We start from the raw sequence: 72089 nt of genomic DNA, 5'->3' as shown, positions 1-72089 counted from the left end.
CACCAGGCCCCTCAACCATAAGATGTATTTTGGAGTAATCTTGGCACCAGAGGCGTCATCTTGGGCCATAAAACGATTGACTTGAATCTTGTAGAAGGGCAGATTACCATACAAATAGTTTTGTTTATGTAGATTAGGGGGAACAAGTCTGAGTATAACATACTGGTTTGTCAAGAAAGTTCTGAGCCATTAGGCGAACCGCCTTGAAGACAGAGTTTGGGGTAAATGCATAGTACATTAACATAGCTTAAGACAAACATTTCCATAAGAAGAATGCATTGGTTAACTCAAGGTTTGAGAATAGTTAATTTCAGGTGGTGTCATTATGGCTACACAGTATTTTAAGAGAAAGCTCTTTTAAATTTGTATAGAGAAGGGAAAACATATTGCTAGTTTGTTTCTCCACTTGAGAGAGAGATAAAATGTCTGACACTTGTCTATTTCCTCTGTTTGGAGACCCCTGGCCTTCCTGCCTGTTACCCTCTCATTATCTTTATTTATCCTAAAAGCATTCCTCCTTGTGATAATGCTGAAATGCACTGTGAGAATGAAGGACTTTTTACCCATGTTTCAAGTGAGAATGCTGTTGGCCTCAGGCATGAATTCTTACCACTTTCTCAGGCAGCCCACATCAAATAACTGATCTATGTGAGAAAGTGAAGATTCACCCCTCTTACCTCAACCCAGGACAGCTCTGATGGTCAGCTCAGCCTGTATCCTACATCACAGTTCAACCCCTCCTGTGCAGACTGCTTCCTACCCCTTCTTTAGTGTTTATCTCAAGATCACCTCCTAATAAGACTGCCTCCATCTCAAAGTTGGTTTCCCTTCTTACCCTTTCCTGCATCCAGTAATTAACATATCTGAAAAAGTGATCTGCACTCCTCTACTTAACACTCATTTTTCCATCCTTTTGTGATCCCCCTAGAAATTACATTCTCATTAGCTAAATAAGATCATTGCCAAGCACAGTCAGAAAACCCACTAACTCTTCAACTCTCTCCATCTTTGAAATGTGATACCATTCCTCTTACGCTTTCTTTGGCTTCCATCACACTGTGCTGTTTGAGTCATTCTGTTTGAATTGTTCTTTCACTACTACCTTCATTTGGCATTTTCTTCCTCCTACTCCTCACATGTAGACATCCCTTAGGTTCACTTCTTCGTCCTCTTCTAATTTTAAACAACCTGTCTGTAATTTCAGTGTATTAATACTGAGGACCCAATCAGCATTAGAGACATTCGTGGGGCAGTGAGAGTAAAAACAGCCTCTTAACAGTAAAACAGAGCTGGATTCCAGGTCAAGCCAACTGAGAAACTGTGGGTAAATCATCAAATCTTTGTTTCGTTTCTTTTTTGTTTGTTTGTTTCATTTCTTTATCTGAAATGAGTATGATACCAGCCTCACAAGGATGCTCCCTATATTTTTTGTTCCCCAAATATTTTTTGTTCCCTTTACCTCCCTGTCTTTTCACATGTTGTGCCTCTGCTGCAGCGTTCTGGCTCTGCCCATCTTCCATCTAGCTAATTCCTACTTACCACTGATGTCTCACTTTGCTTTTTTAAAAAATAATTTTATTTATTTATTTTTGGCTGTGCTGGGTCTTCTTTGCTGCACAGGCTTTTCTCTAGTTGCAGAGTTCAGGGACTACTCTCCAGTTGCAGTGTGCGGGCTTCTTATTGCGGTGGCTTCTCTTGTTGCAGAGCATGGGCTCTAGAGCACACAGGCTTTAATAGTTGCAGCACATGGACTCTGTAGTTGCAGCTCCCCAGATCTAGAGCGCAGGCTCAACAGTTGTGGCTTATGGGCTTAGTTGCTCCATGGCATGTGGGATCTATCCAGATCAGGAGTCAAACCTGTGTCCCCTGCATTGGCAGGCGAATTCTTATCCACCGTACCACCAGGGAAGTCCCTGGTGTCTCACTTCAGATGTTCCTTCCTCTAGGGGGGACTTCCTAGAGAAAGTCCAGAAGACTGGACTCTGTGCTGCCAATGCAGGGGGCCCAGGTTGGATCCCTGGTCAGGAACTGGTTCCCACATGCCACAACTCAAAATCCTGCATGCTGCAACCAAGACCTGGTACAGACAAATAAATAAATAAATAAATAAATAGATGTTTGTTCCTCCAAAAAGCCCTTTGTGATTCCAGTCTCTGAGTGAGATGTGTCTTCTAAGACACCTATACTCTATACTGTATTCTTCCCTTTCCCATAGCATGATCCCATGGAATTCTGATACCAAAATCAGACAAAGACGACACAAGAATTTCTGCACTTTTTAGCATTCCATTAAAAAGACAAGCCATGGAGTAGGAAAACATATTTGCAAATCACATATTTAATAATGACTTGCAAAGAATTCTCAACACTCAATAAGAAAATCAGATCAGATCAGTTGCTCAGTCGTGTCCGACTCTTTGCGACCCCATGAATCGCAGCACGCCAGGCCTCCCTGTCCATCACCAACTCCCGGAGTTCACCCAGACTCACGTCCATCGAGTCAGTGATGCCATTCAGCCATCTCATCCTCTGTCGTCCCCTTCTCCTCCTGCCCCCAATCCCTCCCAGAATCAGAGTCTTTTCCAATGAGTCAACTCTTCACATGAGGTGGCCAAAGTACTGGAGTTTCAGCTTTAGCATCATTCTTTCCAAAGAAATCCCAGGGCTGATCTCCTTCAGAATGGACTGGTTGGATCTCCTTGCAGTCCAAGGGACTCTCAAGAGTCTTCTCCAACACCACAGTTCAAAAGCATCAATTCTTCAGCGCTCAGCCTTCTTCACAGTCCAACTCTCACATCCATACATGACCACAGGAAAAACCATAGCCCTGACTAGACGAACCTTTGTTGGCAAAGTAATGTCTCTGCTTTTGAATATGCTATCTAGGTTGGTCATAACTTTCCTTCCAAGGAGTAAACGTCTTTTAATTTCATGGCTGCACTCACCATCTGCAGTGATTTTGGAGCCCCCAAAAATAAAGTCTGACACTGTTTCCACTGTTTCCCATCTATTTCCCATGAAGTGATGGGACTGGATGCCATGATCTTTGTTTTTTGAATGTTGAGCTTTAAGCCAAAATTTTCACTCTCCACTTTCACTTTCATCAAGAGGCTTTTGAGTTCCTCTTCACTTTCTGCCATAAAGGTGGTGTCATCTGCGTATCTGAGGTTATTGATATTTCTCCCGGCAATCTTGATTCCAGCTTGTACTTCTTCCAGCCCAGCGTTTCTCATGATGTACTCTGCGTATAAATTAAATAAGCAGGGTGACAATATACAGCTTTGACGTACTCCTTTTCCTATTTGGAACCAGTCTGTTGTTCCATGTCCAGTTCTAACTGTTGCTTCCTGACCGGCATACAAATTTCTCAAGAGGCAGATCAGGTGGTCTGGTATTCCCATCTCTTTCAGAATTTTCCACAGTAAGAAAATAACCCTATTTTAATATATTCAGGGAATTCCTTGACGGTCCAGTGGTTAGCATGCTGCACTTCCACTCCAGGGGGCGCACGTTCAATCCTTGGTTGGGGAACTAAGATCCTACATACCATGCAGCATAGGAAAAAACAACAATAATAATAATTAATAAAATGTTCAAAAGATTTGGACACTGCAAATAAGATACATAGATGGCAAATAAGCCCATTAAAAGATGCTTGATATCATTAATCATCTGGGAGATGCAGATTAAAACTACAATGAGGGACTACTAGACACTTTTTAGGATGGCTAAAATTAAAAGGCTGCCCACACCAAGTGTAGGTGAGGATGCAGAGCAGCTAAATCTTTCATACACTGCTGGTGGTACAACCACTTTGGAAAACAGTTTGGGGGTTTCTTTAAAAGGTAAACATATACCTACCATGTGACTTATACATTCTACTCATAGGAATTTATCCAGAAGAAGCATATGTCCATACACAGATTTGTACACTAATGTTCACAGTAGCTTAATTTTTAAAAAACGTATTTATTTTTTTGACTGCATTGGGTCTTAGCGTGGTACGCAGGATCTTTGTGGCAGCACACTGGATCTTTCCTTGCGGTTCATGGACTCTCTAGTTGGGGTTTGTGGGTTCCAGCTCAGTAGCTGTGGCATGCGGGCTTAGTTGTTCTGTAGCACATGGGATCTTAGTTGCCTGACCAAAGATTGAACCCAATTCCACTGCATCGCAAGGTGGATTCTTAACCACCAGACCGCCAGGAAAGTCCCCATAGTAGCATCATTTGTAATAGCCAAGAACTGTTAACAATCCAAATGTCCACCAACAGGTGAGTGGATAAACAAACTGTTTTAGATCCATACAGTGGAATACTACCCAGGAGGAAAATCAATGGACGCATGCAACATTATGGATGACTCAATTATGCTAAATGAAAGAAGCCAGAGGGAAAAAAAAAGTAGATATCGTATGATTCCATTAACAGTAAATTATGGGAAATGCAAACTAATCTCTAGTGACAGAAAACAGATCAGTGGTGGCCCAGGAGCAGGGAGGACAGGAAAGAGGGATCACAAAGGGGCAAGAGGTATTTGGGAGTGGTGATAGGTATGTTCATTACCTTGACTGAAGCAATGATTTCATGGGTGTGTACGTGCGTGAAAACTTAACCAAACTAGACAGTTTAAATGAGTATAGTTTATTGTATGTCAGTTCTACCTCAAGAAAGCTGTTAAGATGGAATATATATTTATAAAATATGTGTGCTGCTGCTGCTGCTGCTGCTAAGTTGCTTCAGTCGTGTCCAACTCTGTGCGACCCCATAGACAGCAGCCCACCAGGCTCCTCTGTCCCTGGGATTCTCCAGGCAAGAATACTGGAGTGGGTTGCCATTTCCTTCTGAAAGGTTGTAGTATCACGCGAATACACCGGGATTCTTGGCCCCCGGAGGAGAAGAATTCAATCCGGGGCCAGAGACGAGGCTTGATCGCTCAGAGCTTTTGTGTAATAAAGTTTTATTAAAGTATAAAGGAGATAGAGAAAGCTTCTGACATAGACATCAGAAGGGTGCAGAAAGAGTACCCGCTTGCTAGTGTTAACAATGAAGTTATATAATCCAAAGAATATCTGGAGGTTGTAAAGACCTCATCAGACCTACTCCCATAATTAACATTTTAAGATAACAAAAGGTTGAATCCAAAGACTGTCCTTAGGCAGGATACATTATTGGTATATAATCCTAAGGAATGTGGAGAAAGAAAAAAAAGTTTGTTCTTTCTTCCTCTTTGAGAATTCCAAACCCCTCTCTCCTTGGGGACCCCTAGATTTCCTATCAACCTGCCTAGGAAATGACTCTCATTCCCCCCTTTTCTTTTAGGAGAATTATGTTGCCTAGGGAAAAGGGGCGTCGTTCTCGTTCCATAACTGCTTCCGAGCTGACAAGGGGAGTTGTCCCTAAATTGGTGAGGCAACATATTCTCCTAATCCTCATATTGAGGATATCTGATCCAGGGGCCCCAAATAGTAGTTGGAGGAAGCTACAGCAGTAGCAGGAGTTTGAGCAACCATTTGTAACTTAAAAGCTTTCATGCGGCTAGAAACAAATCCAGTTATACAATTACAGATGCAGGGAGCAAACAGCAAAAATACAACATTCAGAATCAAAATTAAAAGTCACATTATGTCCATAGTTAGAGTACAAAGTGTTGCACCAGTCCATTTTAGGGTTGGTAAATGTCATCAGGTGAAGAAGAGGCATCGCATGTTATTGTTGTCGAAGGTATTCACAGACTTGGAGAAAGTCTTTTCCTTGAAGTGGGGATGTCCACCACGGGAAGCCTTCCACTGATGAAGAGGGGAGCTCTCTGCAGACCCAGCAGTTAGACCGATTGTGGAATGCAGCATAGGAGTGAGCCCAGGACAGGAGTACATTGTCTTGAGGATCCAACGGCAGACTCAGGATATTTGGAGTCAGCAGAAGTAGACTCACACAGATTATCAGGCCCATCCGCTGCCCTTTGCTTAACTCTAGACCTTGGGTCAGGGCCACGAGCTCCACTAACTGAGCACTGGTTCCCTGGGGGAGAGATTTTGCTTCCAATACCTGTTCAGCAGTCACCATGGCATAACCTGCTTTACGCTTTCCATCCCGAACAAAAGAACTGCCATGTGTAAATATTTCCATGTCAGGATTGGCTAATGGGGTATCCTTTAGATCCTCCCGAGCTGCATAGTTTAAAGTTAGGAATTGAGAACAATCGTGATCAGGTGTTTCATTTTCCTTCTCAGGAAGGAAAGTGGCAGGATTTAAATTTCCACAAACTTTAAGCTTATTTACTGGTCCTTCTACAACAATGACTGATACTTAAGAAGCCTACTGTCTGTCATCCAAATATTAACCTTAGAATTTAAGATTCCACTCACATCATGAGAAGTCAGTACAGTAAGGTTTCGTCCATTAATTATTTTTAAAGCTTCAGGTGCTAATAAAGCCGCTGCCCCAATTACTCTTAGGCAGTGGGGCCACCCACGTGAAACTACATCTAATTCTCTGTTTAGATAAGCAATAGGTTGCTGGTGAGGCCCTCGGGGTTGTGTCAAAACTCCCATTCGATTTCTTTATACCCAAAATAGGAGTGTTGCAAGGACTGTTACAGGGAATTAATAGTCCCTGCTCCTTTAAATTTTCGATGATGGGTTTTAACCCTTCCTTAACTTCAGGTTTCAGTGGATACTGCTTCTTATGTGGAAATACGTGTGGGTCTTTGAGCTTAACAACTACAAGAATAGCATTTTGTGCTCGACCCACAGATTTTCCATCAGCCCATACTCTAGGATTTACATTTTGTTCACCTAAAGGGAGGGAAAGGGAGGGCTCCATATTCATGAAAACAAAGGCATGGACCTTGCTCAGTATATCCCTTCCTAAAAGGGGTGAGGGAGATTCTGGCATGATCAGAAACTCGTGTGAAAACAGCACAGAATCCCAGTTGCAAGATAAAGAATAACTGAAATAATACCTTTTGGCTCGTCCAGACAGTCCCATTACGGAAGAGGATCGGGAAGAAAGTGGGCCAGGGGCTTCAGTAAGCACAGAATAAGTTGCCCCAGTATCTAAAAGGAAATCGACGGATTGGCCCCCTACAATTATTAATACCCGGGGTTCCTCAGGTGTAATTAGGACAGGAGCTTGTGTGGGGACCCCCAGGCACCTTCAGTCCTGATTGTCTTGAGAGTCCGACCCTGGAGACCTACGCCTCTGGGGGCAGTCTCTCTTCCAGTGTGGTCCTTTGCAGACCGGACATGGAGCCTCTCTCACTTCTCCAATGCATGAAAGTGAAAAGTGAAAGTGAAGTTGCTCAGTCGTGTCCGACTCTTCCCGACCCCATGGACTGCAGTCTACCAGGCTCCTTCATCCATGGGATTTTCCAGGCAAGAGTACTGGAGTGGGGTGACATTACCTTAGGGTATAACAAATAATAATGGCTTACCTGGTGGCTCAGTCTGTAAAGAATCTGCCTGCAAAGCTGGAGACCCTGGCTCCATCCCTGGATAGGAAAGATCCTCTAGAGAAGGAAATGGCAACCCACTGCAGTATTCTTGCTTGGTAAATCCCATGGACAGAGGAGCCTGGAGGGCTACAGTCCGTGGGGTCGCAAGAGTCAGACACAACTTAGCAACTAAACCACGGTAACAAATAATAAAACAGCAGAACATTCTCTGTATCCATCACCTGGTTTAAAAAAGTAAATATCATTATTTTTGAAAATTTCTATGTTCCCTGATAACCCAAAAACTCGGGCTTTCTTGTTTAAAATAGAGGGGTATCTGAAAATATTTTCTAAATACTCTAGGTTCCCAGAGGTGATTATTCTGGGGACTATTTTTTATGTAAATAAGCTCAGTAATGTAGCACGGTGCATATATGCGTGCTGAGTCACTTCAGTAGTGTTCTTCTCTTTGTGACCCTATGGACTGTAGCCTGCCAAGTTTCTCTGCCTATGGGATTCTCCAGACAAGAATACTGGAATGGGATCTACCTGACCCAGGGATCAAACCCTCCTCTCTTAAGTCTATCTTGCATTAGCGGGCGGGTTCTTTACCACTAGCGCCACCTGGGGAGCCCCTGAGCTGAAACTGTGTGGCATAGTTTGAAGGTGAAACTTGCCCTTTAAAAGATGGGCAGCCAAAAACAGTGATTTAAAAATAATCCCATTGTGGAGTTATGAACATCTGAGTGCCTCTGCCAAGAATGCAAAAGGGAAAGGTCTTGCCAACTGTGACCAGATGGGCAAGTGCTTTCACTTTAAAAAAAAAAAAAAAAAGAGGCAGAAGTGGGCGGGATGGAAAGGAAGTAGGCGGGAACATGTAGTAATAACTGGGCCTTGGCATGGGCTTGCGGGTGTGGGTTTTAGCCAGGCTCCACCCACAGATCGTTTTCTTAGGAGAGGTCACTCACAGATAAGCTGTGAGTACACACACTCCGCATTTAAAACTGCAGTAGTAGTCTCTAAGCAGGAATAGGGGATTGTAATCAGCTTTCCTTCTAAGGAAAAGCCGGGAACTTTCTCATTTCACTTCATGAAAGTAAGCCATAAGGCAATTTCTGCCAAACATCTATTAGTTGGATGAAACAGATCTCTTGCCCGAGATCTGACTTCAGCTGTGTATTTCCAGTACAACCAGTTCTTTACTCTGCAGCTGATTGGCTCTAGAGTGTGGCCAGATATCTACTTCCCCCAGTTAAAGGAGTCGGATCTCTAACTGTTGATCTGTTCTCTTCTGAGTGATGGCGCTCACCATTTTAATTCTCTGGCTGGCTGTCTGCATCCTGGCATTTCCCATGTACCTGCTGGACTTTCTTGGCTTGTGGAACTGGATATGCAAACAGTGGTTCCCCTACTTCCTGGCGAGGTTCACTGTGATGTACAACGAACAGATGGCCAGCAAGAAGCGGGAGTTCTTCAGCAACCTGTGGGAGTTCACGGGCCCCTCCAGGAAGCTCTCCATGCTGGAGCTGGGCTATAGCACGGGGGCCAACTTCAAGTTCTACCTCCCCTGGATGCCAGGTGACCTGTGTTGATCCCAACCCCAACTTTGAGAAGTTCTCGATCAAGCTCATTGCCCAGGCCAACACCTGCAGTTTGAGCACTTCATAGTGGCTGCCAGGGAGAACATGCACCAGGTGGCCACAGGCTCCATGGAGGTGGTGGTCTGCACCCTGGTGCTCTGCTCCGTGAAGAACCAGGAGCAGATCTTCCAGGAAGTGTGCCAAGTGCTGAGGCCAGTGAATGTGGATTGAGGAGGGCTGCTTAGTAGCAACCACTATCACCAAGGGCTGCTGCTGCTGCTGCTGCTGCTAAGTCTCTTCAGTCGTGTCCAACTCTGTGCGACCCCAGAGAGGGCAGCCCACCAGGCTCCCGCGTCCCTGGGATTCTCCAGGCAAGAACACTGGAGTGGGTTGCCATTTCCTTCTCCAATGCATGAAAGTGAAAAGTGAAAGTGAAGTCGCTCAGTCGTGTCCGACTCCTACTGACCCCATGGACTACAGCCCACCAGGCTCCTCCGTCCATGGGATTTGCCAGGCAAGCGTACTAGAGTGGGTTGCAGCCCTCCCAATTTCAGTAGATCAAACACCCTAACATAAAAGTAAAGCTCCTGGGGAAGCTACTGTTGAGTTTTTCAAAAAAGTCTTAGCATGCAGAAGAAGCTATAAAGGAAAAGACTGATAATACATATATAAATAAAATTTTATAACTCCTGCAGGGAAAAGGACTATAAACAAACTTAAAGTACAAAAATTTGTAAAAATATTTGCCAAAGATGGTAGATAATGGGTTAACTTCCTTCATATTAAGACATTACAAATCAACAAGATCACAGGATTCTTAAATCAATTGTTTTTAAAAAGAGAAAAAGAAAGTACTCTAACAGAAATACAAATAAAGATAGCTAATATATGATTTAAATGTTTAGTCTTGCAATTAAAAACAAACTAAAGCAAGATATTTTAAGGAATTAATATAACAAAACAGAAACATATTCACAGATACAGAGAACAAACTACTGGTTACCAGTTGGGAGAGGGTAGAGGGACAAGACAGGAGTGTGGGATTAATGTATAAAATAAATAAGCAATTAGGATATATTCTACAACACAAGGAAATATAGCCATTATTTTGTAATAACTTTAAATGGAGTATAACCTATAAAAATTCTGAATCACTATGTTGTATACCTGAAACTAATATTATAAATCAACTATACTTTAATTAAAAAGAAAGTAAAGCAAGATGCTATTTTACCTACTATTCTGTCAGAGACTTTTAAGTTCAATATGGTGTTGGGATGGGTTTGGAGGACTGGATACCCCAGTTGGAGGAAGTGTCCTCTCTGGAGTGCTATTTAATAATATTAAATTTTCAAGTACACTTACTCCTTCATCCAACAGGAATTTATCTTATAGCTATCCTGCACAAATGTGCAAAAACTCATTCACATGTGAAAATATTCATTGTAGTATTTGAAATACTGCAAGTTAGAAATAAACATCCATCAGCTGGAGGCTGTTATGTAAACTGTCACACAGTATAAAGGATTTCTGTGCATCTGTTAAAAAGAACAAGGAAGAGTTACCCATGGCATATGAAAAAAATCCTCGAGATATTGTTCATTTAAAAGGCAATGAAAACAGAATATTATGTAGAGTGCAAGTCCATCTGTGTGGGGGAGAGAATATACCTATACAAGTATTTATGTTAATGAGAATGATAAACAAGAAATTATAAACAGTGGTTACCTCTTGGGAGAAGGGGGCAACAGAGGATGACATGGTTGGATAGCATCACTGACTCAATGGACATGAGTTTGAGCAAACTCAGGGAGATAGTGATGAACAGAGAACTCTGATGCAGTTCATGAGATCGCAAAGAGTAGGACATGACTTAGCGACTGAACAATAACAAGCTCTTGGGAAGGGAACTGGATAAGGGGTAAGAATTCCTTTTCATTTTACATCTATCTGTATACTTTGAAATTCTTTATACCCCTATGTAATTTTCACATATTATCTTTATTGTTTCCTTATAAACTAGTCAAAGTTTTATTATAAATATAAGTGAACATACATAAAATATGAATACCTTAACATTTGAATTTACTACTCTAGGGGAAAATGATGTTCTGAAATCCCCAGTGTTTTTTTCCAACAGAGAAATTCCTCAGGAAGAAAAGGACTTGAAGACAGTGTTTCGAGGCAATAATATACAGTCATCCCTAGTATGCCTGGGGTCCCTCCCTGTCCCCACCACAGATACCAAAATCAACACAAGCTCAAGTCCCTTATATAAAATGGTGTGGTGTCTGCATATAACTTATATGGACATACCCTCACATACATTAACTCATCTCTAGATTACATATAATACCTAACACAAGGTAAATGCTATGTAAACAGTTTCTAGCATGTGGCAAATTCAAGTTTGGCCTTTATCGAACTTTTTGGGTTTTTATCCCAGTATTTTCGATATCTGTGGTTGGTTGAATCTAAGGATGTGGAACCTGTGGATATCAAGGGCCGACTATAATTTTGGCTCAAGGGCAGGCCAACATCAAAACTGTAACTGAAAAAGCTCTGATCCTCAAATTCTTGTGTCCCAAGATTGGGCATTAATTGGGCACAATTAGGAGACAGTTTGCTTACAGTGTTACTAATCTCACAACTTCTCTGCAAAGCAAATAATCATCTCGGGTTTAAGCACTGAGAATGCTCTTAGGGGATCATATTCTTCCTTAGCTCCTACAAAGCACCCACTCGCTGCTTAATGGAACCAGGGACTTTCCTACATTCTCATTCAGCCCTCACACAGTCCTTAACGCAGGTATTGTCTTCATGTTGGGCTGGGGAAACAGACCCAGAGAAGTTAAGAAACTTGCCCCACGATACACGGTCAGCAGATCTGACTTTAAGGCACATATTCTTATCATTTCACCACAGTCTTTATCACTGGGGCTTTGTATCGCTCCGACTTCAACACTTTTGCTGCAAAACCACCTTTTGTTTTGCAAAACTACTTTTGCTGGCTATTCTTCCTGTGACCATCCCCTAAACACTGGAGTTCTTTTTTGACTCTAATTTTGCTTATATACACCTGTGTAATCTCATGTTCCCCAAGAGTTTTCAATGACCATGCACACAGATGGTTTCCAAATCTAAGTCTCAAGCTCAGCTCTCTTCTAACCCAAATCTTCATGCCCAGCTTTCTACTAGACAGTCACCTGAATGGGTAACATGCATCTTTCTAGCCTAACCTGTGTAACCCAGAGGGCATCGCCAACCTCTCCAAGTCTGGGTCTTCTCTTCCATCCTGTTCTCTTCTATGGAGAAATTTTTTTCCATTAGGAAATTTCAAGTTTTCCATTCCTGAACACAGGTCTCATACTTGCCCACAGAAGTTTGGGGAGCTCCCTCTCTAAACTCTGCCTGGGACAGCCAAGACTAGGAAAGCTAGATGAGCTAAGGAGAATGGGACAGTCACCATGGCTTTCAGAGGTTCTCATTGGTCCTTTTCTCTCTTCTCTCCCTCCGAGGTAGATAAGTAGAAAACTTCTGAAGACTCCTTAATAATGTGTAGCCTCTACTGTATCCAGACTTGACCTATATTTATAAGACTGTCCCAGATGAAAGCTTCATGGCAAACAGATGGGAAAACAATGGAAATAGTGACAGACTTTATTTTCTTGGGCTCCAAAATCACTGCGGACAGTGACTACAGCCATGAAATTAAAAGATGCTTGCCCCCTGGAAGAAAAGCTATGACAAACTTAGACAGCATATTAAAAAGCAGAGACATTACTTCGTTGAGAAAAGTCTGTATAGTCAAAGCTATGTTTTTTCCAGTAGTCATGTATGGATGTGAGGCTTGCACCATAAAGAAAGCTGAGTGCTGAAGAACTGATGCTTTTGAACTGTGGTGCTGGAAAACTCTTGAGAGTCCTTGGACTGCAAGGAGATAAATCCAGTCAATCCTAAAGGAAATCAGTCCTGAATACTCTTTGGAAGGGCTGATGCTGAAGTTGAAGCTACAATACTTTGGCCATCTGATGCGAAGAACTGACCCCTTAGAAAAGACCCTGATGCTGGGACAGATTGAAAGCAGGAGAAGGGGACAGCAGAGGATGAGACGGTTGGATGGCATCACTGATTGGATGGACATGAGTTTGAACAAGCTCTGGAAGTTGGTGATGGACAGGGAAGCCTGGTGTGCTGCAGTCCATGGGGCTGAAAAGAATCAGACATGACTGAGCGACCGAATTGAATGAATGGAGATGAAAGCAGCGGTTACTGCTATATGACAGTTGTTTACACACAGCATCCACAGACTGAATAAAATACCATGGACAAAATGGGACAAAATAGTCAATGGGAATTTGCTGTATGATGCAGGAGTTCAACCTGGTGCTCTGTGACAACCTAGAGGAGTGGGATGGGGTAAAAGATGGGAGGGAAGTTCAAGAGGGAGGTGAATATATATATACCTATGGCTGATTCATGTGAATATATGGCAGAAACCAACACAATAATATAAAGCGATTATCCTCCAATTAAAAATAATGTGTGAGATAAATGGAGAGAGTAGCATGGATGCATATATAGTAACAAATGTAAGTAGACTGCCAATGGGAATTTGCTGTTTGGCCCAGGGAACTCAAACTGGGGCTCTGTAATAACCTAGAGGGGTAGGAATGGGCGGGAGGTGGGATGGAGATTCAAGAAGGAGGGCACATATGTATACCTATGGTTAATTCACATCGATGTATGACAGAAATCAAACCAAAATAAAAAAAAGAAAAGAAAAAAGAAACAAATAAAAAAAAGAAAAATATTACCATGAATTAGTAACACTTTTAGATGGTTCAATAATTTTTATTTCAACAAACCAAAAATTTGTGTGTTTTTTTTAATTTTTTCACTATTCTTTTATTTTTTAAATTAATTTTTATTGAATATAGTTGCTTTACAATATTGTGTTAGTCTCTACCATACAGCAAATGTTTTTCATTTGTTAGGTGATTCAATTTTTAAAATTAATCCTATCATTTACATTCTGTGACAATGGTATAAAATATAAAACGTGGTTATTTAGCCTCAGGTAGTGCTTGGCATGGATTCAGACTCCCATAGGTTTGCAAAGCAGAGCCTAAGAACAATTTTCAGATAAATTTAAAGTTTAAACAAATTGTAATTAAAAGGCAATCAACAAATGGGGGAAAATATTTATAGCATATGAAGTCTAATTATACTAAAAGCTTTTACTAATCAGTAAGAAAAAAACAACAGCCTATTAGAAAAGTGATAAAGGACATTAAGAAACAAATCAAAAAAGAAGAAATCCAAACAACCAATAACGTTTAGTAAAAGATGTTAAGATTAAAGATATGCGTGTTATCAAAAATACCACATTACACATCAAATTGACAAAAAAGTATCAATATGCATTTATTGAAAATGGGCACTCACATCTATTGCTGGTATGAATGCAAACTGCTGCAGCTTTTCCAGAGGGCACTTTGACAACTGGGCTTCCCAGGTGGCTCAGTGGTAAAGAATCTTCCTGCCAGTGCAGGAGACACGGATTCTATCCCTGGGTCGGGAAGATCCCTTGGAGAGGAAATGGCAACCCACTCCAGTATTCTTGCCTGGAAAATCCCATGGACAGAGGAGCCTGGTGGGCTATAGTGATGTGACTGGGCAACTGAACACACATGCAATTTGACAACCTGTACCAACAGCTTTAAAAAGACACATTTTTGGTTCAGCAACTCCACTTTTTAGCAAGTTATTTATTTGGAAATAATTTAGATGGTCATGAACACTTACGGGTAAGAATGTTCACTGTAACAGTACTTACAGTAGTGGAAACCTGGAGATAGTCTAAATGAGAATGGTTAAATAGGAGATGGTAACTTTAGTGGTGTGAAATACTGTGTAGAGATTTTTTCTTTGTGTAAAGATTTTTTAAACCATGTTTTAGAATAATACTCAAAATCATAAATAAAAGATTATAAAATAAAATGTGTATTCAAATCCTAGTATAGGGGAAAAATACATTTTTATATGGGCTTCCTTTGTAGCTCAGTTGCTAAAGAACTTGCCTACAATGCAGGAGACCCAGGTTTGATTCCTGGTTTGGGAAGATACCCTGGAGGAGGAGATGGAAACCTCCAGTATTCTTGCCTGGAGAATCCCATGGACAGGTGAGCCTGGCAGGCTATATAGGCCATGGGGTTGCAAGAGTCTGACATGACTTAGCAAATGAGCGGGTAATAGGCAGGAAGGCCAGGGGTCTCCAAATGGAGGAAATAGGCTGCAAATGTCAGACATTTTTTGTCTCTCTTAAGAGGCAGGAGGAAACAAACTAGTGTTATATTTTTTTCCCTTCTCTATACAAATTTAAAAAAGGTTTTTCTTAAAATTCTGTGTTACCATAATGACACTTGGTTCCACCTAAACTTAACTTTTCTCAAACCTTCAGCTAACCAATGCATTTTTCTTATGGAAATGTTTGGCTATGTTAATATACTATGCATTTACCCTAGACTCTATCTTCAAATTGGTTCTGCCTAAAGGCTCAGATTTAGGCTCAGAACTAACTTGACAAACCACAATGTTATACTCATACATTGTTCTCCTAATCTATGTTAATGAAACTATATATTCGTATGGTAATCTGCCTTTCTTCAAGATCCATGTCTATCCTTTTATGGCACCTGGTGCCAATGTTATCTCAAAATGCATGTTGTGGGTGAAGGGCCTGGTGCCATTCTCTGAGTTTTGAGACATTTCCATTCTTTAATTAGCAGACTGCTAGTAGCTATATAACATCCAGCTAAAGACTAGCAGTGGGGTACTCTTTCTGCCCCCTTCTGATGTCTATGTCAGAAGCTTTCTCTATCTCTTTTATACTTTAATAAAACTTTATTACAAAAAAGTTCTGAGGGACCAAGCCTCATCTCCGGCCCCGGATTGAATTCTTCTCTTCCAGAGGCCAAGAATCCCAGCGTCTTTTGTGGTTTAGCAACAACCTTTCACAAGTAAACCACCACACCAGCACCACATTTTCATAAAAAAGTAGACACAAAATCTTAACAGTAGTTATCTTGAGGAGATGACTCTTTTTCTTTGTAAACTTTTCCCCTATTTTCTAAATTTTCTAAAATAAACATATTGGTGGGACAGTAATACAAGCCTCTGGAGTCAGACAACCCAAGTGAAAAATGTGGTTCTGACATAGGTTGTATGATGTTGGACAAGTTGCTTATTATCTATGTGACTCTGTTTCATCTGTAAAAAACAGGAATGATAATAATATTTACCAAATAAGTGTATTGTGAGGATTAAGTAGGTTAACATGTGACAGACAGGTATTAAGGATAGGACCTTGAATACTTTAAATTGCTTTAAATTTTAGCTATTATTATCCATTACTCTATGAACGGAAAATATGGATTGGCAGCTCTGTATACAATCTGACAGAAGATGACACTATTAACCACAATGTTATGGTAGTAAGTTTGGATTTCTCCATGTCTTCTCATGAAGTTGGCCTCTGGGGCCACTGAAATCTGATATTTAATTATCTTATCAGTTTGTTTTCCTCAAACTAAAATCCTTGGAGGTTTTTTTTTCTTTTTCTTTTCTTTCTCAGGGACAAGTTTTTTTATTTCATGGAGCATGTATTAGTAAAAGTAACTTGGAGCAAAAGTAATTGTGGTTTTCCATTTCTGAAATTTTTCATTAGATACTAGAATACGTTCTTAAATAAATGTGGTTATGTTATACATCATTTTAATGTGCATTTCTCACTTTATGTTTTTTTGCCAATGATTTTTTTTCCAAACTTTAAATTTTTTATTTTGAAGTATAGCCAATAACAACATTGTGGTAGTTTCAGGTGAACAGTGAAGGGACTCAGACATACATATACACGTATCCATTCTCCTCCAACCCCACTCCCATCCAGACTGGCACAACATTTAGTAGAGTTCCATGTGCTCTACAATATGTCCTAGTTGGTTATCCATTTTGAATATAGCAGTGTGTACATGACCTTCCCAAACTCCCTAACTACCCCTTCCCCCCAACAACCATAAGTTCATTTTCTAAGTCTGTGAGTCTCTGTTCTGTAAGGAAATTCATGTGTATAATTTCTTTTTAGATTCCACTGTCTAAGGGATGTCATACAATATTTCTCCTTCTGTGTCTGACTGACTTCATTCAATATGACACCCTCTAGGTCCATCCATGCTGCTATAAATGGCATTATCTCATTCTTTTAAATGGCTGAGTAATATTCCATTGTATATATGTACCATGTCTTCTTTATCCATTCCTCTCAGTGGACATTTAGGTTGCTTTTGTCTTGGCTATTGTAAACAGTGTATGTGACACAGGGTACATGTGACCTTTCAGATGTTTTCCTCCAGATATATGCCCAGAAGTGGGATTGCAGGGTCATATGGTAGCTCTACTTTTAGTTTTTTATGGAATCTCCATACTGTTCTCCATTGTGGCTATACCGATTTACATTATCACCAACAGTGTAAGGGGCTTTCCCAGTGGCTCAGAAGTAAAGAATCCACCTGCAATTCAAGAGACGCAGTTTTGATCCCTGGGTCAAGAAGATCCCCTGGAGGAGGGCATGGCAACCCACTCCTGTATTCTTGACTGGAGAATCCCATGGAGAGAAGCCTGGTGGGCTACTGTCCATAAGTCATAGTCAGACATGACTGAAGCGACTGAGCACACAATAGTGTAAGAGGGTTCCCTTCTCTCCACACCCTTTCCAGCATTTGTTGCTTATGGATTTTCTGAAGATACCCATTCTGACCAGTGTGAAATGGTATCTCATTGTAGTTTTGATTTGCATTTCTCTAATAACTAGCTATGCTGAACATCTTTTCATATGTCTGTTGGCCATCTGTATGGCTTCTTTGGAGAAATGTCTATTCAGGTCTTCTGCTCATTTTTGCAGTGGGCTATTTTGAAGCTGTTAAGCATAAGCTGTTTAAAAATTTTGGAGACTAATCCCTATCAGTCACACCATTTGCAAATATTTTCTCTCAAACCTGTGGGTTGTCTTTTTGTTATATAGTTTCCTTTGCTGTGCAAAAGCTTTTGAGTTTAAGTTAGTTCCAGTTGTTTATTTTTGTTTTTTATTTCCATTATTCTAGGAGATGGGCAAAAAAGATCCTGTGATTTATTTCAGAGAGTGTTCTGCCTATGTTTTCCTCTAGGAGTTTTATAGTGTCCAGTCTCACATTTAGGTCTTTATTCCATTTTGAGCTTATTTTTGGGTATAAAGTTAAAGAATACCATGATCAAATGGGATTCATCTCAGGGATGCAAGGACATTTCAACATTCACAAATCAATCAATGTGATAGACCACATCAACAAACTGAAGAATAAAAACCATATCATCATCTCAATAAACGCAGAAAAAGTTTTTAACAAAATTAAGAACCCATTTATGATAAAAACTTTCCAGAAAGTGGACATGGAAGGTACAAACCTCAACATAATAAAGGCCATATACGACAAACCTACAGGTAGCATCGAACTCAATGGTGAAAAGCTGAAACCATTCCCTCTAAGATGAGCAATAAAGACAAGGATGTCCACTCCCGTTACTTCCATTCAACATAGTTTTGGAAGTCCTAGGTACAGCAATCAGAGAAGAAAAAGAAGTAAAGGAAATCTAAATTGGAAAAGAAGTTAAACTATCAACTGTTTGCAGATGACATGATACTACACATACAAGATCCAAAAGATAATACCAGAAAACTACTAGAACTCATCAATGAATTTGGTAAAGTTGCAGGTTAAAAAATTAATACACAGAAATCTGTTGCATTTATATGCACTAACAATGAAAGATCCAAAAGAGAAATTCAAGAAGCAATTCCATTTACCATCACATCAAAAAGAACAAAATACCTAGGAATAAATCTATCTAAGGACACAAAAGACCTATACCCTAAAAGCAATAAGATGCTGATTAAAGAAATCAAAGACATAAAGAGATGGAAAGATATACCATGTTTGTGGACTGGAAGAATTAACATTGTCAAAATACCTATGCTGCCCAAGAAAATCTACAGATACAGTGCAATCCTTCTCAAATTACCAATGGCATTTTCCACAGAACTAAAACAAACAATCTCAAAATGTGTATAGAGACACAAAAGATCCTGAATAGCCACAGTAATCTTGAAAAAGAAAAAGAGAAACTGGAAGAATCAGGCTTCCTGATTTCAGACTATACTACAAAGCTACAGTCATCAAAACAGTATGGTTTGGGCACAAAAACAAAAATAGAGATCAACAGAAGAAGACAGAAAATCTAGAAATAAGCCCATGCACCTATCATCAATTAATCTATGGCAAAGGACGCAAGACTACATAATGCTGGAAAGACAGACCCTTCAACAAATGGTGCTGGGAAAACTGTGCAAGCGACATGTTAAAAAATAGAAAAAACAGAAATCATCCTTTGAATGTTGTTCTTGTCCTGGGCTAATGATATGTGGTACGATACTCTCATGATGGTGCTGGAGGAAGCAGCTTCCAGTCAGCCTCACCATCATGAAGGTAAACAACCAACACAGTTACAAGCACTTTGTCCCGAACCACCCTGTTTTTCACTTTCAGTATGATATTCAATAAGTTACATAAGGTATTCAACACTGTATTATAAAATGGGCTCTGTGTTTGATGAGTTTGCCTAACTACAGGCTAATATAAGGATTCTGAGCATGTTTAAAGTAGGCTAGTCTACTCTGTGATGTTCAATAGGTGTGTGGGAGTGTGCTCACTCTCTTCAGTTGCGTCCAACTCTTTGCTACCCTATGGAGTATAGCCTGCCAAGCTCCTCTGTACATGGGATTCTCTAGGCAAGAATACCGGAGTGGGTTGCCATGCCCTACTCCAGGAGATCTTTCTGATCCAGGGATTGAATTCGTATCTCCTGCATCTCCTGCATAGGAGGATTCTTTACCACTAAGCTACCAAAAAAAGCCCATTCAATAGATGAGATTGTAGTAAATGAATTTTTGACTTACAGTATTTTCAGCTTATGATGGGTTATCAAGATGTAACCCCATCATGAGTTGAGGAAATGTCTCTTTATCCTCTAATCAACTCCTTTACGTTTTTGTGTCTAATGTTTATAGATTTTTCAGTTTCTTCCATTATTGTTGGGTATCATCAGAAACTTCTGCTTCTAATATTCTGTGTTGCCAGAAGCTAGAAACCCATGCCCAAAAGAACTGAGTCAATTCAGAATTAAACAGCTCTGAATGAAACCTTGGGAGCGTGAACTATGTGGTGTTTGTGCTCTGTGACCGGTTGCTGGCCTCCTGATGTGTCCCAGATGCTAACAATGATAGTTAAATAAACTCTAGTTCAAGAAGTATAAATATTATTATAGTTGTATCTGGAGTCTTGGTCTCTTTATCCTTTCCCAATAGATATTTAATACATTTATATTTTTAACAAATACTGTAAGTATGTGAAGAAAGCTGAGCACTGAAGAATTGATGCTTTTGGACTGTGGTGTTGGAGAAGACTCTTGAGAGTCCCTTGGACTGCAAGGAGATCCAACCAGTCCATCCTAAAGGAGATCAGCCCTGGGATTTCTTTGGAAGGAATGATGCTAAAGCTGAAACTCCAGTACTTTGGTCACCTCATGTGAAGAGTTGACTCATTGGAAAAGATTCTGATGCTGGGAGGGATTGGGGGCAGGAGGAGAAGAGGACGACAGAGGATGAGATGGCTGGATGGCATCACTGACTCGATGGACGTGAGTCTGAGTGAACTCCGGGAGTTGGTGATGGACAGGGAGGCCTGGCGTGCTGCAATTCATGGGGTCGCAAAGAGTCGGACATGACTGAGCAACGGATCTGATCTGATCTGATACTCAATATCCTGTGATAAACTAAAATGGAAAAGAATATGAAAAATACATATATAACAGAATCACTTTGCTATATAGGAGAAATTAACACAAATTGTAAATCAACTATACTTCAATAAAATTTAAATATATATATACAAATCACACATATATAAATTTGTGATTCCACAAAACCTTCTAAATAGGTATGTCATGTTTCCATTAAATGTCACTACAAATCTAGCAATTTTATAGGTGTCATTATTCACATATCAAAAAGAATCAAAATTTTATTTTATAGTAATATTTCATGTTTAAATGTTCCACTTAATTTTTTTTATTTTTTATTGAAGGATAATTGCTTTACAGAATTTTGCTGTTTTCTGTCAAACCTCAACATGAATCAGCCATAGGTATACATATATCCCCTCCCTTTTGAACCTCGCTCCCATCTCCCTCCCTATCCCACCCCAAATGTTCCACTTAATTTGATTAAGGCTTGTAATAGCAAGAAATGGTGGCAAACAATTTTATAGTGATTTCATCTTCTTTAGCATTTTTAATTAGAAAAACAATTCAAGAACTCAGTGTCACTTGAACAGATCACTATAATGAACAGAGATTAATCACTAATCTATTAATTAATCACAGAAATTAATCACAGATTAACACTGTGTCTGCTGTAAATTATATTGTTTTTCCAGAGACATTTAGGGTGACTAAACTAGAAAGATAAAAGTATTTCCAGCTAAACTCAATTATATACAAATTACAGAGAGGCTGTATGGAAAGCAATAAAGGTTCTGACTTTAATCTCAAAAAGAAAGAAAACAAATTTCAGTAAGAACAGTGTCTTGATTTGATAATGGAAGAGCGCTAAGATTTTGCTAGAAAAATAAATGATAAAATTTATATATATATATATTATTAGTTTGTTTCACTTGTTTTATTAAGAATATCTACTTAGTATTTTATGCTGCACAATGGAGTAACCTGTGCAGATAATTTACAGAATATATTTCTTGTCATTATAATTGATTTATATTGTTTAAAATCTTATGATCACTGCTAAGGTCTATGTTTACATTACGTGTATTTAAACTCTGTGGCAACAGATTATTTGTTTTTGCTTCTTTCTCAACATTTCCTATATGTACAATATCTTTTTAAGGCTATGGTAGTTTTTCTTCTGCTTGGGCCATTTGGGTTGTTTTGTTTTTCCTCATACATTGTTGATGTTCTTCAGTCACTCAGTCGTGTCTAATTCTTTGTGACCCCATGGACTGCAGCACGCCAGGCTTCCCTGTCCTTCACTATCTCCTGGAGTTTGCTCAAATTCATTGAGTCGATGATGCCATCCATCCAACCCTCTCATTCTCTTGTTGCACCCTTCTCCTCATACATAGTGTAGCCATAAACATCTTTGTGTCAACTTCTTGACTTTTCCTTTGCTTAGTTCCTTGGAGTATGTTCCCCAAAGTAAAATTTCCAGGGCAGGAAGCATCTTCAGCTTAATATCACTTATTATATCTTTGCAGAAAGACTTGGCTAAATTTACAGAGCTTTCAGCATTGTACCTCTTTCTCAATATACCTGCCACCATCATTTTACTATTATTTATTTTTTGCTGCTTTTGTCATTTTTATTTCAATTTATTGAAGCTGTGATATGTAAAAGAAGTGAAAGTGTTAGTCTCTCAGTCATGTCCAACTTTGCAACCTCATGGACTGTAGCCCGCCAGGCTCCTCTATCCATGGAATTCTCCAGGCAATACTGGAGTGGATTGTCATTGCCTTCTCCAGGGGATCTTCCCAACCCAGGGATCAAACTCACCTCTCCTGCACTGCAGGCTGTCTTCACCATCTGAGACACCAGGCCTTAAACAAAATACACCAAGAAACTACTGTGAAGTAATATGTTCTCATTTTCGTCATTCAGCAAACACTTATTGAGCATGTGCTATATGCAAGGTACTGTGCTGGTCTAGAAATATAAAGATAAAAGTAACTGCCTACCCTCATTGACTATGCCAAAGCCTTTGGCTGTGTGGATCACAATAAACTGTTGAAAATTCTGAAACAGATGGGAATACCAGACACCCTGACCTGCCTCTTGAGTAACCTGTATGCGGGTCAGGAAGCAACAGTTAGAACTGGACATGGAACAACAGACTGGTTCCAAATAGGAAAAGGAGTACATCAGGGCCGTATATTGTCACCCTGCTTATTTAACTTATATGCAGAGTACATCATGAGAAACTCTGGGCTGGAGGAAGCACAAGCTGGAATCAAGATTGCTGGGAGAAATATCAATAACCTCAGATATGCAGATGACACCACCCTTATGGCAGAAAGTGAAGAACTAAAGAGCCTCCTGATGAAAGTGAAAGAGGAGAATGAAAAAATTGGCTTAAAGCTCAACATCCCAAAAACTAAGGTCATGGCATCTGGTCCCATCACTTCAAGGCAAATAGATGCGGAAACAGTGGAAACAGTAACTGACTTTATTTTTCTGGGCTCTAAAATCACTGCAGATGGTGACTGCAGCCAAAAAAGACACTTACTCCTTGGAAGGAAAGTTATGACCAACCTAGATAGCATATTCAAAAGCAGAGACATTACTTTGCCAACAAAGGTCCGTCTAGTTAAGGCTATGGTTTTTCCAGTGGCCATGCATGGATGCGAGAGTTGGACTGTAAAGAAAGCTGAGCACCAAAGAATTGATGCTTTTGAACTGTGGTGTTGGAGAAGACTCTTGAGAGTCCCTTGGACTGCAAGGAGATCCAACCAGTCCATCCTCAAGGAGATCAGTCCTGGGTGTTCACTGGAAGGACTGATATTGAAGCTGAAATTCCAATACTTTGGCCACCTGATGTGAAGAGCTGACTCATTTGAAAAGACCCTGATGCTGGGAAGATTGAGGGCAGGCAGAGAAGGGGACGACAGAGGATGAGATGGTTGGATGGCATCACCGACTCAATGGACATGAGTTTGGGTAGACTCCAGGAGTTGGTGATGGACAGGGAGGCTTGGGGTGCTGCAGTCCATGGGGTCACAGAGTTGGACACGACTGAGCGACTAAACTGAACTGAACTGAACTGAACATAGCTTGGTGTGAGAGGTGAATCAATCAGTGTTTGATGAGACTATAGAACTACTAGTAATAACAGAGTAAGAAGTTTGTTATAGGTATTTGGATTTATGTAATTGTAAGGCTGTTGCTTATGTTTTAGTAGCTGTGACCTGAATTGGTAGGCACAAGCAGTTAGAAGTGGTAGATGAAACATGAGAGAAGCAAGGAAAATCTGGAACCTACACGTATAACCTAGGACACACAGGACAGTCTGGAATGCTTGTGGGTTTCTCACCATTTCAAGCCTCCAAAGTATATGCTGGGAGTGACATAGAAAAAGCTAATGCCCCTCATCCTGGAGCTAAACATGGACCTGGCCAAGGAGTCAGAGAGAGTCAAAGAGGAAATTCAGCAGGAGCCATGGTAGCTGCACTCCTGATTGCCATCCTATGCCAACAAGGTGGGCCAGCAGATAGGAAAATCATGCTGCAACATTCCTTCCCAAGTTAACAGAACCTGGCTGCTACTTTACTTCTGCCTTCTAAATCTCATGCAAAAGTCCCCTGTGCAGTTTTTCAGGGAATGAAAGAGTTGACTTAAAATGCACCACATGAGAGTTACGAGTTGAGTTCTACTGGGGGCATAAGGAGGACTGCAGTCCGGAAGACAGCACCTCAGACAGCTCTGAGAAACTGCTCCAAAGAGGTGGTGAGAGGCAGGGGGAGGGCAGTATATTGTTTTTGGTTAAGGGGGAACGCATGCAGTCAACACATATTTTTCCAGGTTTCTGCTAGTCTCATGAAGCTTTCTACTAGTCACAAGAAACAGTTATCACCATCAAGTATTTTAGTGCTTTTCTAGATATGAGGAGATATAAGAATTGGACTCATAAAATCAGTTCCTGAAAATATCTGAAGACCTGTCTTGCCAGGATTTCCTCAAGCTCTCCACCCTAAGCTCCTTTCATGGGGTACCGAAAATCAGCAGCTGCAGCAGTACATGATTTAGGGTGCTGCAGCACCTTGTAGAGGTAGGTGGCAAGTGTCAATTTGTAGTTGACAAAAGGAAAGGAATTCTGGAACCTAGTTATAGTTGACACAATACAGATCCATCACTGTCTACCCCTTGTCAACCTGGTCTCCATATATACCTCTCTTAATATACGTACCTTCAAATAAACACAATGGGAAACCAACCATTCCTTGTATAATCAAAAACAGGCTAACTCTCTCCCAAAAGAAGATACAAAGTCCCTTTGTGCATCTTCGGATGCTGTCAATTCATCTCTGAGCTATCGTGTTCCCCTTTTCTATCCTGAGATATGAGATTAACTACTATTAACACTTTTTATATTAGATGGTCGGTAAATGGAGGTGGCAAACAGAAAAAAACAATTGGTGAATGTATACACAAGTATATTCATATCAAAATAAGGAAGAAATACACGTAACTATCAGTCTTGTTTCTGCAACTAGTCAGATGATCATGGCTTGTATTATAAATACATTTTCCCACTAGCCATTTAATCCATCCTTTGTCTTCTGAAAGCAGTGTTTATTTGACTGGGGTGTTGACCCAAACCTGGGTCATTAATCATCCTTCCTGTTTTGGGTGTAATTTTCCACCTTCTTTAATCACAGGACATGGAAGTACTAAGAAATGCCCCAGAAGGTATACATTCGAGACACGCTCCTCCTTATCCTACCTATATAGTAGCAATTTCCCCTTGATAGATCAAATAAATGTAATGGACTGATGTGATATCCTGTAGAATAGAGAGATGATCAAGGTCTTACAGACTAGATTGTGGCATAGGCCTGGAGAGTTCACACAGCCCTGAGACTCAACACTGAAAGTATACCGCTGGCCCTACCATATGAAAGAAAACTGCTTCTGATAGTCTTTTTATACTAAAAGGTGTACAGAAAAAAACAATCCATCAGATTCAGTTCAGTTCAGTTCAGTCACTCAGTCATGTCTGACTCTTTGTGACCCCATGAATCGCAGCACACCAGGCCTCCCTGTCCATCACCAACTCCTGGAGTTCACTCAACTCACGTCCATCAAGTCGGTGATGCCATCCAGCCATCTCATCCTCTGTCGTCCCCTTCTCCTCCTGCCCCCAATCCCTCCCAGCATCAGAGTCTTTTCCAGTGAGTCAACTCTTCACATGAGGTGGCCAAAGTACTGGAGTTTCAGCTTTAGCATCATCCCTTCCAAAGAACACCCAGGGCTGATCTCCTTCAGAATGGACTGGTTGGATCTCCTTGCAGTCCAAGGGACTCTCAAGAGTCTTCTCCAACACCACAGTTCAAAAGCATCAATTCTTCGGTGCTCAGCTTTCTTCACAGTCCAACTCTCACATCCATACATGACCACTGGAAAAACCATAGCCTTGACTAGACGGACAACAGCTGTAAACCAAATACCAAAAATTGTGTTGATTTGCTACAAGAATGAAACCACACCTGTACAGCAGTCCCAATTAGATTGACCACCTGATTACATTTATAGAAATCCATTCTCACTCTGTAAGATCTATCTGCCTTCTGGCCAGAGGCAAAATGAATAAAGATGTTGTAGAAATCACCATCCTGGCATCTTTATAGTTATTGCTGATGACATTAAGCTCTACAGTCCCTCTGGGAATATAATATTGCTTTGGTAACAGAAGCATTTAGAATGGTTTATACTTTGCATTCCCTTCCATAAGAGCCTTACTCCATAGGTCAAAAGAACCAATGTGAAGATTCTGATAGTTACTGAATATGTAAAAGATGCTTACTCCTTGGAAGGAAAGTTATGATCAGCCTTTCAGAAGGCAAAGGATGGATTAAATGGCTAGTGGAAAAATGTATTTATAATACAAGCCATGATCATCTGACCAGTTGCAGATCATATTAAAAAGCAAAGACATTACTTTGCCAACAAGGTTCGTCTAGTCAAGGCTATGGTTTTTCTTGTGGTCATGTATGATGTGAGAGTTGGACTGTGAAGAAAGCTGAGTGCGGAAGAATTGATGCTTTTGAACTGTGGTGTTGGAGAAGACTCTTGAGAGTCCCTTGGACTGCAAGGAGATCCAACCAGTCCATCCTAAAGGAGATCAGTCCTGGGTGTTCATTGGAAGGACTGATGTTGAAGCTGAAACTCCAATACTTTGACCACCTGATGCGAAGAGCTGACTCATTTGAAAAGACTCTGATGCTGGGAAAGATTGAGGGCAGGAGGAGAAGGGGACGACAGAGGAAGAGATGGTTGGATGCATCACCGACTTGATGGACATGGGTTTGGGTAGACTCTGGGAGTTGGTGATGGGACAGGGAGGCCTGGCGTGCTGCAGTTCATGGGGTCGCAAAGAGTCGGACACGACTGAGAGACTGAACCGAACTGTTCCAATTAAACACTCCATCGCTGAGGAAACAACATAAGGTAGGTTCAGGGACCCAGCAGAACAACTATAAAATAGACCCACAGCACACCTCCACTGATCTGACCATAAACTCCTAGTTTGCCTGATAGAACAAACTAGTTCTCCAGGCATTAGTGTCAATTCAGAGCCAATGTTTAGGTGTCCCACAAATGTGATTATTTCCCTCTTCCTCTTACACAAGCACCTTACTGAAGAGTCACAGATTCCTTGGGGAAGACTAGAAGGAAGATATATAGTATTAGTATTAGCATTTGGGGCTGTGAAACAGGGTCTGTCCTTAAGGAGATCTGACCTCTTTACTCCAGGGACTTGGGGTCTGTGAGTTAAACTCAAATTCAGGGACTGGTTGAGGGGCCATGTCTCTCTACTGTGATGATTTAAGTCAAACTTTTGCTCACCAAACCTAGAGCTTTTCCGCTTACATGCTGCTCACCACTTGCAACTCTAGGTACATGACAATGAATTAGCCAAAGATCATTTTGGCTTAGACTACGCTGATTACTGCTTAGGCTTTGCTGCCCATTACAGTCACCATACTTTCATTGTTTTTGCCAAATAAATGCTGCCGCTTGACCCCTGCCAATCTATAATCTCATCATTCCCACTGAATTCAGGAAGCCCTGAAATTGCTACTGTCATTTCTGGTTTACAGAAAACCATTACCATAGATCTCTTCAAGGAGACCAGGGCTCACTTCATAAATCTATTTCTCACAGCTTTGTAGAAGGAAGGAGATACATTTAGCCGGTAGATGAGCAGGATAAAGGTGGCTCTGTGGTACAGAATCTGCCTGCCATTGCAGGAGACCCAGCTTCAATCCCTGGGTCAGGGGTAGGTCCTCTGGAGGAGGAAATGGCAGCCCACTCAACTATTCTTGCCTGGGAAATTTCCTAAGACAGAGGACCCTGGTGGGTTATAGTCTATAGGGTTGCAAAGAGTCGGTCACAACTGAGCACACACGCATAGCACACATGAGCAGGATAAATCAAATTTAACATTCCAATCTCCCTAAGGCCTTGGATACCTTCTTTTATGGCAAAGTTTCTCAACCTCAACACTACATTTTGGACTGGATTATTCTTTGTTGTGGAGGACTGTCTGTCCTGTGCATTTTAGTAAGTTCAACAGTGTTCCTGGCCTCTACCCGCCCCCTACCCCTGCCCCCCGCTTTGTGATAACCAAATTATCTCCAGACATTGCCAGATTCCCCTGGGCAACACAATCACACCAGTAAAGAATCACTACCATGGAGGTATACTAAGGAAGTTCTGGTATTTCAGCTTCTTTAAGTGGAGGCTACTTTTTGGTCCAAGTTTCAGTCATTATCAGACAGAGATCAAAGGACTGTTTCTCCTGGCAAAGGAGTGTCTGTAAGATACTGGGGCTCAAGGACCCATTTTCACTGAAATCTGCCCATTTATCCCCATCTCAATTTTCAGAGTCCTACTCCTTCCAAAGCAATGCCCTAAACTTTAACACAAGAGGTTGTGAGGTTGGGAATTTAATTTGTATTGTAATTAATCACTTACAAGATTGGCCTCTTTGTATATTTTTAAAAAATATCAATCTCATAGCTAAGGAGTTAATAGTTTCTTTTTGCAAAGTCATAAAACTTTCAGGTGCCTCACACAAACTTAAGCTAGAAATTAAGAGCCATGGGCCCAGGGACTTCCCTGGTGGTCCAGTGGCTAAGACTCTGAGCTTCCAATGAAGCGGGCCTGGGTTTGATACCTGGTCAGGGAATTAGATCCTACATGGTGCAACTAAGACCTGGTGAACCTTAATAAAGAAATAAAATTGCTTCTCAAAACCAAAAAAACAACCCATGAACCCATCATATAGTTTTCCCAAGGTCTCCAGCACACTTAGAAGTAACCAATTGTAGTACACTCCTTATTTCCACTAAATGTTCTATGGCAGTAAAAACCTGATCACCCAAAGCCTTGCTTTCTATAGGCACCCGATTAAGGGTATCTGCAAAGTGATATTTTTTTTAATGTTTTGCTAACGCATGCCATGGACTGCCAGCATACTCTTTGCCACTGGAGTGGGGGAAAAGGCCATTAACACCTTATAGCAGATCAAGAGAACCAACCCCAGATAACCCAGAATCCTCGGAGTTATGTTCCTCTGAAAGCTTCTAATACCAAATTTTGTTTCAATCAGATAAGCAAAACTACTAGTTGTTTTGGTTGTTGTTTAGCTGTTAAGTTGTGTCCAATTCTTTTGCGATTTCATGGACTGTAGCCAGGCTCCTCTCTCCATGGGATTTCCCAGGCAAGAATACTGGAGTGGGTTGCCATGTCCTTCTAAAACTACTAGTGAAGTCACTCAGTAGTGTCTGACTCTTTGCAACCCCATGGACTGTAACTGACCAGGCTTCTCCATCCATGGGATTTTCCAGGCAAGAATACTGGAGTGGGTTGCTATTTCCTTCTCCAGGGGATATATAAAAAGAGATTTATTATAAAGACATGACCTCAAGCAATTTGGGGAGCTGGTTAAGCAGTCCATGTTAGGCTGTTGGTTATATTTCTAATCCTGGTACCCAAAGTTAACCAGGCAGCAATTGAGAAGGAAAGAGAAACTAGAATCTGCAAGGATGAACTAGAATCACAAAGACAGGTGGAAACTCGAGGCAGAGTCTTGCTGACTCTAACCTTGATGGCATGACCTTTAGGAAAAGCTGGCAGCTTCTACCATGGAGCTAATTCACACCTGGCCCACAAGCCAGACAAGCTGGCTTGTGGAGGAGACCCACAAGCAACTGAAGGATCTGTGGGCCTGACTGCTGCCCAACAACTGTGAGGTGAGCCAGCAGATAAACAACACACACAAACTGGAATAGCACCACTCTGTACCAAGCCTTCCAAGTGCAAAAAGAATTTGGCGGCTGCTGCTTCACCTTTTACCTTCAAATCTCAAGCAAAATGCCACTCATGGCCAAGCTGACCCATAACTCTGCAGAGAAGGCAATTCTGGAAAACATAAGAACAGGTTAGCTAAACTGATATAAAACAAATCCCCCAACAGATTAACATGGTTGCTAGTTGAGGAGTAACAAGATGAAGTAAGCCACTGAAGAGTTTAAACAGGGGAGTGAAATAGAATAGCAGTTGAGAAAGATGCCTGCTAGGGGATTTCCCTGGCAGTTCAGTGGTTACACTCCCAATACAGGGGGCATGAGTTCAATCCCTGGTCGGTGGGAATTAAGATCCTGCATACCACACTGCAGAGCCAGAACCAAATCTAAAAATCTTTACCAGTAATAGACTGACTATAGTACATTTTCATGATTTATAACTGCACATTTTGAGCAGCATGCTCAACACTTATTATTTTTTTTAATTGGAGGCTAATTACTTTACAATATTGTGGTGGTTTTTGCCATACATTCACATGAATCAGCCATGGGTGTGCATGTGTTCCCCATCCTGAACCTCCCTTCCACCTCCCTCCCCATCCCATCCCTCAGGGTCATCCCAGTGTACCAGCCCTGAGCACCCTGTATCAGGCATCGAACCTGGACTGAAGATCTATTTCACATATGATAATATACATGTTGCAATGCTATTCTCTCAAATCATCCCACCCTTGCCTTCTCCCACAGAGTCCAAAAGTCTGTTCTTTACATCTGTGTCTCTTTTGCTGTCTTGCATATAGGGTCATCGTAACCATCTTTCTAAATTCTGTATGTATGCATTAATATACTGAATTGGTGTTTTTCTTTCTGACTTACTCCGCTCTGTATAATAGGCTCTTTCATCCACCTCCTAACTGATTCAAATGCATTCTTTTTAATAGCTGAGTAATATTCCATTGTGTATATGTACCACGGCTTTCTTATCCATTCGTCTGCTGATGGACATGTAGGTTGCTTCCATGTCCTGGCTATTGTAAACAGCCAACACACTTTATTTATATTGGCTCAGACGGTAAAGCGTCTGTCTACAATGTGAGAGACCCGGGTTCAATCCCTGGGTCGGGAAGATCCCCTGAAGAAGGAAATGGCAATCCACTCCAGTACTATTGCCTGGAAAATCCCATGGACAGAGGAGCCTGGTAGGCTACAGTCCATGGGGTCACAAAGAGTCAGACATGACTGAGCAACTTCACTTTCACCTATGGGAGGCAGAAACGTCACATATACTATAATCTATATATAGGTCTCACACTCAGAAGACAGATCTTACTTGCCTACCAGTGAAGCAACAGGTGTGAACGAGGTGAGAAAAGGGATGGGATCAGAGCTCTGGGGAACACCTACATTTAAGAAGTAGTGTGGGTGTGGAGTCAGTCGTGTCCAACTTTTTGCAACCCCGTAGACTGTAGCCCACCAGAAATTTTGTCTGTGGGATTTTCCAGGCAAGAATACTGGGTTGGTCCAAGTGGGTTGCCATTTCCTACTCCAGGGGGATCTTCCTGAATTAGGGATTGAACCTGAGTCTCCTGTGTCTCCTGCATTGGAAGGCAGATTCTTTACCACTGCGCCACCTATAAAGCCTTAAGAAGTAGGCAAAAGGTTAATAACTGTGTCTAGTAAGCACAGAGAAATGAGTCATATAATCCTCTTTGAACCTGAGAATGTTATTTCCATAGATACCACAATGATTCAAGTTTAAACATGTTTTGGCTTGAATTTTATGCATTTTTGATAGTTACAGTACTATTGCATTAGAAAATGATGCAGTCATCTGCCTCATTTTGCTGATTAGGATGAGAACAATGAACTTACTAACACTATAGATTGTGTACTCTGTAGTTATTAACAAGAAGTGTCATAAATAAAGCAGAAGGAAAATGAAGCAAAGGTTTAGTTTAGACAACCTAAGATAGCCGATGCCTTGACAACTGTTATGGAATGTAGTTTAAATCTGCTGCTCCCTATCTTGCTTTGGGTATGAACATTTGCTGACTTCCCTGAATTCACTGAATCAGCTCTTTCTCAAGCTATCTTTCCAGGCCCTCCCCCATTTCTGCAGGGCCCTAGGATCTCATCCTTGGGGAAGATGTACACCTGTCTCATCTGTCTAAACACAGCTAATTCATCCACTGAATGGTAAATTCCTAGAAGTGGGGATTATAATCCATTTACTTTCCTTTTTATCAGAATACTAAGTACAATACTGAGAACAATAATGAATAGATGTTTGCTAAGTAAAAGTGCTTATTGTTTTTAATCTCAAGATCTTGCCAAATTGTCCCACTTTCCCTTTTAATATTTTAAAATTCAAAACTTTAGGGTGGCATAGTAACATCATAAACTCAGATTTATACTTATCCTAAAGGGCTCTTAATTTTTTTTTTTTCCCCAGTTCTGGAGTGAGCTGTATGATCCAAGCCAAAAAATAATAAGATAGAGGGTGTTTGCTTTCAATTGTTTAGAAAAATACAAGTGATGAAATTCAGTGTTTGTTTCCTATCAATACTCTATTGATATACAACTTTTTGCTTATAGATATTCTCTACTCTATAAGGGTTACAAAAAAATGAAGCCACATACAAGAAAAATAAGAAGTCTTCTGAAAAGTACTTACGAAAAATGAATTTTCAATATGTAGCATATTATACCACAGAAATTTCAGTCAGAATTCTCACAGCCTTCAAATTTTTAAGATGTTGATTTCCAAATCAATTACCATAAATAGTCAACTCAAAAATACCTTTGTTGATGTCCTTTAGAACCTAGGAGAAGGCAATGGCATCCCACTCCATTACTCTTGCCTGGAAAATCCCATGGACGGAGGAGCCTGGTAGGCTGCAGTCCATGGGGTTGCTAAGAGTTGGATACGACTGAGAGACTTCACTTTCACTTTTCATTTTCATGCACTGGAGAAGGAAATGGCAACCCGCTCCAGTGTTCTTGCCTGGAGAATCCCAGGGACGGTGGAGCCTGATGGGCTGCCGTCCATAGCGTCGCACAGAGTCGGACACAACTGAAGTGACTTAGCAGCAGAACCTAGGACATGATTTTCTGACTTTTACAATTTTTATTTTCTAGTTAGCACCAGAAAACAATCTATATTATGCCAAATCAATCTGAAAATTAGGAGTTATATAATGGCTACAGAAAAACTTTCACTATCCATATTAGACATGACACTCTATTCATCACTTAATTCTCTCCAAACAGGGCAAGGTAATTAAGGCTTTCATAAACTCCTTTTTAGAATGGGCAAAAATCACATCAGAGGCGAATGAATGGCCACGTCGTTATTTAAATTTGGTTCAGCTGGGAGGCTGCGTGTGGGAGTGTACCAGACAAGCACAGGAACACATGCAGGTTAGCACAGGTTAGCGCGCTGCCTGGGGCTCAGTGAAATTTTTAAAAATAATTGGTTCACCACTGTGCACCTCACTCTTATACAGAAACCTGACTAATTTACCACAAACATAAATGTCTAATATTGAAATATTTGTGTATTCATTTTTATACTTCTCGAAAGTATTTCTGGGAATACAAAGGTAAATTCCAAAAAAAAATCCCTTTTCCGTCAAATGGCAGTATTGTGGGAGTGGAAAGATTTAGTCCATTTGTGCTACTGCTAATCTGGCATGACACTGCAGAAAACACAAGAAACAAAGAAGATAATAAATGTGAAGTATACCTGAGGCCTCAAGCTCCTCTGTAAGCCTAGGGTTCTAAAAATTAGTTCCACCTTGTTGAAGTCATAACTGCTATGCCTCAGATTTATTCTGACTCCAGGCCTGGGAAAGAAATGTGCTTAGTCACTCAGTTGTGTTTGATTCATTGCAACCCCATGGCCTGTATAGCCTGCCAGGCACTTCTGGGAAAGAAAACCAGAGGAAAAAAAAGTACCCACTGAGATAAAATCAAGAATGCAAGGTGAAAAACAAAAAGTGCATTAAAATGCATGTAATATGATCTGTGGTAATGATTTCCTCTTCTTTATGTTTTCTGTAGTGGAGAAATACTCTGACTGGAAGGTCGTCTAGTATTTGGAGAAGGGAAAGATGCAACAATATTGAAAATATATCTGCATTCTAGACATTAACTCATTGTTCTGTGTATTATATGCACTGTTCTCTACTGGCTCAGGGTAATTATTTTTAAAGTTGCCATCTGCACCTACTATGAGGCTCTTCAAGTGCCACCAACAGACAGACATGTTCCAGTCAACACTTTAGAAACAGGCAAGGAAAGAATCCAACTACTCTACTTCACTACAGTAAACATTCCAGCAGTTGGCTATAATATCTTCCATGAAATCAGGAAATTTTAAGACCTCTGGCATAGAAATGTCATCCTTCATGTTGATTACACAATGAAGATACTTCTAATCAGGCTACCAGAAAGATCCCCCTCTCCCAAAACATGCTCAGCATTAAAAATAGATGAACTGAAGTATTAACTCAGAAACGGGGTCTTCTCAAAACTAAAAAGATTCCAGAATTTTGTGATAATCTTACTCTGAAAGTACTAATGTACTTACTGCTTGAAAAAAAGCAATGTATTAAAAGTAGCTATACATAAGAGCTCAAAAATTATGCTTAAATTAAAATGTAAAATCATTGATGGAGAAAAGTACGCAGGAAGCCCATTTGCCCCCATTAACTTGGACAAACAGGGGAGGTCATGGAGGGAAGACCCTATAAACAGATACAAACCTGAATTTGCACAATACTTCTGGGGCAAAGGCTCGGTGCTTAGTATCATAATGTTTAAAATTGAGAAGGCTATTTTTATCAGCTGCTATAATCTCTGATGCCTCCCTGACTATTGGGTATGCTCTGACTACTTTTTTATTAGGCCATCACACAGTTATATAGCAGCAGCTGTTCAGTAACAACTATTTAATTGCGTTTTTCTGATATCCTGGATATAGACTATCAGAGTACCCTTTTACAAATTGACTCCATAGTGTTAAACCTCAGAAACTGAGTGAGCATATGAATCTAGGTTAATCTTAAGATTGACTATACTGGGACCTCCCCTTGTGGTCCAGTAGGTAAGACTCTGCACTTCCACTGCAGGGGTGGGGGGGCATGAGTTCAATCCCTGATGGAGAATCCCACATTCCACACAGTGGGGTCAAAAAAGGGGGGAGACTGATTATATTATTTTCTATATAAGCATGTATCACGAAATCCAGACTGTAAATCATAAGGAATGATTAAATATTAACTTAGCAAAAAAGTCTGTCCAAGACTTACTGTTAGACATCAGTCTCCTCCACTGGTTTTAGCATGATTCAGCTTGCTTTATTATAAAGTTTTCTGATTACAGGAGTTGTATGAACTGAGAGGTATACTTATAAATTTTTGCTGTAAACTCTACTCTGTTCCTAGCAAGATACAATTTAAGAATGGAGAAAAGCTACAGAAACCCCTCAAGTACTTAATCTCTATTTAACCAACCACCTTATCTTTTTATGAGTTATAAAACAGGATTCTTCCTTTTTTTTTTTTTCTTTTCCCAAACATCCTCTGGTAATCAAACTACTGAGAAATGGAACTGCCCAGGGAGGGAGAAAAAAATTCAACAAACTGATTCATATAGAGTTGCTATCTCTATATAAACAAACCAAAACACTGAAACCCATTTTTAAAGTCTCTTTTTCAAATAAAAGCTCATAAATGATGTTGTTTTACTTTTAAGATCAGAAGGTCTCTAACCTGAATTGCAAGGCTATTGCTCTTATCAGAAGTTTCAAGGGTCACAAATTAGAAATGAGGGAATTTAAAGAATCATCTTAGAAAAAAATCTGTGCCACTTACAGGATCAAATCATTATAAATGACAAATCCGTGCCACTTACAGGATCAAATCATTATAAATGACAAAGGCGATGTCTGGATTTCTTTTAAGTCTTACTGAAATGTGCCAAGTTTTAGAGTAAGGCAGCGAGGTTTATGCTCAAAGAGGAAAATGATGCTCAAACATACAAAGGCTGCAAGGTTTGCAAACTCAAAGCCTTTGGGGCTGGAAGGAAATGAGAAGGCACAGACTGCATTCCATTAAAAATGGATAGCTACCATTCAGTGTAAGTCAAATGCACTATCATGAAGGGGTGTGAGCCTGGTGTTCAAAATGTTCTGACTTTTCAATCAGATCAATATGCAGAAACTTTCTGCAGAAAGTTTTAAGTATTTAATGTTTTATTATAAAAATGTTATGGAAAAAAATTCTGGTTAGGAAGAAGAATCAAAATATCTATAACCCATACGTGGGCAGGCAGTTTATAACATGTGGACCAATCTTCCAAGTCCCAGTGTGGGTCTAATCTCATACTACTTGGTATAAATAAACTTAAAATGCTTAGCATTCCCTAGGAGAGTCAGCATTAGAAACATCAGCCACTCCAGGATATAGACTTTGGCCTAGAAATGGTGTCTGGAGTATTAATGGGAAAAGGGGGAAGACAAGACACGGTGGGACTATACACACATTAGAAAGAAAATTAATGCCTCCATTATCTTCTGTTGGGCTTTGTAAAGTTCAGTGTTAGAATTCTTTTTTATACCTAAAATGCTAGAATGGGCTGAGTTCCAATGTAGCATGGAAAACTGATTATTGGTTAAAGTATGATTTCTGGATATTGTTACTAGGTAGTAAGCTCTTTGGAAAATACCATCATATCTCTGAAAAAAAACTCAAGAAAAACAACAACAGAGAAAAATAATAACCACAGAGCACACCGACAACCAGGATGAAACAAGACTGCCAAAGAAAAGAAACGTCTTCTTTTGGAAATGATGTGCTAGTACCAGCAGTTACCAAGGGTTGGTTGATTAAATCCAAGTCAAGTTTAACTGGCCACAGTCAAGTATCACTTTAAAAATCGGTCTATTTGACCAGTTCATTCTGAAAAAGAGCAGTGCTCTTTTTCCTTTGTTACATGTGATTTAGACAAAATAAATATGGTTTATCTGAACAAATTTGTTTAAAAAATACAAAATATCATTTTTATATAAAACTCTACCCAAACCAGTAAGTTCAGGTTTACATAAACACACACACACATATATTTAATCCCAGAAGTCCAGGCACAAGCCCATAGGGGTGTGTGGCCACCACAGGCTAATCATTTAACTCTGGCAGTTGTAGGACTGTTGTGAGGTGGTGGGTCTCTGACCTACACTTAACAGCTGTCAGCTTTAACACCCTTCCCATGAGGAAATTTTTAACTTTTGTTCAAAATGTTTGAACAAAACTCACGACTGAACTAACAGAGAAATGTTAACAGGACACTTGGCACAAAAGGACTACGAGAAAGTGGGTCTTCTATAGTCCCTGAGGCTGCCCGTCATCTAGACACAAGTGAGTCAGCGTCCACGGTGTTCAGAAGGTAGAGTTCAGGTTGAACTGTCAATCCCAGATGGTACTGAGGACAAAAAGATGGAAAAGAGTTAGACTGATTTATAAGTATTTAAAATTGGCATTCAAGTATCTATAATCAGCATATAAAAGTAGCTCTTATTTCAGTTCTGCTATACTGATTTTCTTTCAGAAAATAAATGGCTTATAAATATATGAATGGTTTACGACATATATAAAATAACTGACAGGAGCTGAAATAGTTAAGGATTTGTTAAATGCCAAATACAAAATTTGCACTTTTAACTATTCTTGTGACATACTCTACTTCGGCATGGGTGTCTGATCAGGATATTAAGAGCAAATGTACTGCGAGCTTTTATACCTTAATACTAAGTGTGTTAGAACTCAAATTTCAGGGAGTTCCCTGGCGGTCCAGTGATTAGGACTCTGTGCTTTCCCTGCAGAGGGTTCAGGTTCAATCCCAGGTCAGGGAACTAAGATCCTATTAGCTGCACAGAACGGGCCAAAAAAAAGAAAAGAAATCAAATTTCAAATAGTCTAAATTCTAAGCCCTATTGTCTGGGCCCTAATTATCCTTTGGCACTTGAGCAGAAAAAGCCTTTCATTAAACAAAAGAAAGAAACATAAAACGGCATGTGCTAAGAGAAAAGGATCCCAGATGTTTATCAGACTTTATAAGAATTACTTTAGCTGCCTTTAAAACACATTGCCAGGAACTTCCCTGGTGGTCCAGTGGTTAAGAATCCAACTTGCCAGGCAGAAGAAGGTTTGACCCCTGGTCAGGGAACTATGATTGCACATTCCTGGAGGCAACTAAGCAAGCTCTGGCTCTGGAGCCCACAAGCAGAAACTAGAGAGAAGCTTGCACACGGCAATGAAAGATCCTGCGAGATGCAACCAAGACCCAGTGTGGACAAAAAATAAATATGAAAACAAAGCAAAAAAATATATTGCCAGACTCACTCCAGGAGGCCTAATCCAGATGATGTGTATCAGCATTTGTGAAGTTGTAGCTTACTCTTTTCCTCTCCTTTGCATTCACCCTGGGACAATCACTGAGCCTCCTTTTAGCCCTACTGGTATCACCAGGGGTTTTAGGAACATTGTTGCCCCTTGGTACCAACAGCCTCTTTTGGGCCATTCAATTGTCTCATCTGTATAGAGACTGAACCTTCTGTTGTAAGAATCAAATGAGATCATGTGAGTGCTCAGGATGCACACTATAAATTCACAGAAGTATTTCTAGTAGAATAGAGTGCAAAAGGCACTGGGGCTGGGATCAAGCTCCAACTCTGCCATTTCCTATGACCTTGAGCAAGTTATGTTTCCTTCTTGAGCCTTATCCTACTCCTTTGTAAAACAGGAATAAATGCTGCACTTTAAAATGCCAAGGACATTAATAAACTATCTCATTTTGTGTGTGTGTGGGTGGGTGTGATGTCGTGTCCGACTCTGTGATCCCATGGACTGTATAGCCCACTAGGCTCTCCTGTCCATGGAATTTTCCAGGCAATAATACTGGAATGGGTTGCGGTTTCTTAATCCAGGGAATTTTCATGACCCAGGGATTGCACCACGTCTCTTGACTCTCCTGCACTGGCAGACCGATTCTTGACCACTGCGCCACCTGGGAAACCTATCTCATTTTAGTCTTCAGCAATTTTTTTAGACATTAAAAATGCCCATCAGAGGTTTATGATAACTGTGTGACGATGAGACAAAATGGGGCCCATGATAAAACTATTCTCAACTAGAAGGCTAGGAACTACTGAGTCACACTGGCCTTAGGGCAGAAGCACAGCACTTCAGGTTTCAGCCTTTATACTCACTTCAGGGTTTTATGACTCAGGTTTTAGTAACCAAGAGCAATTGTCAGATTCACTGACAATCCACTGCAGCCTTTTCTTAAGTGAACTACGGTGGTGGGGTGGGCATGTAGTAAGCAAGGGCTGCATTTTTAGCCCCAAGACCTCCAGGTTGTATCACTTCATGGCTTAGTAGAGAAAACTCCTTCATTGGAAAAGTTTGTTGTATTGTTCAGGGACACTGAGAAATGGAGCTATATAGCAGAGGAACTGGCTAAACCTTTCAAGGGAAGAGAGGTACGCAAATGAATAAACTATCGGTTCTTACTTACTGCTGGCCCTGTCCATTTTCCACACCCACCAGAAAAAGTATTCAGGTACTTTTGAAAATTTAGCACAGACCAGGCATGCTGCGATTCATGGGGTCGCAGAGTCGGACAGGACTGAGCGACTGAACTGAAACAAAATTAGTCTATGAATTGGCAACTTTTGACCTAAAACATATTCTAGCACTCATCAGAGTATTAAGAGGAGTATCTTTGATATGGTACTGTTTTGGTGCTGCTAAACACCAAAGCTTGGTGTCTAAAGTGTACTATTAAGTGTATACTACGTATTGTATCGGATGATTAGTAAAAATAACACGGGTTCTGGAACTAAGCTAGTCAGGCACAAATGCCAAATGCCTACGATTAGTGATGTGTTATTTTAGTTTCTGGCCCTTCAGTCGCCTTATATATATATATATCCTTTTGCAGTAAGAATTACATGAGGTCATGTGCGTGCTGAGGGCTTCCCAGGTGGCTCAGAGGTAACGAATCTGCCTGTCGATGCAGGAGGCCCAAGAGATGCAGGTCCAATTCCTGGGTTGGGAAGATCTCCTGGAGTAGGAGTACCCACTTGCATATTCTTGCCTGTAAAATCTCATGGACATAGGAGCCTGGCGCGATACAGTTTATGGGGTTGAAAAGAGTCAGACACAACTAAACCTGCACGCACACACACACACATACACACAGTGTGCTTAGACCCCAACTACCATAATAATGTGTTATTTTTAATGTTCCAAAGCTAAGGTGTCAAAAGAAGGTGACACATCTGGACTCACTGGTCCTGTCCAAGGAAGGAACACAAAGCACTGCAGAGGGCAGAGGTAAAGGAAGTCTCAAACCGGGATCTTCAAATTGTGATGCATCCTATGTTAGCTATGAAATTACACCCAAATAAAGAGTTGCCTAGTGTCTTAGTGGTTAGAATTCTAAGCTTTTATGCCATGAGTCCAATTCCTGCCATGGGTTCAATCCCTGGGCAGGAGCTAAGATCCCCGAAAGCATATGGTAGAGCCAAAAAAAGATTAAAACAAAACAAAACAAAACAAAACCAGGGTAAGAAGGATGAGTTAAATGAGAAGAACAACATGGAAAAGAAAATTCTCAGATGATGTCTATGGTGTTTATTCACAGGATTTAGTTCCTGTAAGACAGACAGGGAAGGCTTGCAACAGAGAAAGGGAAAATGAAGTTCTAGTGACACTCTTGGAACAAATTAAGGGTTGACTTAGTTTTTCATGCCATGTGTTTGGTGACAAGCCTAGCAGTTTACTGTGTCTGAGTTTTGTATTTCTATCCGGTCTTTGTATTTATATGCTTTCATTTCTAAGTTAAACAATTTTCCTTTCACCTTCCAAATATGCACACTTTTTATTGGCAGCATATACAGAATATAAACGCCTACCTCAATGGTGAAACAAGACTACAGACAGAAAAATGTTCAGCTTAGAGCAGAAAAAGGCAGAATGACAGTTTTTTTCTCAATTTTAAATATTTTAATGATGTAAACTTTAGCAATGGCAAAACTAATTAAATCAGTGATAGAAATTAGTGCTTGGTGTCTATAATTCATCAAGTCTTCTGGGAACTAAACCTATATTGAGCCTTGAACAAACTGAATTTGAACCTCAAGAGTCTCCTCATATACATTTTTTTTCAAAGGTAAATATGACAGAAATACACGATCCCAGGCAGGATGAATCTAAGAACATGAAATCACACGTTCGGAGGAACACTGGACATGAAAGGCTGAGTATACACATGAAGAGCTGACTATAAATTACACGCCGAATTTTTATTTAATGCCTCCATGAAACACCCCTAACACCTAGATGTCCAGGGAGGTCAACTGTATTCCTCTATCCCTTCTACAGAGAAAAATCATGAACAGCGTGAATCTAGTATGTCAATCCAGGTGGTAGTTGATGTTTCAGTATTTCAAAGTTGTTGAGATCCCACTCATAGAGTATTTTCAAGGTTTAAAAAAAAAATATCCAGGAAACCAAATTGGAAAAAGGAAAAAAAAAACTTTTTAATTACAAACCAAGTTTACATATTATTAAATGGTCCCTAAAAGCTCATTGTAACCACTCCTAAAACCACTAGCAGGACCTCACAGGAGCCAAACTGCAGTTCTTGTCCATTGCTGTTAATTCCCAGTATGCTATAGCAGCAGTTATTTCATGCCATGTTTATAAAGAACAAGGACCAATTTATACAAAGTACAATTGTATATCCTTAAACATTTCACACAAACAGAGTGCACATGCTGGCACTGGAAGATGTCAGCTCTAAACACCGTGTACTGTACCCGAAGTAGTGGCTGAAGAGAAAGCACACTTTCTATCTGAAAGCATGAGGTGGAATACAGCATGGGAGTGTTGTTAACACCGGAAAATACTACACACGTAGTGACATAAACTGACATTTAACTGGGAAGAAATTTTCATCATTCCAAGACATATATATAACTTTGAAAAGAAAACTAGCAGCTTTTACCTGGGCTTCTAAATATTTGTGAATCTTGAGACTGACTGCACCCAGCCAGACTCCAAGCAAAGGTAAATGATGTTAGTGTACCATCTTTTACAAAGAATTTCATCAACATGGCCCTCACCTACTGAGGCCAGACGAGAGCTTAAGAGGTCAGTGCCCGATGTCTCCAGAGTGCCCTTGTGAACAGCTTAGGGAATGATGGTAGGGGAGAGGGAGGAACGGTTGGGGAATTTGTCTCTCATGATTCTGTGCTATGTCACTGGAGGGGCTGAGGCAAAGGTATGGTCAGTGGAACACACAAGTTTACCCTTAAAGCCATGTAAAAGACAGTCCATTCAGTCTGTGCTTTTGACTGTATACAAAGTACTGGAAACAATGCCTTTAGGGGCTCAGGTGATCAGAGAACATCAATCAATAGGCACTCCAGAAGGAAGACACCAGAAATGCAGTCCTTCAATTGCATTCCCATTACTGTTCTCACCAAGTCAGTGGCTATAAAAGACCTGATTGTTTATCTCCACTGGGCAATGTGACTTGGTTTGACATAATCACATGGTGTCAGGCTCCACATGTAAAAATGTCAGAAGTGGCTGAAGAGCAGCAGCTCCATGCTGAAGGGACCCATTTCCTCTGACTCCAGAGCTCCACCATCTGGTCTCAAAGTTTTTCCCTCTGAGGGAATGGCTGAAGAGAGGTAGCCCAGTGCAACCCTGCAGAGAGAACTTGGCAACCAGTGACACCAAAGGACTCGCTGAGAGGGAGTGAGCTTTCCAACGCTTACATCCAGAGCTCCTGAGATTGCCTTGCAAGTCATCTTGGGCATGCTTCAGAAAAACATGATGATTCTGGTAGAAGGTGTTTTTTAGGAATAAAACAGATGGCTCCTCTTCTTTCAAGTTTTTTCACCTCACCCCAAAGTCTCTTGAGAACATCAGTTCATAAATGCTACCATCTTTTTCTATCACTACCCTCCTGGAGGAAGGGGAAGGTTTCTCCACTCTTAAGTGCTCAAGAAGAAATACCATTGAGAGAGCTCTGTACTAACATGAGAGTTATTAACATTGGGACTCCCAAGAACATTTCAGTAAGCTCTCAATCTCTGAGGGAAATCATCAGAGTGATTTTTGGAAGAGATTGGTATTAGTCACCATGACCACAAGTGAGTTTTACCATCTGTCCATTTATCATCTTCTTTAATGCTTTCTTACCCCTCTTAATTTTCAATGAAATTAAAGTGAAAATAAGTTAAAAGAATCCTGAACCTGATGGAGGTAGACTATCTCATAATTTTATCTTTAATATGACTCAAACCACCCTAACTGAGATTTTATTTTTTATAGTTAATTCAAAAGGTATGCATAAGGAAAGTATTTCTCAGACTTTTCAATCCATTATCTTTTTATAAATAAAACTTGCATACCTATTCTGTAATTTGTATTATGTTTTTTTAACATATAGTCAGTCTTGTTAAGAATCATGCATTGAGAACTATCTCACATAAAGATAAAACAACTGACCCTGGGACAGTGAAAGAATTCAGTGCTGTTTGAGAGCAGGTATCAAGCTGTCAAAGATCCTAAATCCAGTTACCAGGTTAGGAGTTCAGGAGGAAAAATAATGCTATCTTTCAAACAAATATGCAACAATGTCTTTCCCAACAAAGGGCTGAGTCCTAAATGCAGTCTGTGCAACAGCACATACCTTTGGCTATGTTCACACAGTAAACCATAGAAACACACTGGCTCTGATGGCTACCTGTGAACAGTGTTTACTTAGTATAGCCACTGGTGGCTTCTTCGGTCAGCAGGACTTTAGAGATGCTTACCGTGTGCCCACAGTCCAGGAAGGACATGCCCAGTGCAATCAAACATTGCCAACCCTAAAAGAGAAAATATAGTCATCATTCACTGACCCCTCTGGAGAGCCCACTTACCCCCCTCACCGCCCACACTGCACTGCTCAGATGCAAACCTCTTTGCTGTACTAACTGCAGTCCTCAGCTCCCTCTGTTCCTACTGCTTTGTGTTTGTGGTGTGTTTGTGGCAGAATTCCTTGAAGACCACTACCCATTTCAGTCCTACTCCACTCCTCACAATGCAGGGCAATGACTGACTGGCTAATACAACTGCAACAGTCTCCTGAACTAAACAGTAGGAATTCACCTAGAACCAGTCCTCAGGCTTGAAAATGGGTCTTCAACATTTTCTACAGCCTCAGGGTGACTAAGAACGACTCGGCACTGTCGTAACTGATCTGCATGAAGGAAGGATCCTCTTAAGTTCTACAGCACTCTTTTTTTGCCGGGGGGGGGGGGGGGGTGCTGGGGGGGCGTTGCAGAGCTCAGTTCCCTTACCAGGGACTGAATCTGGGACTTTGAAGTGAAAGCCAGAAATACTAACCACTATGCCACCAAGAGTCACTCTACAGCGAATTGTTAAAACAATTTCTGTCAAGGCCATACTGAGTTACTTGGGTTTCCTGGGAGTAAGTCCTTGTATTGTAGGGTCAGTATAATCTTAGTGTGCCCATGGTTTACTGAGGAAAAAAGCAGAGCTATATCTATCTAAGACATAATTTCTCGATATTCATTAAAATGATGTTCCCAGTCAAGTATCTGGCAGACCCTGACACGGGGGCTAGGTAAGTATTGTCAGATGAGCAGGGGGTTTCTATCATCCAGTCTTCCCATTCTCTGTAGCAGACATGGTATAAATTCAGCTGTCCCCAGTCCTCAGCCCCTCTGATTTTTAGAGAAACCTGTCTAGAATAATGAGGGAGATGTGTTGTTGGCATAGCTGCTTTTCACTGATATAAATAATGTTACAGAAGAAGGTGAAAATAGAGAAAAGAATATATCCATAATCCCACCATCCAAAGGCAACTACTATTACCATTTTATATAACTTACTCTAGACTCTTGACCATTTTTTTTATTATCTAGGTGTTTATAATTCTGCATTCCTTTTCTTTTCATTATTATTTATTTTGCATTCCTTTTCGATATAGCTTGTTTTATAACCATCATTCTTTAGTAATTCTAGAATAATTCAACGAGAGATTATCACTATTTACTTGAGTCGTCACTGGACAGCTATTAAGCAGTAGAGCTGGGCAGGGCTGTGAACCCACATGTGCTCCCCGCAAACATCTGAAATCACAAGACACAGCTCCATTCTCCAACCCCATCTCATACCACTCTACTTTCTACACGGCTGATCTTTGAGTTCTTCAAACATACTACACTCTCTTGTTAGGAATTATTAGGAATGGAAACCAGACAGAGTGACAGATTTTGAAAAATGATGGCTCTTAAGAACAGAGGGAAAATTTATGATTAAAAATATTCTTTAGTCACAGCTGGTTTAACAATTTCATACAAATCGTGTCAGTAACCTGAAGACAGGTAACCATATGCTCTTTTGGGTCCTTTCTCTTCTGAGTGTTAGATGCACCTCACCACCCCTGCCTCCTCCCAGCTGGACTTACCAAGTAAAAGACAAAACTCAGATAAGCTACGCTGACCACTGCAGCCACCACGTACAATACCACGTGCCCTAGATCCTGCACATAAACCACGACAAAGTACATGTTGATGGAACAGATGATAAGGACCAAGATACCGCCTGCAATCCTCCAGCCTCTGTCAAAAGAATCAGCACAGTTATTGGTAGAACAATCCAACCTGTCCACAAACAGAAAAAAACACTGTGTCTTTTGGGGTCACAGGACAGGAGTAAGTGGCATTTAAAAACAAACCAAAAAGTGCTTATGTCCCAGATTAGGTTAAATGAGCCAAAGTTACACAATGATAGGGAGAAAGAGGAAGAAGAGAAAAAAAAACACTATCAAATAATCCCTATTATTTAAGCCCCTAAAAATGCAACAAGCCTTACAAGTGAAAAAGTCATGAGTCTCTAGAGACGCAACAAGTCATTTAAATACCCCAGGTACTTTAGAGATGTATATAAAAGGTATTAGCTTATGCCTCCCTCATTAAGATCATTTAACATGGATTTAAGATACTTTAACCTTCAGTGGCTGAAGTTGAAGAGTTAAAGCCCTAAAAGCTAAAAAATTTCCCACCAGAAACAAAAAATGTGCTTGCCCTCCGTTGTTAAATTCATGGTCTCCATTTTCTTTGATATTTTTTACACTGAAGTATAGTTGATTCACAATGTTGTGTTTATTTATTTTTAATTTTTGGCCACACCCTGTGGCATGTAGGACCTTAGTTCCCTGACCTGGGATGGAAATCGCACCTCCTGAGCTAGAAGGCAGAGTCTCAACCACTGGACCACCAGGAAGTCCCCAACAGTCTCTATTTTCTAAGTCAGAGATTGAGAGGGCAGCTCTAGAATCATGTCTTAAAGCACATAGTCCCCCTATGACTTAATTTCTGACTAGTCAGTTTGATGAAGATACCCTTCCCCCACACATCTTGGGGAACTAACAGAAGTACACTCACAATCCATTGGCAAATTCGCTCATCACAGGCCGCAAGCTCGTAAAAGTGAGGATGGGTATGAGAGCAAAGGGAAGCTGCAAAAGAAAAAAATAAGATCAGACAGGGCTACGGGGGTTCCTGTAATACCCTAGAGAGCAGCACAGTTAGCAAAAGGGAACCACAGACCCTGCCTCACCTACTCTGTGAGAAATGATTCTTGTCATCGCAACATGCTGGAGGGTTATGTGGAAATTTGTAGCATGAACCTAGCGTCAGTTATGCTCATAGTGTCTACAAAATTTCTATCTGCCTTGTCTTCTTAATCTCCATAATACCCAACAATCTCCTTTACATTATTTAATGTTCGCTTTGGTTAATGAATAATTTTGTGTTCTATATGTAATTACAGCTTATAATTCCCATTCAACAGGCTTAGAAAAAAACAAGCCACTTCTAAAAACCTTTTAGATTCCAGAGATTTCATATGCATTCACCATAGACCAAGACTGTGCCTCTTTCTTCCTCTGAATTTTCCCCACACCCACACTAGGCTTGGTACCTAAGAGCAATACAGAATGCCTCCTGACTCAATGGGATGTGAGTTTCCCCAGCTCCCTCCTCACCTGTAAGCTCTGAAGAACATTCAGGAAGTCATTCATTCCTGTTAGATGCTCCACGTCTTGGAAGACGGCCACAAGCAGAGTGGGGATGATGGCAATAGAACGGGTAAGAATCACTCGGGCAAAGCGTGACCACTTTAGGTTCAGGAATCCCTGGAAGAAAACACAGAAGGAGGATGAGTGTCTGAAAGAGGAAACAGAAAAAGGTCTGAGGAGGTTTGGGAAGACCTTAGAGGCACAGAATTAAGAAGGGACAAAAGGGCAACATCCCCTTCCTCTCGTCTATCCCAGTCACAGCAGCACGTACCTCCATGACAAACTGGCCGGAATAGGTTCCTGTCATGGTGGAGCTCTGCCCCGCAGCCAGGATCCCCACCGCCCAGATGTAGAGAGCAGCAGGCCCGAAGTAACACCCCAGCACAACACCCTGGAGAGGCAAGGGAGAGAGATCACCTGAGACAACACCCCAAACATATCCTTGGTGTCACTTCTCCCCATTTCTGGCTATGCACCCACCTCTACCAAGCGCTGTGCTGGCACTGTCCCAGAAGCTAGACTCGGGTCCTGACCTCGTATTAGAGGCTTTCAACCTAAATTCTGTTGGGTAGGCCCCCATTCCTCCTCAGCCTAGTCCCTTCTCTTCTCTAGGCTCCTAAAGCCTTTATCCTCAACTCATATGTTACGTATCAAAAAGAAAAATGACTATAACACACTTCCCAAATTATATTCCTAAACACACTATCCTGGAAGATGGTAATAGGAATGGAGAGAAACCTCCAATAAATTTCAGAAATGTTAAATACTATGTATTGTGTACCACTGGAGGTTCACAATGTAATCAGCATAAAAGGGACAGAGAGGCCCCAGTAAAGACCACTTTACTGGAACTTCCCTGGCAGTCCAGTAGTTAAGACTCTGTGATCCCATGCAAGGGGCAGAAATTTCACCCCTGGTCCGGGAACTGAGATCCCACATGCCACACAGCACAATCTAAATAAATAAATAGTCTTCAGCCACACACACAAAAAAGACCACTTTACCAGGGATACTTCTTTAGTCTCCCCAATTAACACATAGAAAACAATATGCTATCAACATAAGTTTGGGAATTGCTGATACAATTAAATCATCTTGTCAGCTGATCTCCTATTCCCTTCCACGTAATCCAAAAGGCTTGTCTGGCATCTGGACCTCTGAAAAAAAGACACTCCACAGAAGATATGCTGAGCTCCGAAGTGAACCCACTGAAAAGACCAGACACTATGCTGAGAATCTTGATTCAGGAGCAGAGATCAGAAATCCGGACTCGTTTACCCCTTTGTAGATGTCCACAGCCAGTGTTGAGTTATCGTCTGGGAAAAGGTGAGTGTGGGGACTGCTGCTGTTTGTACAGACCGCAACCTGGAACCAAAGCAGTTTAGGATCAACTTTTGAGTCCAGAACTCAGAGAAGAAGACCTCTCCAACAGCTCACACACAGACGGATCATCTAAGAAACGAGTCCTGCAGGTGAGACACTGGACACAGGCTGATGACAGCAGAGGCTGGCGGCAGGTCCTTGAGCTCTGCCTCCCCACTTTTCCTACGCCCCCAGGTCACCAAAAGCTTCTCCTCGAGTCAGAGTGTGCATGGTAATACACGAATGCTGGGTCATTTTAAATGATAATAGGTGGTGAGGGCCCTTAAACAGACTTCAAATATGAGAGGACGCCCAGAACAGAGTGGCCTATTCAAAGCAGAGCCAGGAGTCAGAGGTCCTATGGGTGGGAATCAAAGGACTTATCAAAACTAGATTGGCAAAAAAAAAAAACACCTAGATTGGCAATCAGGAGTCAAGAGGACAGAGAATTCAGTGTGATAAAATAGCCTGTCTAGCCATAGCTTTATTTTCTGTTGGCTGACTCCTCCCGCCGGTAAGCACTAAATGGCAGGACTGGCAAGCAGCCAGTAGTTGGTAAACAGGAAGCAAAAGGGGATGAGAACAGCCAGACATGAAGCCACCAACAACGGCACGAGGCAACCTTGGGCTAAGGCACGCTTCCTTACCTGTTTAAAGCTACGAAGGAGGGTCTGGGCTTGGTCACAGCCCCAGATGTAAACCTGAGTAGTGCCATGACTTAGGGGCAGCACTGAGATCTATTTCCCCTGAGCTCGAAGTCACTGTCACGTTTTCCTGCCCCAATGCAGCCTCCTCTTTACCCTCACATCCACTACTACCCAGGACCCGGGCTTACTTACCACCTGCTCGTTGGTTTTCCCAAAAAATGCTTCAGCAAACACCGAGACAACAAAGACGTTGATGATAAAGGAAACAAAGAGAGCAATGCAGGATTCAATGAAGAAGTACTTATTCGCTTCTCGAACTTCCTGCTTATTGGCTCGGTCTACCTGTCTGGACTAGAGAGAACAGCAACAGTCACTTTTTGATGAATTGGAACAAGTTTCCTTGTGATATTTCATAAGTCTGTAGTCAGGTGAAAGGCCTAAGGGGCAAACAACTGACCACATGAAATGTGAGACTCCACTTACATCCTGATTCACTGACTGAGTAAGAAGTCATGACCCTTTGATGACATCATACATCCCAAAGAGGAAAAAGTGAACGAGTGACTGCTGAGCCTTCAGTTATGTGGCTGGAAGAACTGCTGACCTATGAGAACAATCTGATTTCAGACCTAATGGGGACACCACCTTAATTACAAAGGTCTCTGAAATCTTCCAACAAACGATTGTGATGGATTAACTGGTAAAAGACAGATTAGGCTCTTTCCTCCTGATCTCCATGAGGCCATTCAGGCATCTGAGATTTAAAGACAAGAGACACGGTGCCCCTTCAGATCTTTTAAGAAGGACTCTAGTCCCTTCTCTATGTCATCTTGGTCCCATCTCTGGTCACCTTGGTGATACAAGAGTGTGCAGTCCAACTGTGGAAAAACACGTGCTCCTTCAGGGCTTCAACAGTTGTGAACTAAGTGTGTGTCCCTTGCAACAAAAGGAAAAGATGCCATGAAACTACACAGGCCACTGAGATAAGAAAGGTCTTGCTCACCTTAACTAAGGCAGAATGCAGGTACATGTTGTGTGGCATGATAACAGCACCCACGATGCCCACAGCCTGCTCAATCTGTGGGGTACGACAGCCTGAACAGGATGGCAGGAACATGCCTTTGAGGACCTGGGTCTGGCTGGGTTTCACTGTAACATACTACACACAAACAGAACAGCTATTAGTCTTTTCTGGAATATGAGACTAGGGAGTAACACAGTACTAGAAAACACTGCATCTTTACTCCTTAAACCCCTTCATCAACAACTACACAGGAAATGAGGAACACAGAACCACCCAAAAAAACCAAGCAGTACAGTTCAGAGAATTTAGGAATGGGGTATCCAGACACTTCACACTGTATTTTAGATACATGAAATCGATGTGTAGTGCTGCTGCTCAGTCATGTCCAACCCTTTGCAATCCCATGGACTGCAGCCTGCCAGGCTCCTCTGCCCATGGAATTTCACAGGCAAGAATACTGGAGAGGGGTGCCAATTCCTCTTCCAGGGGCTCTTCCCCACACAAAGACAGAATCCAAGTCTCCTGTGTCTCCTGCACTGGCAGGCCGATTCTTTAACACCAGCACCACCTGGGGAGCCTGGATGTGTTGAGAATCTAATTAATATTCTAAAGAAATAAAACAGCTGCTAAGGGCCTTATTGATACTATTGTCACAATAACTCCTGTGAGACACACCTTAGAATAGTCGATTCCTGATTATCCACACTAATCATGCTTCCATGTTCACCTATGTATAGAAAAATCACTAACACTTGCCACTAGCATCTGCTGAGACTCACTCAGAAACACTTTTTCCTGGTTCAGCATTTCTCTTGAAGGCTTAGACCAAGCTCTATCATCTACTCATAGAGTAGACACATTCTCAAAAGCTTAGCTAGGCCAATAAGCAGAAATCAGTTTATAATAACTGGACACAGACAGGAGCATTACTGAATATAATGGTAGGGTTAGGGTTACTTTTAACCCAATGGAATGTCCAGATTGGGGCACAAACTGGGAAACATGTACTGTATCCCCTATAGTTCACTAATTGTTACAATACAGAGAAAGTCCAAGCTGCAGCTACTGTCAACTAGGATGAGCAAAAACAAACCCCTCTAATGTTAACAGCCAAGAATAATGCTGTAACCCCTTTCCTGACCCTCTCCAATGCTGTTCTGTTGCTGAGAATAACTTGGGACCAGAAATTCTAGTACAGTTTTAAACTAGGAGTCCCTGCAGGTCTTCCTGGACACTAGTCTCTGCCACATCCTTATTCCTTTAAAATTGGCCAGTTCTGAATTCGGCTTTTTGTTAGCATGTACTGTCTTTCATAATAAAAGGACAAAAGCCTTGTTTTAAAAAGTTAATAATGATAATAATAAAGCTAACGAATAAGCCTGTAATACTTGCCTCATAGCCAAATGTGAGGGCCATAATAGTGATGAGAAAACCAAAAAATGCTTCCAGCTTCCTCAAGCCTAAAGGGGAAAAATACAGTAGTGAGTTCACAGAAGGCAGATTACCCCATAAGCCACATGATGGAAAGCAGTTCCTTTGAGAGACCCCTCCATTCCCACTGTCCTTACCATATTTGTCCAAAAAGAGAAATACAAATGTATCTGCAATGGTGATGAGAACTCCACCCCATAGAGGAATCCTAGGTCAGAGATTAAAAAGGGAGATTATAGGAAAGAAACAATGAGAAAGACCCATTTCCCAGTTTCCCAACAGCTCTCCAGATACATGACACCTGGAGGACTAAGGACTCGGGAAAAGGGAACAGCAGCAAGGAGGCCAGACCTTGTGTAGTTTAGGATCTCAGTACTAAGTAAAGTAATACATTCATTCGAATTTTGTCTACGATTTCAGATATTCAGGACACAAATCTAAAAAGTAAGGGTCTTATCTCTCAAGGGACTCACTTATCAAGTGGGATAAACTGAGATACAAATTAATTATAACACACACTGCCACACACTGGCTAACAACAGGTCTGCATAACCTGACATGAGAACATGGAAGACAGAGAGCCTACATCTGGCAGGAGAGAAGACGGTGGTTCCAGAAAGGTTCCACAGAAAAAAACAATACTTGAGGTGAATCTTGAAAACTGAAAATGACTTGGGATTTTCTTTTTACGCTTGCTTTGAAATCTGGCAAAACAATGATTATTTGTAGAGGAAAAACCCCTCACCTTCCTACAGACAGGAGATTGATGGCAATAGCTGAGCCAATAACTTCCTGCATGTCTGAGCCAATGATAGCCAGCTCCACCATCAGCCACAGGATGATTCGTGGAACCTAAACATCAAACAGCAGAAAGATACGGTTCTTAATTAATCATTTCTAAGAACTTCCTCCATAGTTTGGAATTCATATTTTGGCAGTGATCCAATAACAGTCCTTTATTAAGCCTTAGGTCTAGAGATGAAGGACCAGAACTCAAGCTTTACTCGGTCCCTTGACAGAGAGGGCCAGGCTGCTCTTTGTGGTAGAGCCTGAGTCAAGGTTAGGACAGCAGCTGATGCCAATTTCTTCTCCTTCTGTTTTACTTGACACAAGAATGGAGTTTCCATTCATTATTTCCACTTAATTTTTTGCCTAAAAACAATCCTGAAAGTGTTAGGGGAAATGAGGATGCTAAGATGGTCAAAATACTGTTCAGGAGAGAATAAAATACTACAGAAGAAAATATCTATCCTGACCATAGCTGAAGAGACAAAACAAACATGAAAAGGTTGGAGTCATCCTTAATATAGTAATGCACAAGCAAGTAAAAAAAAAGACAAGATATGCAAAGGGACTCGGGGCAAAGTGTTGGAATTGGGTGTTCTATAATAAAATCTGGGAACTAATCTGGTCAAATAATCGAACAGAAAGAAATTTAGAAGTGCTAGCTCACTGAGGCCAGGAAAAAAAAAAAAAAACTAAGAAACATGAAGTGTAAGAAATGTAAGAAGAAAGAGAAGCTAAAACAAACTACAAGTTACCAATTTTTTTTTTTTTTGAGAGGCATATAAGAAAAAAAAAGCAGGTAAAGATACTCTCTCACAGCCAGGAAAGGAGATTAAACATTCAGGATGAACCAGAAGTCGCTCAGTCGTGTCCGACTCTTTGCAACCCCATAGACTGTAGCCTACCAGGCTCCTCTATCCATGGGACCCTCCAGGCAAGAGTACTGGAGTGGGTTGCCATTTCCTTCTCCAAGAGATAGATTAATTAGTACTTATCTAACAATCAAGTCTCTCAAGAGTCTTCTCCAACACCACAGTTCAAAAGCATCAATTCTTCGGCACTCAGCTTTCTTCACAGTCCAACTCTCACAAACATAAACGACTACTGGAAAAACCATAGCATTGACTAGACGGACCTTTGTTGGCAAAGTAATGTCTCTGCTTTTGAACTGGACTGCAAGGAGATCCAACCAGTCCATTCTAAAGGAGATCAGTCCTGGGTGTCCTTTGGAAGGACTGATGCTAAAGCTGAAACTCCAATACTTTGGCCACCTCATGCGAAGAGCTGATTCATTGGAAAAGACCCTGATGCTGGGAGGGATTGGGGGCAGGAGGAGAAGGGGACAACAGAGGATGAGATGGCTGGATGGCATCACCGACTCGATGCACAAGAGTTTGGATGAACTCCGGGAGTTGGTGATAGATAGGGAGGCCTGGCATGCTGCGATTCATGGGACTGCAAAGAGTCGGACACGACTGAGCGACTGAACTGACTGAACAATCAAGTCAGTTTAAAGCTATCCTCCAGACACTGGGTCTACCCATTCCTGCCTTAGACAGCAACAAGTCCCAAATGTCTAGACACACAGCTACCTATGATATGAGTAACAAACACTGCTTACCCTGGGATACTGGCGGTGACACACTTCAGCCAGATGCAGCCCAGTGACCACTCCCAGTCGAGCTGCAAGGCGCTGGAGCAGGAGCCCCACGATGGTGGCCAACAGAAGAACCCAGAGCAACTAGAGAAGAACAAAACCCCACCATTACACTCATGAGATAACTAGTGGTTTAAGTTTGCTTGTCTGGCAATGTCAAGGGGAAAGAGTACACTCAGGAAAGAGCTCCACTCAGGAATCCAATGATCTGAGTTCTGTATCACATTCTGCACAGAACTTGCTAGGTCACCTCGCACCTTTCTGAGCCTTAGTTTTTCCCATCTGCAGTTGTGCTTTTGTTCAAGGAAACTATCTGGGTAAAACAAAACTAAAAACCAACCACATGATAAAATTTAAAAAACAGACGGAAAGGGCTTCCCTGGTGGTTCAGTGGTAAAAAATTCATCTGCTGATGCAGAAGAATGGGTTCAGTCTCTCGTCCAGGAAAATCCCACATGCCACGGAACAACTAAACCCGTATGCCACAGCTCCTGGGCCTGGCCTCTGGAGCTTGGGAAACACAGCTATTGAAGCCTGCACATCTAGAGCCTCTGCTCTGTGACAAGAGAAGCCACTGCAATGAGAAGTCCGTGCACCCCAACTAGAGAGTAGCCCCCACTCTCACTGCCACTAGAGAAAAGCCTGCGCCAAACAACAAAGACCCAGCACAGCTAGGAATAAATAAATAAATACATTCTCATTCCTAGTTGGGATTAAAAAAAAAAAAAAGATGGAAAAGCACTTTTCATCTAAGTGTCAGAGCCAATATAGAATCAGCACATAGCCCACAAGGTTGATATCCAACAGGCAGAGCAGAGAAGTACGCTGTGAGTGTTTAAAAAGGAAAGGGGGAAAGACTCCATGTTCACCTTAAATCCAGCCACTGCTCCAGACTGCAAATCAGACTCAATGTTTCCTGGATCCAGGTAAGCAATGCTCATAAGAAATCCTGGTCCCGTGAAGGCCCAGAGTTTACGAAAGCTAAAACAAGAGTACTGTACAAGAGAGGAATACAGAACAAAATGATTATCACCTCCAGGGGAAGAATGGATACATGCATATGTATGGCTGACTCCCTTCACTATCCACCCGAAACTAGCACAATATTGTTAACTGGCTATACTCCAATACAGAATAAAAAACTTGAAAAATAACAATAAAATAAAATAAAATTTATCTTGGAGAAAAAAAATGATTACCACCTCCAAATTCCTGGTCTAACTTATGTATTATTTTATCACATAAAAAGCAACAATATCAGCTTCATAAGAACAAAGGATTTCAGAAGTTGGACATAGGTGTGTCCAAGTTTCTTTTCCATCTTATCCATTCCTTATCAGCAACCTGGCTAGCTCTCTGTCCAAATAAGAGCCCTTCTCTTACCTGTCCTTCCAACAGCCTTTCATTCTAAAACCCCAGCAATAATAACCCCTACCTCTGTGCTCAAACACTACCCAAATGGGACAAAAGGCAACGTAAAAAAGGGAACATGAAAATCATGCTTTCTGGATCAAAAAATGCTCACCAGTAAAACTTGGCAATGGTTTTTCAAGGACCTTAGTTTCCTTAACAGTTTCTCTGACTACAAAAATTCAGTCTTCAGAGATTGCCTGCCAGAATTGACTCTGAGGTTGCTGATCTTCAGTTGTCTAGCAGACATTGTACACAGGTTTTCCCTAGATAATAGTATTTTCCTCCAAGGACCTGTCACTAACCTCCTCCTCAGGAATGGCAATCTTCTCATCAAAGTAGGTGGTGAAGGGGTCCTCTGAGCCCGCCCCGGGGGACTGCGGAATTGAGGAGTTACTGTATGCAGGGTTGATGGCACCAAGACTGGCAGAGTCTCCATGGTCTCCAGAAGCATCTTCTGAGTTAAAAGAATTGAGAAGAAATGAATTAAAATGAACAAAATACACTACTATTAAGGTGCTTGGTCGTGTCTGACTCTTTGCAACCCCAGGGACTGTAGTCTGCCAGGCTCCTCTGTCCATGGAATTTTCCAGGCAAGAATACTGGAGCAGGTTGCCATTTCCTACTCCAGGGGATCTTCCTGACCCAGGGATGGAACCCACATCTCCGGTGTCTCCTGCATTGGAGGAAGATTCTTTACCACTGCACCACCGGGAAGTCCAGTGCAGTTGGTAATATCAGTAATCATCTTTAGAAGTACTAACATTAAATCTTTTTAATACCTCAATAAATGCACAAGATCTACCTAACTCCGTCTCAATTTCCAGTACTATATTTTTAAATTAATTTTTGAATTGGCAATACATTCAAATGGCTGAAAATTTGAGAAACACAAAAATGCTTACAGTAAAAAAGCTCCCTCACAACCCCCTTCTCCAGTCACCAAGCCCTATATCGGTTTTCAACACTAATCTCACAAACGGCCTCCCCGTAGTTTCACACTTCTACTGTCACTTGCCAATTTCTAGAATCATTTCATTTTCTTCCAAAATCACTGATGTCTAGGGCTCAATATGTAACATCCCCAGACTAGCCTCACTGATCACCCAAATCTTAACTTTTAGAAGGAAATAGGCTAACAGGACACTTTCTCCACCTCCCACCCATTATTTGGTAGGATTTAGTCAAAGGATCATCCTTGGACATTATATCTCCATCAGGCTTCCCCAGAAACGGCTAACTTACAAACCACTATCATATTTCAGGCTAAAATCTGTAGCCGCAGAGAAATGACCAAAAAGGAACCCTTCGCCACCTGACATAGGCCTGCAGTGAAGAGCCTGGGGAGGGGGAGGTGTCACCCTTGCGACAGGAAGGCTCACCGCAGACTAATCACCAGAGTGATTAATCTTCCTCCTGCATTTCGCTGCTAATTTTAAATCCGGCCAGTGGGGGGGGGGGGGTGGGGAGGGTAAGGGCGAGGGTCTCACAGAAAAGGGCTAAGTCACCAGAAAGTTAGGAAACCCAGTCTGCTGAGACCATCAAATGGCTATTTTTAACCACAAAGCTCTAATCTCAGGGTTTCCAAGAACCCCTTGCAACCGCCAATTAGAAAAACAAAAGCTTTCTTTTTATAGGGAACTGACCCACTTCACCTTAAGTGACACTGAATTGAGGAGTAAATTTACTGAAAAGGAATGGAAATTCTAAAGGAGAAATTTAGACTCAGGAAGGATTAGTCAAAGCATAAAGTCTAATGAAATACTCTATAAGGTGCTAGCTCAGTATTTTCCTGTTCCACTCTTATCTGAAGTGTCTTCAGCAGCCAAAGCACCCCAGAGGTTTTTATACCAGGTCTGCAAGTTAGACTGCCTTTACAAGCACTATTGCTACAGAAACCAGACTTGCAGCTAATCTTGGCTCATCTCAGAACTGGAAATAAAATTGAGGCAGGTCTCTGTGGTTATAAATCCATTTTCATTTACAGCCTAAGTCACCAGGTCACCTAAGTCACCTCTGAATGGAGCAGGTCTCCATATAGTTGGCTGGGGGACAGGAGATGGTGACAATTTTTGATGGAACAGAGGACAAGAAGGACAATATGGTAAATTTCTGTTACTGGCTTAAGCCTAATTTCAAACAAAAATGAGTCAATAACACAAAGCTGTAAATTACCATCTGGTATCTTCTGTTCAGGACCCAACACCATGGTGGATACCTGAGTGCCTGAGTTCTTAGAAAAGGATTCTGGAAAAGAGAGAAGAGAAGGAAGAGAATTAGCAAGAACAAATTAAAACAAGTTCACAACCAGTATTCTGTGACATTGTTTGACTGAACCCTTACTATGCAAAAAGAATAATTGCTCTACTGAATTAGATAACCTTGAAAATAATCACAGTTTTCAGAATATGATTAAGAGATATTTAAGGGGAAAAAATGAAATACTGGCAACACGTGGAAACCAAAGTAAAGCAAAAGCTATTTCAGGCAAGTGGGCAAGTAGTTTTTAATAAGTATCCACGGGAGATAGTGAAGGGCAGGGAAACCTGCCATGCTGCAGTCCGAGGGGTCGCAAAGAATTGGACACGACTTAGCAACTGAACAACACCAAAAAAGCCTCCATACAGAGGCTTCCAGGCAATCAATCACCCAGTCTCCCACCCTTTACCTCCAATTAACCCAAATATTTAAAAGACTGACTTCCCACCATTTTGATGAGCTTTTAAGGACAAAGATCTATAACTCTTTGATCTAACTAACAATTTAAGTTCATGTTTCAAGTTTCTGGAGGGTGGGGAGAAGGGGGAAAGACCTCACCAGCACACTGGTAGAAGAGGGCCACTATTTCCCAGTCTCATCTTTCCCTGAGAGAGACTTCAGCTGTAAGGTTTCAGGTCTCATTCCCCAACACTTCAACAACTGAGAGAAGAGTGAATGACCATGCTCCCCTCAAGGAGAGCTGAGGCACCAGGAGAAAAAGCCACCGACAGCAGCCCGCCTGCACCTCTCTCCATCAGCAATAAGTAACCTACAAGGGGGGATGAGGAGTGAGGGATATTAGGGGTGAGAGGGGGTGTGGTAGTGAGGGGGTATCTCAGATGTCCAGCCTCCTAGTGGGTTAAGTTTAACTGGGGTAGAGAGCTTAAGTTTACTTGGGCTAAGTTTAACAGGGGGTAGAGGGAATACTAGTAAGCCCACTGGGCCACAGATCTATGGCATATTCTCCAGTCAACTCCACCAATAAGGTTAATTGTTTAAAAATTCTGATCTACTGATTAAGGAATCTACTTCTTAGTTATTTCTAAACTTAGAAATAATGGGAAAGGTAAATAATATTGTTAACCACCACCCCTTCAATCCCAATAACAACTATCCTGAAAAACTGAGGAAGCCTCCCCTTCTCTCTCCTTCACTATTCCTTTTCTACTCTTGGACGATTATTGCTCTTATGTGAACAGTGCTCTACTTTCTTTTTTAGATAATCTACCGACATATTCTAGGACTTCCCTGGTAGCTCAACAGTAAAAAATCCTCACGCTAATGCAAGAGACTTGGGTTCAAGCCCTGGTAGGGAAGATCCCCTGGAAAGGGAAATGGCAATCCACTCTAGTATCTTGCATGGAAAATCCCATGGACAGTGGAGCTTGATAGGCTACAGTCCATGGGGGTCCCAAGAGTCAGACATGACTTAGCGACTAAAACAACAACAAATCAACATATTCTATATCTGTTTTGCCAAATTACAGAATTAAGACCTGAAAGGAGTATTAGATTTCATCTATTTTCTGGAGTACACAACATACCAACATCTAAATCTTGCTAATTTAGAAAATACAAACTTTCAACTCTATAGTCACCAATAAGGAGACTCCTATAATAAACAGTAGCCATGTCCTTCCTATCAGTTTGTGCTATGAGATGGTTTCGTCAGCAGACCTCAATACTGCTGACTAAATCCCACCCCTCTTTCAGCCAGCACCTCAACTAAATGGGACTTACACATCTGACCACTCAGCAGCAGTACCACTTGGATTCCAATCACAACACAGATACTTTTACTTAATTCTAAGAAGCCAGGATAACACACAATAAACTAGAAACCACAAATCCGATCTGGGACTACGGCTCTTACACGGGAAATCGTGGGCTATTTATATGAGACAACTTCCTTATACTTCAATCAGCTCTGAGAACATTATTATTATCGGGAATTTCCTGGTGGTCCAGTGGTTAGGACTCCATGCTTTCCCTGCAAAGGGCAAGTTTAATCACTGGTCAGGGAACCAAGATCCCACAAGCCACAAAGCACAGGCCCCTCATCCCACTGCCCCCAAAAAGAGTATTATTATTGGGAGTTCCCTGGTGGCATAGCGATGAGGATTCTAGCCTTTCATTGCTGTGGCCTGGGATTCAGTTCAATCCCTGAATGGGGAACTAAGATCCTGCAAGCCACACAGCACAGCCAAAAAATAAATCAAATAAATAAAATGGAAAGACGTGCCAAAAAGTGTTAAAAGTGGTTATTTTTTAAAGAATATTACTATTAATGTTATATTGTTATTATTAAGAATAACTCAAGTTTCTAACTGCTGCCCTACTCGTAAAGAATCGATAAACTTCGACTACTTTTGCGTGACGACACTCGGTATCAGAAGGCACAGAAGCGTTCAGTGTACTTGAGGACGATCCCTGTCCAAAAGGAGCCTTTAAACCTTGCATCTTTAAAAAAGCAAAACAGTTGAGATAGTAGTGTGTTTTTCCCCAATATGAAGTGTGAAAAGGTGACAGTTAAGTAATTTTAAAAAGAAATATCTCAAGATAAAAATTTTAATAATTACTATTAGTATTCTAAGTGATTGTTCCCAAAATTACTTACAGAACTTGTAAAACACAAGAAGTCTGATCTTCTCTGTGAAATCTCTCTCCAAGAAAGAAAATGGGTTCTAGATTCCAACCTGTTTGCTGGTTTGTTTGTTTGTTTGTTGTGCTGCATCATGCAGCTTGTAGGATCTTAGTTCCTGGACCAGGGATCAAACTGGGCCCCGGCAGTGAAAGCACTGAGTCCTAACCAGTAGGCTATCAGGGAATTCCCTATTCCAAATTTCTCATCAAAACACTGAGTCAACAAATTATAAGCGCCATTGCTTGCAGTGTCTAGAGAACATAATTAGAGCAAGGAATGGAGAGTCAGTAGGCTCTGGGTGCTGCCCAATGTTAAGGTTTTCACGAAAATCCAACACCCATACAGAAGCAGTAAGTTAATATAAGACCACTCTGCTCTCTAGGACCATACCACCAGGTCACTTCAGTCATTAAATTACGTTAAGAAAAAGATCAAGTGGAGATACAAGCAACAAGATTCAACCCTGCAGTACTCGGACAGTTATGATTAACAATGTGCCTTGACTTTCTAGCTCACCCCCAACCACTAAGTGTCACCTTCTCTTAAAGCCAGTAATTTCCTCCTATCAAACAGCCATCGACAGCAGCGGGGGGAAAAGGCACTCACGGGTCAATGTAATATAACTATTTTATCCCATTCCTTATCAAAAAAGTTGTAAGACTGTTTTACAAGATAAGAGTGCTAATTACATTTTCTGTCTAAATGTCAAAAGTCTACATATCCTTTGACCCAGCAACTCCATTTCTAAGAATGCATAATAAAGAAACATTTGTACAGGAAGTATCAGCATATGCAAGAATATTTCTCACAGCACTGTTTGCAGCGTCAAAAGACAACTACGACATTCATAGAATGGAACACTGTAAACAAGGGAGATCTAAACGGACTGACAGGAAACAGTCTCCAAGATACACTGTGAAGTTAAAGATACAATTTATAGAACTCTATGCTATCATTTATGCAGCAAAAGAGAGAGATTGAGAAAATACATGTACAGAGGAAATCCAAAGGACATGCCCAAAACTGGTAATGCCAACTCCAAGAGCAAGGAGTGGAGGAGCACAAACGAGGTCAAGCAAAAGGACCTCTCATGAAAATACACTGTGTGCAGTTTTACAATTAAAAAAAAAAAAAAAAGCCAAGTAAATGCATCATTTATTTTTTAAAAACATAAAGATCATGCAGATTTACTCAGTTCCCCAACAAACACCTCAGGAACCTTCCGTTTTTCAACGAACACTTCAGGGACCAATTCTCTCTGATGGAGCTTCTGCAGTGGATTTCCAGAGAGCTGAAGCCTCAAGCTTAACTTACTACTACTTGGACTTAGTGCGCAAACAGCCATACTCTGAAATTGTGATTTGGAAGTTTCTCCTGAATCCAAAGAAATAAAAAAATCCTCCTCAGCAAATCCTCCTCTTCACTCCCTAAAATGGGTTAAATGGCCCTCTTTCATGTTCCCCAAGGCATCTGCTGCTTACTACTATCATATCATGTTATTCTGAAAGCACTTATTCCCTGATACTACTCTTGCAACTTCTCTGCAAGTTTGAAATTACATCAAAATAAAAAGTTATATCCTCCAACACTTACTAGTTATAAAAACTTATGAAATTTAATTCACAGTAATTCCAGGTGTTCTCTTGGCATTTACAAGAACTCTAGAAGAACAGTGTGAATAGCCCAAAACTGGTTTAAAAATCGCCAACAAGGAAGTGTGAAATACTGAATATTAAATACATACAACTTCAACTTTTCCCCCCACGGCTAAAAAAATGCTTGAATTTAAACTAATATTTTTCTTAGAAAACTCTCTTATAGAGAGCAAGGGTACCCCAAGCCATTTCATTGATCTTAGGAGCTGTTGCAAAGGTCTCCCTAAAATTAATTTGAAGTTTTGGAGAGGACTGTTTTTTGAACTGTCCTCTAATTCTTCTCCCCGTCTTTCCCCCATTATATAAATAAAATCAGAGACAGCATTAAGTAGGAAAAGAAGTTTCATAGAGGCAACCATAAAAGTGTGCATGGAATCAGTTGATTAGATATATATGAACAGGAATGTTTAAAGCTGACTGGCAAACCCACCTCTTCTTCCTCAGCCAATACTCAGTGTTCAACATGCTGGTGACAAAGTGGAAACTGCCAGAAACAGGCATTAAAAGTCATACTCAAGTTGTTTATTAGAGAATAAAAAGGAGTTGTGATGAAAAAAAAAATTTAAAAAAGAATTCCATTTGCTTGAAGAAAACATAAAGATTTCTAGATCCTTCTAAAATTCCCTTTTCTCTAAAGGTCTACTTTAAGGCTAAAGCACTTGATAATCTTACTAAACCATTATTATTAATCTAGCTTTTATATTATATAAGATGTTCCTCATGAAGGTGAGCTCCTGCCCCCGTATGATTGAGAGTCAACAAAACTGAAATATTCCGTGGTTCAAACAGAGCTCACTGCTGTCTGAACCTTTGTTTTTTAGAAATATCTATTTATTTATTTGGCTGCGTTGGTCTTAGCTGAGGCGCAAGGCACCTTTAGTTGCGGCATGTGGCATCTGGTCCCCTGACCAGGGATCAAACCCGCCCTGTACTGGGAGCAGAGCCTTTGCCACTGGACCACCAAGCAAGTCCCTGAACCTACAGGCTTTAATAAGGAGTACTACTGGCCATTTTTCAAAATGAGAAACGGTAACTTCCTCTGTTTTTCCACTCCAGGTCAATAAAGCACCCATTTCTCAGTATTTCCATCAAGATATCCATCTAATTGATTCCAAAAATCTCCCCCCACAGTGGATGATGGGAGAGAAATCAGCTTAGAAAAGTCATGTGAATTTCTAAATTATAATTGAGGATGTGAAGTGTGGAATTGCTTTTTAAATTTCGATTTTAAAAAATCCTATTTTTCTCTCATAAAAATGAACTTGATATAAAATCGACATATTGAAAAAAAAAGATAGGTTGGAAAGAGATTACCTCTACTTCCTGACAAAATAACAAAGCGAAAAGCCCCTCTGGTTAACAAAAACGCCTTGAAACTCTAATCCTCTCCACCCTAGTGGGTAATACTTCAGTAAGCTGAAAGCCACACAAGCACACCCAGTTCATTGAGTACAAACAGTGCTGCCGCTGTACAAAGAGCTTCACTTACAGAGCATCTCTCTCTCTCTGGCACAAGGTCCACAGACTGTGTTCCTTTTTTTTTTTCATGTTACTGACTTTTTATATCATAGTAATGATCTGAAAATTGGACACATCTCATTTAGTCTTTCAGAATACCACAATTTCAACTCACCAAGTTCGCTGTTTGCCACCTGACTTAGACTTTTGAAAATCTGTTTTATGGTTGAAAGGAAAACCTAACATGGAGAACATCTAATGATTAAGAAAGAAGAGAAAGGTTAGGCAGCAATTAAAGGAGAGAGGGGGTAAGATACCGGGAGGAAGAGTACAGTTGATAACAACATCAGCTGCCTGGGTGTCAAAGACGATAACAGTGGGGAGAAATGTGGCCAGGCTGTCAAGAAGTACTGTGCTTTTAGACAAAAATATCACTCATCAGCCAGAGACTTCAGAATTAGAAGGGCCCAATTAGTATCTGTTAAACTGGGCTCTTCACTTTCTCTGCTCAGCCCTCTGAGGCTTAGTCAGGTTCCAAACCTCCTTGCCTGCTTACATGACAGGGCCACTAATATCTTACTTCCAGAAACTACAGCTTGGTCTTTGTTCCTCCCAACTCTCACTGTAAGTTTCCCCTGATTTCCTCCCGATCGACCGATGTTTACAGTAGTATTTCCCTCTGACAGCCCAACCTGGCCTTCTGGGCCTGACACAACTATCTCAGAACACAACTCCAAGCATTGCAAAAATTTCAAAGACAGCTTTACCCTCAAGTAAGAAAGTCTATTAAACTAATCTATACCCACTTCTTGCCTCAGGGGAAAAAAAAAAAAACGTTTTGCCCTTATACTTAAGATAGCTTTTCTCTGGCAGAAGTGAGGAATGATTACCATTAGATTACATTCAACTTATTTATTCCAATGAAAGATACTGGCTCCCTCAATGCAGACTGACCTTAACAATATTAAGTACATATTTTCCCCAAAGTTTCTTTGCTTAAAGCAAAGAAAAATTATCTGTAAAAACAGAAAATATATATAAGATTCTCCAGGCCTCCTTCTACTCTTTGGAACCTGCTGAAATTTCAATAGTTAACTTGCAGCCTCCTTTCATTACCTAGGAATTGTATAGACACTCTATAAATGGATGGAACCAAAGCAAACAAAAATACCCACACAGGATGACCTACTAGTAATAAGAACAAAGACAAGACTGAGAACCCTAATTTCCCAATCTAAGTTTTTACTGGGAGCTGATTCTTACATTAAAAAATGTAAGTTACTCTGATCTTAAAAGTGGAAGAGGAATTAGACAATAAATATATTTTTATCATTCCTGGCCAACTCTTTGACATTCCATTCTGATATTACAGTTTATAATTCATATTTATTGTTTTACTATATCCATGATATTCCTGATGATACCTGGAGGGCTCTTCATGTCTCCAGGGGCCAAGAACGTTAATTGTTCAACATGCGTTTGTTAAATAATCAAGACTAAATGGCATTGGATGGCTGAGACAACAAGGATCTCAGTCTCCGAACTCCTCATATTCTGCACATTCAAATGCTCCCTGTCCTCTTTTCCAAAATATTTATTCAAACCAGACTCACATGATAAAGATGACAACAATATTAAAGAAAAAGGCTTCCCTCTCTGCCTCAAGCACTTAACTCTTTAAAGATATCACTCCCTGTCCTCCTTATTAAAGCACAAAGGTTTCACAATGGTCTTCACTTGCACAAAGCCAACATCAAACTTTCAACACTACACAAATACTAAATTGTCTTAATAAAAAGCTAGCAAACAGGCCAGCATACTTTATGCAGTAAGCCATGTTCTTTTTTTGTAAATCCAAAGTTTCTCATTTAGCGATTAGTTCCCAATTCTGCTACTTATGTAAACAGCAGTTTTCCTGGAAGGGGAGAACTGAAAGACAGAAATGTCTTCTATTAAAGCCTTCCAGATAGTATCAAGAGAACCTCAGAGAAACTTTTAAACTCACAGAAAGAGCCTAAGTCTGTCAGCAGACATTTCTATCTACATACACAATAAGAAGATAGGGGCTAAAGACGTCTTTGATTTCACAGCACTCACCCAAACTCTTAGAACTAAAAGTCAATTATTAATAGAAAAGATGCTGCTTTGTAAACACCAGTATTGAGTCAAAACTGAACCAAGGACTTCCTGGGTGGTCCAGTGGTTAAGAGTTCACTCTCCAATGCAGAGAACGTGGGTTTGATCCCCGGTTGGGTAACTAAGATCTCACGTGCAGTGGGGCAACTGTTGAGCCCATGCCGCAGAGAGAACTCAGCGCATCTCAGCTGATGTAGCCAAATAAATAATAAACAAAAGAAATAAATATTTTTTTTAAAAAATGAACCAAATCTGCTTAGCTCTGAGGTGTATTCCAAGGGATCACCGCTGATTTCCTAACAGTAGAGTAAGACTTGCGTCAAGCTTCCCCATTCACTAATAAGAACTGCAGCCAGGCTGCCCAGAAATTCCCCGCCCAAGTCCCATGGCCATCCCGGAAATTTGAGGAACCAAGTGTGCTGCAATCATGGCCTTTTTGGTAGTGGGTCCAAAAAAAAAACAGTCTGTAGGCCAAGACTGTGAATGAAATATTACTCAATGAAAAACTAAACAGCCAAAGAGGTTTTCATTTACCCAACACAGCTATCATGGACAGACGGTACTGCAGAGCTGGAGTTTCCAACCTGACTTAATGATAAACACCCAGCAGAGAGTCTATAGTCACAAGATGTGAATGGAAAACAGGCCTAAGGGTTCACTGGCCATAGGCTCAGGGGATTCTGAACAAAGAATAAGTAATAAAGTCAGAATTCTTTTAGTGTGGAATCTTTTAGGGGAAAGAAGGCACTTACAGGTAATAATATTATAACAAAAGGTCCTACATGCTAGGAACTGTTCTAAGCACTTTATGTGTATTAATTCATTTAATACTCACCACCAACTCTTTAAGATACTATCAATCCCCATTTTAAGTATGTGGAAACAAAAGAACAAAGAGCCTAAGAATCCTGCTCAAAGGTTTACAGAGCCCAGAAGTGCTGCAAACTAGTTGGGGTTCAGATTCCACAAGAGTTACGGGAGAAACACAAGGTCCCCTAGTTGCAGCAATATTCACTACAACTATGGCCAGCAAAAGTTTCTGGAAACTTGTCTCCTCTTGCCTCGCATTCCATAGAATTTTTGCTTTTGCTTTTTGCTTTAAAGAGGTGTCACACTCCCTTAACTCCATCACACTTCTTTTGAAAGCAGTGGACGGTATGAGAGTATCTTCACTTTACACACAGGAAAACTCAAGTCCAGGTTATTCAACCTCTTCAATGATGCTCTTTGAAATAGTCTGATATATGAAGAGAACTGGGGGAAACCAACTGAAAACAAAACAAACAAACAAAAAGAGAACGTCCAAAAGTAAACATAGCTGCAACAGCACGAACCTATGAAACCGAACAGATGTCGAGCAGCCAGCCACCCTTCTCACACACGGAGTGCGTTGCCCCTACAAAAGTTCCTGAGCCTGGAGGCTGCACAAACAGCCCTAAAACCGATCTACACAGCAGGACTCAGCGGTCTGTCCAGGCCCTTCACACGAAGAGGCCCTTCTTGGATGTCGCCTGAAGTAAAATGAATTCTTTCGCTGAAGTGCGGCGGCGGGAGGCCCAGGAAGCGGACGGGGCATCAGGGCTCCGAAGATAACAAGGAGGCCGAGGGGACCTTGCCCCTCGTCCGTCGGCCTCTCCCGCGGCGTGAAGCGGGGTCAGCAGACCTTCGACCACGGGTCCCGGGACCGCGGCAGGTCCGCCCAGGGCTTCAGCCATTTTCTCTTCAGGTCTCTTTAGGCCGCGGCGGGGAAGGGGCGAGGCCCCTGCGACCTCCGGCGTTCGCTTCCCTCCCCCGCCTCCCGGCGCCCTCCTCTCGCTCTTCCTTTGAAGAACGCGGCTCCGTCTGGAACCCGCGTCCAGGCCCTCCAGCCCGCGCCGCCCCTCGCAGACCCGCCTGGCGCCCCGCACCCCAAATACTGGCAGCGGCGCCTGGTCCCAGGCTGGCCCTCGAGCCGCCGGGAGCCCGGGAAAGCGGGGCGCCCGCGTGACCCCTGACCTGGCCCGCTCCCCACCTTACCGGCTCCGCAACCACTTGACAATCGGTCCCCGCTCCAGCGGCTCCATATCCCTGGAGCCAGCGCCACGCCAGCCTACACGCCCCGCGATTGGCCGACAGGATCGCAGCCGCACGTTCCTATTGGCTGGACTCTCCATATTCGCCGCAGCGGCCAACGCGCGTGGCAGGCTGACTACTGACCCCGAGTCTCCGCCCACTCCAGGCTGACTGGGGGCGGGGCCACGGAGGCCTGGGCGGGAGCTGTCTGCGGCGGAGCTAGTGCTGGAGCTGGTCCAACCCACACTGTGTTGTGGAGTCTCCCACCCCGCCAGCAACCTGCGGACGAGTACGTTTCCTGCTGTAGTTCGCCGTGGCCTCGTTAGGCCCTGGAAGACAAGATCATTTCTTCTGAGACACGGCTCTATGAGAATTCCAGCTCCACCCTGCCAAGTATAGCCACCTCCCGCCCCCAGAACCACATCATGGTATCTGCTGCCCCACCAAGAGCGCCCCACACCTGGGAGGAACCGCGAAGCATCAGCTAGTGCAGCCAGTTCGACTGCATCAGGTGCCCTATTCCGAAGTCTCGGCAATGAATTTTCCTTTCTCCTACTCAGCTGCCTCGCTTCTTCTCCCAAACTTTATTTTCCACCTACCCCAAAGCAGTCCCGCTCCATTCCCAGTTTCAATCGCACATCCCAGTCTTTGTCTGAAGATTACGACCAGGCTAGTGGTGCTTCAGAAAGGAGAAAATAGTCTGACTAACCACCCTAATTTTCTACAATGTCCTTTACAGCTGCAGAAACATTCTTAGACCCCTCTCTCTACCGGCCCCCACATCGCCCCCATAACCGCTTTCCTTAAAGGTAACCAAGCATATCTAATCAAGTCATAGACCTAGAGAAGAAAAGCATAAAGCCCTCCAACATGTTTCTTCGTGTAAAAACTGCTAGGAGAAATTTTTATTAGTTGATAAAAGAGTCCAAGAGAAGAGAAAAGGAGGGTTTTGCAAAAAGGAAAATCCAAGTAAAGTACAAACAAATTCAGGGACCAAAAAAACTGATCTGAGCATCATCAGTGATCCGATACAGGCTGGTTTCCATACCGAATTTCTCCTAGGGAGAAAAGAAAAGGTACAAATTAGTTCTGAGAATCTCTCTACAACACATACAGAGTGTTTCAGAAAGGCTTGATGAAGTCCCTCCAGAACAGAACCTTTCCTTTGGGAACTTGTACTGCAACTAGAAAATAAAATGGCTGGAGCCTTCTTATCGCGTTCCAGGTCTGCTCTGGTGGGTAGATTCCCTGGGCTATTATATGCTTATTGCTGGCTACTTACTTAGCTCACACTGTGGGGCATCCTCCTTAAGCTGTTTCTTCATTGTGCAGGCTCGGTCTGACTTTCCCAGTGGCGCTCCTGTTTCTTGCCTCTATATATAGAGACAAGTGCGCCTCCCCTTGGTTAGACAGGCCCCTTACCCTGCTCTGGGCAACACATTGTTAAAGACACTGCAGAGAATTTCAAGAAGCAAACCACACCCTTCAAAGCATAATCAAATTTCATCTTTGACCTTCCATGAAAAGGAAAGCATCATATATCTGCCACTCCTGGATATTAAGGAACAATTAACTGCCTGTGAAAACTTTAATTCTAAGATTTCATCTCTGTCTTATTTCACGGGTGCTCGAGGCAAGCCTGTGTGTGCCAAGTGGTGGAAAGGGGTGGAGTAAGAGGAATTGCTTTCCTTCCCAGATGCCACCCCCACTTGGAGTGAAGCTGGTTTGGGCACTTGAACCAGGATTGCATGTGCACTAGGACTCTGCACCCTGAAACGTAAAGTGAAACCACTTAACCCCAAGCCTGACAGTCCACGAGTATTTTCCACATAGGTACGTGCAGTGCCAGTGTAATTATAGGGAGTCTCAGAGTATAGGTAAAAACGCCACCCAGTCCATCCCTTGAGATCTGAAGAACCCGCTGGCATCAGCCTGGTCAATCAGTGATAAACAGGCGGACAACAAAGCCACACAAACCCGAGACTCAGTGTCTGATGTTAAAGAAAAAACAAAAAACACCTGAGGCTGCTATGTATATGTGTGTGATATATATATCCAGAGAAAGCCAGGATTGCTCAATCTGGGGGGAAAATGGTGGAGGAATTTGCCTCAGGCAAATATCCTAGATTATTATTTCCAGCCAGCCGGAGGCAAAGCTGGAAAGGAGAGGCATTGGAAGGGAGTGAGGAGAATAAGGGGGTTACTGGAAGGAAGAACTGGCTGCCTTCAGGAAGTCTTCTGGCAGTTTTATGGGAAATCTGCTTAGTACCTTAAAAACATGCAATAAGCGTAAAAGATATAAACACCATAGAATGGAAAAGAAAGAAAAGAGCAATCAATTCATATCCATCTTCCAGCAAGAGGCTCTAGTTCCTATACAGAATACCGTAGCATCGCAAGATGAAGATCCTTTCATTCCAGGACTAGAAGTCATCTCACTATGATTTGACCTATCTCTTTGTCCTTGTTCTACAGCAGACAAGTTTCCTAAGGCAAAACTACCTTAGATTGGGTTGAGCTCAATTTATTGCTGGCTACTTACTTAGCTCACACTGTGGGGCATCCTCCTTAAGCTGTTTCTTCATTGTGCAGGCTCGGTCTGACTTTCCCAGTGGCGCTCCTGTTTCTTGCCTCTATATAGAGAGACAAGTGCGCCTCCCCTTGGTTAGACTCCCCTTCATGGGAAAATAGAAGAAAAAAAGAAGAAATATGACATTACCCAAGAACTAACCTGTTGTGGGAAAAGACCCTGTTTTGGTTTAGGACTTCCGAAATAGGAATGTATTTTACAAGGAGACTCTACCATAGTCCTCCTGTGGCTTTTTCTCCAAAACTGCTCCCAACATACACGCTCCAGTCTTGCCTGCTAGGTCCCCAATGCACTTATAGTAACTGACAACATTATGGAATTCTTATTATGTCTCAAACAATATATTTTATATGCTATAAACAAGAATTAATGTTCACAATAAATTTGTGAGGCAAGAACTGTATCTTTTATTTTGCATATTAGGAACCTAAGTCTGAGGGAGGGAGAGTAATTTGTTAGTTAAAGAGGTTAACTAGTTAAAGTTAATTAAGCGATCAGGAAGTGGCAATAGAAGTAACACATTCCCGGAGAAGGCAATGGCACCCCACTCCAGTACTCTTGCCTGGAAAATCCCCATGGACGGAGGAGCCTGGTAGGCTGCAATCCATGGGGTCACAAAGAGTTAGACACGACTGAGCGACTTCACTTTCACTCACTTTTCACTTTCATGCATTGGAGAAGGAAATGGCAACCCACTCCAGTGTTCTTGCCTGGAGAATCCCAGGGATGGGGAAGCCTGGTGGGCTGCCATCTATGGGGTTGCACAGAGTCAGACACGACTGAAGTGACTTAGCAGCAGCAGCAGCAGCTTTTATAAATTTGGTCACTAGTAAGTCAACAGGATAAACTGACTGTTGTAGAGGTGCTTTTCCTTTGAGACTCAGAAAAGCTCACTGTGAATTTAACTTCTGTTGGGACCTTTTGTTTTTAATGATCCATTTGTACAAATATTTGGGTTAACAGAAAATAGAATGTGAGGCACTAATACTACACAATGGAATGCAAAGTATGGATAATTAAGAAAGAAGTCTGTTCTGTTTTATGTCTTACTACCTCAATTTTCCAAATTGCTTCCCTGAAAGTTATAATTTATTAATATGTCTTTAGTTGTGTCATATATGATAATTATGAAGATTAATAAATTAGTCTTAAAAATCTAGGAAAAAAAGAACACATTCCAAAACAAACACCAGAAGCAGAGTTTTAATAAAGGATTTGGATAGTAATTTGAAGTAGAGGATTTACTTGGCAAAAACAGAACTATGTTCAGCAACATGGAACTGAACATTATTTTTTATACAAAATTTAAAGCATATTATATTTCCTTCCTGACTACTTGACAGTCCCCATCTCTTCGAGGGAGATAAGCTTCATCTAAATTATTTCATCTTATTGTTGATTGTCATTTATAACTTTATTGCTACTTCTGTCTCCAGTATTTCTTTGGAAAAGGTGTATGGCTTCACTCATATTCTAATGTATTGTCTATAGCTTATAAGATAAAGTCAAGCATGTATTTGCTGATACTTTTTAAGTTAACCTCTCTTTAT

General features: G+C 41.3%; 1 protein-coding gene and 1 pseudogene across 8 annotated transcripts; one reads left to right on the top strand and one right to left on the bottom strand.

Annotated features, from left to right (window-relative positions):
- Window positions 1–8151: 8151 nt before the first annotated feature.
- Window positions 8152–13834, top strand: LOC139183092 (thiol S-methyltransferase TMT1A pseudogene; annotated as a pseudogene).
- An 11665-nt stretch (window positions 13835–25499) lies between these two features.
- LOC109559099 (natural resistance-associated macrophage protein 2) lies at window positions 25500–69319 on the bottom strand. 8 transcript variants are annotated; one of them, XM_019960567.2, is made up of 17 exons: window positions 69232–69319; window positions 57921–57992; window positions 56051–56202; window positions 55205–55330; window positions 54300–54419; window positions 52638–52744; window positions 52030–52100; window positions 51854–51921; window positions 50441–50596; window positions 49630–49788; window positions 48707–48793; window positions 47700–47819; window positions 47396–47545; window positions 46794–46867; window positions 45815–45968; window positions 44154–44207; window positions 25500–37741 (listed from the first exon to the last, which is right to left on the bottom strand). In XM_019960567.2, the coding sequence occupies exons 1-17, from the start codon at window positions 69272–69274 to the stop codon at window positions 37664–37666; spliced, it is 1791 nt and encodes a 596-aa protein (XP_019816126.1). In that variant the 5' UTR covers window positions 69275–69319; the 3' UTR covers window positions 25500–37663. The 8 variants fall into 8 exon arrangements, with proteins under 8 accessions (XP_019816126.1, XP_019816127.1, XP_019816128.1 ...); XM_019960568.2 differs by having other exon boundaries at window positions 56051–56199; XM_019960569.2 differs by lacking the exon at window positions 69232–69319 and adding an exon at window positions 67914–68067.
- Between the last annotated feature and the right edge of the window lie 2770 nt (window positions 69320–72089).

This window comes from Bos indicus, chromosome 5 (genome assembly GCF_029378745.1).
Source record: "Bos indicus isolate NIAB-ARS_2022 breed Sahiwal x Tharparkar chromosome 5, NIAB-ARS_B.indTharparkar_mat_pri_1.0, whole genome shotgun sequence".
Taxonomy (NCBI): domain Eukaryota; kingdom Metazoa; phylum Chordata; class Mammalia; order Artiodactyla; family Bovidae; genus Bos; species Bos indicus.
This window is presented reverse-complemented; position numbering and strand designations above follow the sequence as displayed.

Coding starts and splice junctions, on each gene's coding strand:
- LOC109559099 (XM_019960567.2), bottom strand. CDS start 69,274: ATGAAGAAACAGCTTAAGGAGGATGCCCCACAGTGTGAGCTAA. Junction 56,203..57,920: donor TGAACAGAAGATACCAGATG/GTAATTTACAGC, acceptor CTTTTAACTCAG/AAGATGCTTCTGGAGACCAT. Junction 45,969..46,793: donor AGCGAATTTGCCAATGGATT/GTGAGTGTACTT, acceptor TTCTTTTGACAG/AGGCTGGAGGATTGCAGGCG.